The sequence below is a fragment of the Myxine glutinosa genome, chromosome 9 (assembly GCF_964187855.1).
Source record: "Myxine glutinosa chromosome 9, kmMyxGlut1.1, whole genome shotgun sequence".
Lineage (NCBI taxonomy): Eukaryota > Metazoa > Chordata > Myxini > Myxiniformes > Myxinidae > Myxine > Myxine glutinosa.
The window spans coordinates 132407696-132479784 of NC_136269.1; the positions used below are offsets into that span (position 1 = coordinate 132407696).

General features: G+C 47.8%; 2 protein-coding genes across 3 annotated transcripts; one reads left to right on the forward strand and one right to left on the reverse strand.

Moving 5' to 3' along the window:
• Positions 1-4098: 4098 nt before the first annotated feature.
• C9H19orf47 (chromosome 9 C19orf47 homolog) lies at positions 4099-43600 on the forward strand. Its single transcript, XM_068128124.2, has 8 exons — positions 4099-4369; positions 22815-22908; positions 24310-24424; positions 27734-27818; positions 31021-31197; positions 38232-38384; positions 38604-38680; positions 41714-43600. The coding sequence occupies exons 1-8, from the start codon at positions 4294-4296 to the stop codon at positions 42326-42328; spliced, it is 1392 nt and encodes a 463-aa protein (XP_067984225.2). The 5' UTR covers positions 4099-4293; the 3' UTR covers positions 42329-43600.
• Positions 43601-62645: 19045 nt separating this feature from the next.
• On the reverse strand, positions 62646-71388 carry MED6 (mediator complex subunit 6). Of its 2 annotated transcripts, XM_068128123.2 has the most exons (8): positions 71221-71388; positions 70934-71090; positions 67712-67803; positions 66651-66733; positions 66444-66552; positions 66055-66170; positions 65835-65862; positions 62646-63832 (listed from the first exon to the last, which is right to left on the reverse strand). In XM_068128123.2, exons 1-8 carry the CDS (start codon positions 71240-71242, stop codon positions 63705-63707), a joined length of 735 nt encoding a protein of 244 aa, XP_067984224.2. In that variant the 5' UTR covers positions 71243-71388; the 3' UTR covers positions 62646-63704. The 2 variants fall into 2 exon arrangements, with proteins under 2 accessions (XP_067984224.2, XP_067984223.2); XM_068128122.2 differs by lacking the exon at positions 65835-65862 and having other exon boundaries at positions 71221-71308.
• Between the last annotated feature and the right edge of the window lie 701 nt (positions 71389-72089).

Sequence of the window (72089 nt, forward strand, 5' to 3'; positions counted from 1 at the left end):
ACAATGGGGCGAGGACGCCCGAGGGAGACGTCGCACAAGAGGGCCGCGCCCGCGCCGTCGAACGGCACCTCGGTGACGCGGAGGCCCGTGACGGCGGTCCGCAAGGCCTGGACGTCGGGGTCAGCGGCCTGGTCCGCTGCCATCCGGGCATAGTCGATGCCGAGGTGGACTGCGTGGGCGACGGCCCGGGAAAGGCAATCCGCCACCGGGTTGTCCTTCCCCGCGACGTGCTGGATGTCCGTCGTGTACTCGGACACGGCCGAGAGGTGACGCTGCTGCCGGGCCGACCACGGCTCGGTGACCTTGCCCATCGCGAAGATCAGCGGCTTGTGGTCGACGAAGGCAGTGAACGCCCGGCCCTCGAGCAGATGGCGGAAGTGCCTGACCGCCAAGTGAAGTCCGAGCAACTCGCGGTCGAAGGTACTGTAACGGCGTTCGGGCGGGCGAAGCTGCCGGCTAAAGAACGCCAGCGGTTGCCAAGCTCCACGCACCCATTGCTCGTGCACCGCGCCCACCGCGTAGTCCGAGGCATCGGTGGTGAGGGCGATCGGTGCATCGGGCGCCGGGTGCGCGAGCATGGTGGCGTTAGCCAAGGCGAGCTTCGCGCCCGTGAACGCCGTGTCAATCTGCTCGGTCCAGGTAACGTCGCCTTTGCCCGGCTTACCTCGGAGAGCTTCGTGCAGGGGGCGCAGGAGCTGGGCGATACGGGGCAGGAACTGATGGTAAAAGTTCACCATGCCCAGGAACTCCTGCAGCCCTCTGATCGTGCGGGGGCGCGGAAACCCCTTCACCGCCTCCACCTTGGCCGGCAGGGGGACGGCTCCGTGCCTGGTGACACGGTGCCCCAGAAAATCGATTGTGGCGGCGCCGAACCGGCACTTTGCGGGGTTCACAATCAGGCCATGCTGGCCCAGGCGTTCGAAGAGCGTGCGGAGGTGGCGTAGGTGCTCTTCGCGGGACGCGCTGGCGACGAGGATATCGTCCAGGTAGACGTAGACAAAATCCAAGTCGCGCAGGACGCTGTCCATCAGTCGCTGGAACGCCTGAGCCGCATTCTTCAGACCGAAGGGCATGCGCAGGAACTCGAAGAGTCCGAATGGCGTGATGACCGCCGTCTTCGGGACGTCCTCCGGCCTGACGGGGACCTGATGGTAGCCGTGTATGAGGTCCACCTTCGAGAAGAAGGACCTGCCCGCCAAACGGGCGGAAAAGTCCTGAATGTGGGGGACGGGGTAGCGGTCGGGAGTCGTGGCGTCATTGAGACGGCGATAGTCCCCGCACGGTCGCCATCCCCCGCCGGGCTTCGGCACGATGTGCAGCGGCGACGCCCAAGCGCTCTCTGAGCGCCGAACGATGCCGAGTCGCTCCAGGGTAGCGAACTCCGCTTTTGCCACCGCCAGCTTCGTCGGCTCGAGGCGGCGTGCCCGGGCGTAGACCGGTGGCCCGACGGTGGGGATGTGATGGGCCACCCCGTGCTTGACGGCCCCCGCCGAGAAGGTGGGCCGCGTGAGGGCCAGGAAGCCGGCGAGGAGGCGGGTGAATGCGTCCGCTGCCGGAAGCGTACAGACCAACGTGGCCGGAACCGAATCGTTCGGCAAGCCGCTTGGCAAGCCGCTCGTTGAGCTGGGCAACGCACATGCGAGCGAGCTGAACGTCTTGGCCTGGACAAGCCGTCTGCGCTTGACGTCGACCAGGAGCCCATTAGCGCACAGGAAGTCCGCGCCAAGCAGTGCCATGGGCACGTCGGCGGTGACGAACGTCCATCGGAAAACCTGCCCTCCAAACCGCAGAGAGAGGCAGCGTTTTCCGTACGTACGGATGGGCGTCCCGTTCGCGGCAAGCAGCGCGGGGCCCCCACCCGCGGCGTGCTTGTCTGACGTGCCGGCGGGAATGACACTCACCTGTGCTCCCGTGTCGCACAGGTAACGGCGCCCGGAGAAGGTGTCCGTTATGAACAGCAGGCTGCTCGAACGGCCGGCGCTCATCGCCACAATTGAGCGCCGGCCCGGGCGTTTCCCGACCCGTTGAAGGAGCACGGCGGATGACACCGCCGAGCTTCGTGGCCGAACTTGGCGTGGAACCAGCACCAGGTGGTGGAGCTGGAGGAGCGCGGCTGGCTCCGCCAGGCCGGTGGAGTCGACGGGTTTCCCCGCGGTGGCGGTTTTCGCCGCGGCGGTGGGCGGGGCGTGGCGGCGTTCACGAGGTGCGTATCAGCATGCTGCTGAAACTCAGCGTGCTGTAGAAGATGATGCTGTGGAACAGCAGCGTCGAAGGCCGTGACGGCCACGCCAACGCTCGCCCGCGTGTCCGAAGCGGCGAAGTACTTGTCCGCCTCGGCCGCCAATGCTCGGGGTTCCGTTAGCCCGGTCCCGGCCAACGCGAGGCGAACCTGCGCTGGAAGTTGGCGACGGAAAAGCGCCCGGAATAGCGAACCGGGGGCTTCGTCGCCCAACAGTGACAGCATATGGTCCATTCGGACCGACGGGCACGTCTCACCGAGCTCGGGGAGATCCAGGAGGCGGTCGGCCCGTGCGTCGTCCGTGAGGCTGAACGTGGCTAGGAGTAGCCGCTTGAGTGCCTCGTACTTGTGGCCGTCCGGTGGGTGGCGAAGGACGGACACAACTCGAGCGGCCGTGCCGGGCCCGAGGGAGGCGACGACATGGCAGTAGCGCAGGTCGTCGTTGGTGAGGCGCCGAAGCTGAAATTGGGCTTCGGCTTGAACGAACCAGACCTCGGCCTGGGCCTCCCAAAATTCGGGAAGTTTAATCGCCATTGACTTGTCGTTGGCCATTGCAATGGCGTCGTGTTCGGAAGGATCGCTACGGCAGATCCAACGTCGAGGGTCACCAGTAAAGCGCGGCGTTACGCGCGCTGCTTGTGAGCAAGGAGGAAGCGGACAAGCGGTAACATATGAACGTCTTTATTGTAAGACTACACTGTAACACTCCACTCTTCCGGGCTGGTCGCCCGGTGTATATCCTGAGGCCACGCCTACCCCTCGGGCGTGGCCACCGCCCACTTGGTGCGTGGAATGATGTCACCACGCCAGTGGGCTTTTGTGTCCGCCACATTTCTACCGTTTTGATGTTTTGTCATATTTTGCCACCAAAACATCATGCAATCATGTCATATTCGTTATTGTCTCACAGAATGGAGCCCACCGATTTGGGGTGAATGGAAACAAAATGGCGTACACGGCCCACGACCCCAGAATTTTCCGGACACACCATGTTGGGGCTCCATATACAGCGACTACAGCCATTCCGAGGATGGGAGAAACTTAAACAACAACAACAATTACCACAGGAAGACGTTTGGTTTTGAAGTTGTATCAAGGATGGGAGGTTTAAACAACAATTACCACAGGAAGATGTTTTATTTCCAAGTATTCACGAGGATGGGATAGGTTTAAGCAACAACAATAATAATAATTACCACAGTAAGACGTTTGGGTTTGATGTCGTCTCGAGGATGGAAGGGCTTTAAACAACAACAACAACAATTACCACAGGAAGATGTTTGGTTTTTAAATCGTCTCGAGGATGGTAGAGCTTTAAACAACAACAACAACAATTACCACAGGAAGACGTTTGGTTTTTAAGTCGTTTCGAGGATGGTAGACTTTAAACAACAACAACAACAATTATCACAAGAAGATGTTTGGCTTTGAGGTCGTCTCGAGGATGTCAGACCTTTAAACAACAACAACAACTTTTACCACAGGAAGACGTTTGGTTTTGAAGTTGTCTCGAGGATGGGAGGTTTAAACAACAATTACCACAGGAAGATGCTTTGTTTCCAGGTATTCACGAGGATGGGATAGGTTTAAACAATAATAATAATTACCACAGTAAGACGTTTGGGTTTGATGTCGTCCCGAGGATGGAAGGGTTTTATACAACAACAATTACCACAGGAAGATGTTTGGTTTTTAAGTCGTCTCGAGAATGGTAGACTTTAAACAACAACAACAACAATTACCACAAGAAGACGTTTGGTTTTGAAGTCGTTTCGAGGCTGGTAGGGCTTAAACAACAACAACAATTACCACAAGAAGACGTTTGGTTTTGAAGTCGTCTAGAGAATGGAAGACCCTTAAACAACAACAATTACCACAGGAAGACGCTTGATTTTGAGGTCGTCTCGAGGATGGTAGGGCTTAAACAACAACGACAATTATCGGAAAGAGGACGTTTGATCATTGATGTCATCCTAAGGATGATACGGCCTTAAACAACAACAATATCGAAATAATCAAAAATAACAATTAGCGCCGGAAGATGTTTGGATCGTATGTCGTGGCGGGTCATTGAACAATTGACACAGGAAGTACTTATGTATGACATGGCTGCTGGCGTTGTGTCGTGTGGTGAGTCTCAACTTTATCTCCTTTTAGTTTTATAAACACTAGTAAAACTCGCTCTAGTCTCTCAAGCTTCATGTTATGAACCCCGACGTTGGATTCCGGGCCGAGACTCAGCTATGACTATGAGTATGAGGAGCTGTTGAAGGAGGCAGGGTTTTGTACATTAGACAGAAGGTGGTTAGATTAGAGGTGATAAGATCGACATGTTTAGCATGATGAAAGGTACAGATCGAATAAGTGCAGAATAAATGTTCAGCGCATTAGATCGGAGTAGGGCCCATAGCACCACCCGTCCCCCTGCACCCACTAATACTAATACTAATACTAATACTAATACTACGAGTACCCGACTGCAAAGCCGCAATGAGCCGGCGAAGCCAAAGCCTCTTGCCACTATTTTTTTACCCATCACGATGGCATCAGTAGGTTCGGTAGTTGGTAGTAGGTAGGTGTAGTAGGTACCGTACCTGGTAAGACTTGGTAAAAGAGAAGAGCAGACAGTCCTCCCCAATACCTAAATACAATAAATGTCACAAGAAGCTTAAGGAAGTAACTATACGATGTGCTAGCTTAGGGCCTATTTTAAGAAATTTTAACTGGGCTTAACATACGTTTTCACAGCATGTGTGTAGTCTTCTAACTTCAGTCGCTGTCAGGGCTGGTTCTCTCCGGGCACTGCGGCTTCCCCCACCAGAAGAAGTTCGCTTGCAGTAAGATCAGTGCAGACAGATCAGACGATAGCGCCGTTTCAACGGCAATGTCAATGTGTGACTGTCGTTAATCAAACCGAGCTTTCTTTCTTTATGTAAACCGCTTATACCGTATTTCTGGCCGTGAAAAACTATCCCCTACGGCCGCGAGATTTCTAAAAAATAATTCTTCGTCAATTTTAGAATATTTGACGCCGTTTTCACCCTCCGAAACGCGTAATAAGCTTTAAAAATATATTTTTCAAATGCTCGAATCTCATTGGTTCCGGTGTTTGGTGACGATTTTCGTTGAAGATAACGAGGTTGGTCTTAACGTATTTTAATTACAAATTAGAGGTGCATTAGATTGTGAATCAAACAAAGACGGGTGAAACAAACTCCTATTGAACTTTTTCGCAATTGTTTTATGCAAACTTCCGTATCCGGTCGATGGCGGCCTCCATTGCGTGATTTGGTTTTAGAAATATTTTTTCAAATGCTCGAATCTCATTGGTTCCGGTGTTTGGTGACGCTTTTCGTTGAAGATAAGCAGGCCCGTGCGGGCCGAGGTTGGTCTTAAAGTATTTTAATAATAAATTGGAGGTGCATAAGATTGTGAATCAAACAAAGACGGGTGAAAGAAACTCCTATTGAACGTTTTTCAATTTGTTATGCATACTTCCGCATCCGCAAGATGGCGGCCTCCATTGAGCTTCGGAATTCTCAAGCCAAGGCATAATCTGGTTTTCGACATAATACGTACGCGGTTATTGACAACACCGGCTTCACCGGCTATAAATAGTAATATTATTACTATTTATAGTATTAGTATTAGTTATTTATAGTATTACTATTAGTATTATTACTAATAATGGGTTTGTTTGGTCTGGTGTTGGTGTAGCACAGCCATGATGGCCTGAATTTACAAGTTCCTTATTACACCTGCATCCAGAAGGATACCTTTAATTAATAAATAAACAAGACAACAGTACAACGTCACTCGATAGAGAGCATACCTCCGCCAGGTGAACAGTTTACGTTTTGTATCCACTGATAGGTCAGATCTGGATTTGGACCTGAACCAAAATCGAATCTATTGGTCCTTGTCACACCCACCAAGTTTCGTCCTAATCCATCCATAACTTTTTGAGATATTCTGTTCACAAACAGACAGGGGTGAAAACATAACCTCCATCCACCTCTGGTGGCAGAGGTAACAACCCGCGTGTTATATCGTGGGAATAATTGTGGCTGTTAAGAGAAGAAGAAGATGAGTAGGAAGAAGTAGACGAACCCACTTGCGATACGAGAGTGTGGTTGCTGTGTGGACAGCAGCTTCTTCACAATCAGAGCATCCCCTGGGTATGTGGGGGGCCCCCTGCAAACCTCACATGGGGGCCCTTTCTGTTGGAGGGCTATTAATATGATGACAGATCTTCAGGCGAAGAATCGATTTATACCTTGGTTCCGGAGGGGGTTAGCGAAATATTAGCATGACCAGCTCTGTCTGTCTCTGTCTCTGCGTGTATCTGTCTTTCCACACCATCATGGGTAATGTATTGTCATATCTCCGCTATGCCTGTGCGGATTGTAACCAAACTTGATAGGATAGTAGTGTTACGTTTGTGGGGGTAGATGATGGAATCCCATAGTAAAGATTGGATTGTATAATTATAGCATGGACCGTGGACACGTAGAAGACATCTCAATGTATTTAATTAGGGAAACTGTAGCTTAAGATTGTTTATGTGTCTTCACACTAGGGGTGAAGCTGTGTTAACTAGATAGGGATTGAAGTTAGTTTTCCCCAGTACGTGATATTCCCTCTGTGACCTTTCCCTACATTTTCCCTTTACCTCGACCACAAGGCCAGCTATGCAAAGCCTCCATTAAACCACCACAACCGCCGACAGTTCCCGGACATTGCCGATCGGTAAGTAAGCCGCGCCTTGATGAACACTCAGCCATGCAAAGCCTCCATTACACAACAATAACCGTCCACTGCATGCCGACAGACATGCATGCCAGAACATAGCCAATCGGACTAAGCTCGCCGCCTCCAAAAGAGTGGAGCTGGCAGACCACACCCCCGAAGTTCGTCATCTGCAGACTCGTAAGAAAAGTAACGTTTATTGCTAACCTTGCGAGTGTCACGAAACGTTGTTTCTGCCTCCACTGACAGCGTAAGACACTTGGCAGTATCCTTGGCCTGATCAAATCCAGAATAGTTCACCAAGTGAGCATGACATGCCTGGCTTAGGTCTAATGCAACATCCAACTGAATGTCCATTGACTGCAATACCTTGCTGACTCGGTTGATCTGAACAAGTATATATCGTATCAGATGACCAGACATGAGAAATCTGAAAGTCCCCACTTCCTTCACTTGGCCCATTACCTCGCTGTAACATTTAGCATCCTTTCCTTTACAGTGTCAGCCAAACTCAGTGGAGCAGCCTTTACATTCTGCAGCTGATGGCGCACAACCTTCACAGCCTCAGTTTTATATTGTCCCCCGTCGCACAGCGTAGCGAAAGGGGGACTATGGCTTTCCCCTCCGTCCGTGTGTCCGTCCGTCCGTCCGTCCGTCCGTGCGTGCGTACGTGTGTGCGTGCTTGTTTGCGTGCGGGCGTGCGTACGTGCGGGAGTGCGTGCGTGCGTAAGCGAAGGACCGCATTCAAATTTGGTGTGTGGGTGCAACCCACGTCAAAATCCAAGATGGCCGCCGCCATGTATGTCTGATGCCATGTATGTCTGAACCTTGTGAGATGAATATCTTGAAAAATAAGTGAAGTACCAACTTCTAATCTGGTGTGTGGGTGTATCTAGGCACAAGGAAGGACGCTGTTTAAAATTGGGTCGCCACGTAAAAATCCAAGATGGCCGCCGCCATGTATGTCTGAACCTTGTGAGATGAATATCTTGAAAAATAAGTGAAGTACCAACTTCTAATCTGGTGTGTGGGTGTATCTAGGCACAAGGAAGGACGCTGTTTAAAATTGGGTCGCCACGTAAAAATCCAAGATGGCCACCGCCATGTATGTCTGAACCTTGTGAGATGAATATCTTGAAAAATAAGTGAAGTACCAACTTCTAATTTGGTGTGTGGGTGTATCTCGGCATAAGGAAGAACACTATTGAAAATTGGGTCGCCACGTCAAAATCCAAGATGGCCGCCGCCATGTATGTCTGGACCTTGTGAGATGAATATCTTGAAAAATAAGTGAAGTACCAACGTCTAATGTGGTGTGTGGGTGTATCTCGGCATAAGGAAGAAGGCTATTGAAAATTGGGTCGCCACGTCAAAATACAAGATGGCCGCCACCATATATATGTCTGAACCTTGTGAGCGAAATATCGTGAAAAATAAGCGAAGTACCAACTTCTAATCTGGCGTGTGGGTGTATCTAGGCACAAGGAAGGACGCTGTTTAAAATTGGGTCGCCACGTCAAAATCCAAGATGGCCGCCGCCATGTATGTCTGAACCTTGTGAGATGAATATCTTGAAAAATAAGCGAAGTACCAACTTCTAATTTGGTGTGTGGGTGTATCTCGGCATAAGGAAGAACGCTATTGTAAATTGGGTCGCCACGTCAAAATCCAAGATGGCCGCCACCATATATATATGTCTGAACTTTGTGAGTGAAATATCTTGAAAAATAAGCAAAGTACCAACTTCTAATCTGGTGTTTGGGTGTATCTAGGCACAAGGAAGAAGGCTATTGAAAATTGGGTCGCCACGTCAAAATCCAAGATGGCCGCCGCCATATATGTCTGAACCTTGTGAGTGGAATATCTTGAAAAATAAGCGAAGTACCAACTTCTAATCTGGTGTGTGGGTGTATCTCGGCATAAGGAAGAACGCCATTGAAAATTGGGTCGCCACGTCAAAATCCAAGATGGCCACCTCCATGTATGTCTGAACCTTGTGAGCGAAATATCATATCATAGCATGTTTTCTGCGTCTTCCACTTTGTCAACTCACATCACTTCACCGACGGGGGACCTAGGCGTAACGCTTGTTCTCATTGCGTTTCAGAAAGTCATTTCACAGAAATGGAGGTGTGTGTTCCCTTAGAATGTCCCATCTTTGTTTTGAAGCGGCAAAAAGCATGTAGAGCTGTTGCATGAAGCCCACAAATGATATTGATACTCCTGAGCACTGAGCAGCATCTGAAACCACAAGGTTGAGACTATGAGCATTGCAAGGGACATCAAATGCCCGAAGGTTCATCTGCAGAATCCGAGCCTGAATGCCAGAACGTTTCCCTTTCATGTTGCTGCCGTCGTCGTAGTCGTATCCTTGGCCTCTGCAGTCAGACAAAGGCGGACCAAAGCCGTCAAATACTTCCAATAACTTCTCCTTTAGTTTCATGCCAGTCGTGTCTTTCACAACAAAACATGAGAGGAAATGTTCGTATATTTCAGAAGCCTCTCCATCTTGCACACAATCGAAGCGGATGATGACGGAAAGTTGCTCTTGGTGGTCGATATCTGGGGTCCAATCAAGCAACACCGAGTCGGACTTGTAAGTTGAAACACGTGCAAGTATTTCACTTCTGATTTTGTTGGCTAATAATCCAAGGAGCCCGTTCTGAATATCGACACTCAGATAGTTATCTCGTACTTCCCCGGTTGATGATCTTCGAATATGCTCCTGCATGACCAAGTCAAATTGAGCCATAAACTCCAACTAGCAAATAAAATTACCATTGTTAGGCTCGTAGAAGGCCTTTCGATGACCCAAGGAATGCCAGATTTCTCTCAGCTAAAAAATGAACAATCGCAATCAAACGCTCAGACGTTTCTCCAATGTTTTTTCTCCAGGTCTATCACACTCTGAAGCTTATTACGGCGAGTCTTTCCGGATTTTAACCTTGCATCCAATTCCTTCCACTTCTGCATGCAAGCTGTGTGGTGTGGTGAGGTTTCATGTCGGGACAAAGTTTTTGACAAATCTTTCCAGGCTGAAAGACCATCACAGGTGGGGTGTATGGCGACATTTCCAAAAAGCTTGCAACGGAAGCGGTGCACAGCGTCGGCCGCTATATATATAGCTATATATATATATATATATATATTATCTGTAATCTGGTTCTCCAACCTCATGAGCGAACATCATGACGTCATCGCCATGCATGTCCGCATTGCCTGCAAAGCTCCAGAGGAACCATCTAGCAGTGCATCATTATGGATTATAAATTCAGATACTGTCACAAGTGCATGCAAAACTCACAGTTACCGACCTGGTTTCGCCCTTGTTGGGGCTTCATCAGGGCAACGCAGTGAGGCTTCCATACACTTGTAACTCTGTGAACCTTTCGGTTTTTATATCAGTCACTATGCGACCTTCATATCATCAGTGGAGTGCTCCCATCACTCTACTGATGATATGAAGGTCGCATAGTGACATATATATATATATATATATATATATATATATATATATTCTCCGTAGGTGATTGTCTGTGAGTCTGTCCAGGGGTGTGGCTCTCAGCCATTGAGGGAGTAGCTCCATCCATTCTGGAAGAGGCTTCAAAAACAAATATCCACAATTTTGTTTAGTCACATAGATTTTAGGCCTCTTTTGTTAGGCCCGTGATGTCTTGCTCTCTTTCACAGTTTTATTTCAACTCTAATTCGATATCTCATTTCATTTTTTACAGTCGCTAACATGGTTTTAGACTCGGTTGAAAAAAAAAAATGGGAAGAAAATTCGATGAAAGTTACCATTTATAGAACAAAATGAATTTTCAAAGGCCTGTAACATAAAGTTCATTGAGTCTCCCTCACGGCTTGATCTCGACTGGAATTCACCATCACAGTCACTGGGTGGTTCAAGTCTCAGTTTCAGCTAAAGTTGTGAAAATTGGCAAAATGTATTCCAACAGCCGTTTTGAATGTGTTGACTGTTATGTGGGCATGGGGAAGGAGAGAGGAGAATGAAAGAGGGGAATGAGAGATGGAAAGGAGAGAGGAGAAGGAGAGGAGAGAACGTTCCCAGGACTTCATTATTTATATTATTACTTCGTAAAAGTACAGCGACTGAATACTGAATTTCGGGATCGAACTGAAGTCAAATTATATTTTTCCATGTTCCTGGGGGTGTATACGCAGTGTTTGTTTAAAGCGAGTCAACTCTTTTCCAACCATGGTATGAAACAATACAGTAATAATAATAATAATAATTCATTTATTTTGTATAGCGCTTTTCCAGAAGCCCAAAGGCGCTTTGACAGAGTGGCAAACATAATGCATAACAATACATGAAAACAACAATTGCAAAAAGACAAGAATCAATAGGGAAATATTTAAAGCAAAAGGAGGGAGAAGGAGAAGAGATAGTCAGGGGTTAAATGCTGTGGGTTGAATGTTGAATGCAGTGTTGAACAGGTGGGTCTTTAGTGATGTTTTGAATGTGGTGAGTGAGGAGGAGTCTCTGATGGTGTGAGGTAGTGAGTTCCAGAGGGTGGGAGCAGCGATGGAGAAGGCCCTGTCCCCCCAGGATCTGAATTTGGTCCGGATGGAGGGGGTCAGGAGGTTGGTACCAGCAGAGCGGAGGTTGCGGGTGGGAGTGTGTCTGGAGAGGAGGTCAGCCAGGTAGGATGGGGCCAGGTTATGGAGGGCTTTGTATGTCAAGAGGAGGATTTTGTACTGGATTCTCTGGGGGATGGGGAGCCAGTGAAGCTTGTAAAGGACGGGGGTGATGTGGTCACGGGTCCGGGAATGGGTGAGTAGACGGGCAGCGGAGTTCTGAATGTATTGGAGTTTATTGGTGATTTTTGAGGGTGAACCATAGAGGAGGCTATTGCAGTAGTCCAGACGGGAGGTGATGAAGGCGTGGATGAGGGTTTCTGCAGCCGTGGAGGAGAGGGATGAGCGGAGACGGGCAATGTTTTTCAGGTGAAAGAAGGCTGACTTTGTGATCTGTTTAGTGTATTTGTCGAAGGAAAGGGTTTGGTCAAAGATAACGCCAAGATTCCGGATGTGAGGGGAGGTGGATACTGGGATACCGTCGATGTTGAGGGCAAAGTTATGGGTGGATTTTGTGAGCGTTTTTGGGCCAATGATGATTATTTCAGATTTATCACAGTTAAGCTTGAGGAAGTTGATTTGAAGCCAGGATTTTATTTCAGTGATGCAGTTTGTCAGGATAGAGTGGGTGTCGGTGGAGACGGACTTGGTGGAGATGAAAAGCTGGATGTCATCGGCGAAGCAGTGGAATTGGAGACCATGACGGCGGATTAAGTGACCGAGCGGGGACAGGTAAAGGATGAAGAGGAGGGGGCCAAGAACTGAACCTTGGGGGACACCTTGGGGGAGGGGAGCAGTGGGGGATTTGCAGTTATTGATGGAGATGAACTGGCATCTGTCAGAGAGGTATGATTTAATCCAAGAGAGGGCAGTGCCGGTAACGTTAAAGGTGGATTCAAGTCGGGTGAGGAGGATAGTGTGATCGATGGTGTCAAAGGCAGCGCTGAGGTCGAGGAGGACGAGAATGTTGAGGTTGCCAGCGTCAGAGGAGAGGAGAAGGTCATTGGTGATTTTGAGGAGAGCAGTTTCAGTACTGTGGTTGGAGCGGAATCCGGATTGGAATGTTTCATACAGGTTATTGGCAGAGAGATGATGTTTGAGTTGAGTGGCTACAGCGCGTTCCAAAACTTTTGACAGAAAGGGTAGGTTGGAGATGGGTCTGAAGTTGTTTAGGGTGTCAGGGTTTAGACCAGGTTTTTTTAGAATGGGGGTAACAGCAGCAATTTTGAGGGAAGGTGGGACGATGCCTGTAGACAGGGAGGAGTTTATTGTTGCAATGATAAGTGGAGAGAGAGCAGGGAGGGAGGCTTTGACAAAGCTGGAGGGGATGGGGTCAAGAGTGCAGGTGGCAGTTTTCATTCCTATGAGGAGTTCAGAGAGGTCAGTAGGGGAGATTGGGGAGAACCGAGACAGGGGATGGCAGGACAAGGGGGGGCAGGTGGTTGGAGGGGGAGCGGGTGCGGCGGTGGTCAAGCTGTTGTAGATGTTGTCAATTTTGCGTTGGAAGAAAGAGAGGAAGGAGATGCAGTTGTCTACTGTGAATGACTGGGTGGTGGTGTTCAGGGGGCGGAGGAGTTTGTTTATTGTCGAGAAGAGTGCTTTTGGGTTTCCGGAGCCAGAGTGGATAATTTGAGAGTAGTAGGCAGAGCGGGCGTGGGAGAGGGCATCTTTGTAGTGTTGTAGGTGGTCCTTGTAGGCTTGGGAGTGAACTGTGAGACCCGTTTTATTGCGAAGTCTTTCAAGTTGGCGAGCACGAGTTTTCATCAGGTGGAGTTCAGGGGTAAACCAGGGAGCAGAATGGGTGAAAGAAACTGTTTTGGTTTTTACAGGCGCAAGCTGGTCAAGGTAGGAGGAGAGAGTGTGGTTGTAGTAGTCAGTGAGGTCGGAAGGGGTGTGGAGGTCAATGAAGGGAGAAGTGGACATTTTTTCAGAGAGGGTGGATGAGAATGAGGTAGGTGAAAGAGCGTTTAGCTTACGGAAGTTGATTGTGCGATAATGCCTTGGTGTTGGGGCGGGGATGTTGATGGTCAGAGTGATGGCTAAGTGGTCAGAGAGGGTGAGGTCGGAGCCATAGAGATGGTGCAAATTTAATCCAGTGGAGCAGACAAGGTCCAAAATGTGACCACGGATATGGGTAGGAAAGTCGACATGTTGAGTGAGGTTAAAGCAGGTGAGTAAATCAGTGAAGTCAGTGGTTATTGTGGAGTCAGTGGAGTCCATGTGGATATTGAAATCACCAAGGAGGAGGATTGAGGGGGAGAGGGAACATAGCTGGGTCAGAAAGTAGGAGAAGTCAGACAGGAATGATGGGTGTGGTTTGGGAGGGCGGTAGACGACAGCCATGACTGACTGCGTGTGACCAGAGAGTTTTAAAGCCAGGTGTTCAAATGATGGAGCAGATGAGATGGAGATGAGGTTGGTCTTGATGTCTTGACGGTGGATAACGGCAATTCCACCACCTCGGCCCTCCGAGCGTGGTTTATTGACGTAGGAATATCCATTGGGTGTGGTGAGGTTAAGTGTGTAGTAGTCCAGAGGTTGTTGCCAGGTTTCGGTGAGACAGAGAAAGTCCAGTTTGTTATCCAGGATGTATTCGTTCAGGATGAGGCATTTGTTGTTGAGGGACCGGGTGTTGAACAGGGTGAGCTTGATGTTGTTTTGAACAGCAGGGATGAATTCAGGTGATTTAGCCAGGGTTCGTAGGCAGGAGGTGCGATCGTGTGGGTTGCTGTGACCAGGTGCACTGGGACGAAGAGTGAGAGTGCGCTGAGCCGACCAGAGGACGGGGATGGAGTGACCTGATTGCAAATAAACAAACTTACGACCGGAGCCACGGTGAATGTACCTGGGTCGTCGGAGGAGTCCATTTGATTTGATGGCAGAGATGCATGATGGGGTGGAGCGGGTATTGAGCAGAAGAAGCCTTGCGGCGGAGTACTTCAGAGCCATGCCAGGCAGGAGCGAAGGGACGAGTACGAGGCCAAGGTCGAGGAGGCAAAGCGGCAAACGACTGCAGCCGCTAATCAAGACCACAGCGGCAAACAGCCACCGCCGCAAACAACGGCCACAAACAACGGGAGCGGGCCTGAGGAAACAGTGGAGGAGCCGGGCAGGCGAAGCCAGGAGCAGAGCCGGGACCGAGCAGAGGGCAGACCCAACGGTCAAAAATCCGCCACGACCACCAGAAAAGCAAACTATGTACAATGGCCCAGTCGGAGAAGCGGCGAACAAGTAACGCCAGCGTCCTCTCCAGACCGGACCGGAAGCGGAATCGATACCTCAGTACCTCAAAAATGTACATAATAATGTAAACTAACTATGGAATACAATATTTATTGATAACGTTTGGTTTTAATCTATTTTTACTTTGTAACCAGGTCATGCCTGTTTCGTTCAGAGCGATTATACACCGCCCAAAGAAAATGCGTTTCATAGCTACAGGAAATAAAATCGTGAAATCTTTATTAAATTTGTTTGTTTGTTTTTGCACGAGTTTCCGTGTGTGTGTGTGTGTGTGTGTGTGTTTGACCCACTCCCCTGTGTGTATGTGACCCACTCCGTGTGTGTGTGTGTGTGTGTGTGTGTGTGTGTGTGTGTGTGTGTGTGTGTGTGTGTGTGTGACCCACTCCTCCGTGTGTCTGTGACCCACTCCCTGTGTGTGTGTGTGTGTGTGTGTGTGTGTGTGTGTTTTTGACCCACTCCCCTGTGGGTGATCCACTCCCTGGTGCAGTGTGCGTGATGTGGGAGGGAGAGGATTTGAGCTCTTGAAGTTACATTTTACATGAGATGTAGTCACACATTTCAAACTGTATTTCCCATGTGCACGCACATGCATTCACATGTTATCAGAAGTAAATACATTGTGTAGATTGCATCATTTGTGGATCTGATAAATTGCCAGTAACCAGTTTGTAAAACTGAATGTGCAACATCTAAATGAAGACGTCCATGCCCATGGGATTCACACGGTTGACCCCACTAGTAGAATATATTAGCCTTGTGCGCTCGATTCGTTCACCAATTTTGAGCTTTGTCTAATAATTTTCAGCTGAGCATCTCCTATTCGCATCGTTTTTTGGAAAATCATGCACTTTCACATGCTTTGGACTGAACTTGACGATGGCAGAAATTGTCACCTGGTCCAGCACTTGAGGCCACTCTGAAGTGTCAGCAAAAGTTTCGACAAAATCCAGTCCGCTCACCTCCAACTGTTTCATTCTCTGCCTGTTCAGGCATCTGCTCTTCCATTGAAAGTGTTGTGTCTTCATCCATGCCCCCAGAATTCCTATCCTGCTCCTGGCGCTGGAGCTGTGATGTTGAGTCAAATGTGCTGTGCTGCGTGCGCTCTGGGTGGTTTCATCAGAAATTTCTCAAGACAGCCTCTCAATTTTGTTTCGTCAACCTTCGACGCCTCTTGCTTTTTTATTTTTGCTGCTCCAGACTCGTAATGCCCCGGGCCTCGGTTTCTGTGCCTATCACTCACTGTTCATTATTGCCTTATTGTTCATTATTGCCCATTTAATAGCTTATGTGAGCCTAATGCAGAGTGTTAAGAAAGAAGATAACGCTGATTCGCGTCCTAAAGGTACTTCCGCAAGATGGAGGAAATGACGTAAAATCGAGTAAATAATTCATAGTAAATTTAATTCGATTTACTTTGAGGTCGTTGGAAAGCTATTTAACAAGTAATCAAAACATTTTTTAAAATGAAAAAGGATGTAGGGTTGTTACTGGAAAAAGTATGGAAACAAGAAGAAATGATCGATTATAATACTTGGTAAAAAAAACATTGTCTGTTTAAACATAAAGATACAGGGTTCTGTTTTAAAAGTCCATCTATCTTTCTGAATTGGATGAAGAAGATGTTTAATGTATGGCAGCAGGAACTATTTAAGATTTTAGAATAAAGCGTGATGGACATGGAAGGAGCACACAACAACAACAACAACAACAACAACAACAACAACAACAACAACAACTCTGCCACGAAATGTCTGGTTTTCACGCGTTTCACTGTATTTTTCATCCTCATTGAGAATTGAGATTTACAGATCGATGTACCTTGTGGTTGTGAAGTGCAACATGATGTCTTTGATTAAACCCATCACTGAAGCGATTGGCAGCCGGTGGGCATGCAGGATAGTGTTATTGGAAACGTCTATGGTGCACAATGGGACTTTAAAGAAAGATGCTTTAGCTGATGTGGGAGGCCCCTATTTGTGGGTGGCCCCCAGCGGCTGCAGGCTCCACGGGCACCTTACGGAGCGCCTTACGGGCTCCCCCTCCTCATCCTACCACTCCTACTCCTCCCCCTCCTCCTCCTACTACTCCTACTCCACCCTCTCCTCCTCTTACTACTCCTACTCCACCCTCTCCTCCTCTTACTACTCCTACTCCACCCTCTCCTACTACTCCTACTCCTACTCCACCCTCTCCTCCTCTTACTACTCCTACTCCACCCTCTCCTCCTACTACTCATACTCCACCCTCTCCTCCTACTACTACTCCTACTCTACCCTCTCCTCCTCTTACTACTCCTACTCCACCCTCTCCTCCTCTTACTACTCCTACTCCACCCTCTCCTCCTACTATTCATACTCCACCCTCTCGTCCTACTACTACTCCTACTCTACCCTCTCCTCCTCCTCCTACAACTCATACTCCACCCTCTCCTCCTCCTATGACTCCTACTGTTCCCTTTCCTCTTCCTACTGCTTCTCCTCCCTCTCTTCCTCCTCCTACTCATCCTCTCTCTTCTCCTCCTGCTCCTCCTCCCTCTCCTTCCCCTCCTACTCATCCATCCTCTCCTCCTCATACTATTACTCCTACTCCACCCTCTCCTCCTCTCCTCTCTACTCTTGCTACACTACACTGATCAGTGGAGGATTTGACTAAAACAGGGTTTACCTTAGCGTTCCTGTCTGAGCACAATTTTCAAAGCAGTTGTTGTGAAAATCAAGATTCAACAGCAACCCAAAGTAGGTTTAATCGTAATTCGTTCTCAACATCATCTAGAGAGAAACCAATAAACATGGTATTAATAATACATACAGGTGAATACAGGTGCGGACAGGCTGTATGACTATAAAAGCTTTGATACATATTGCAGACACGTTACCTTTCTAAGGGAAGCCCAGAGAAGCTCTAGAGGTACATCGCTAGGGTTACATCGTGGTGACGGATCTGCATCGCCTGTCCGCGCTGATATATATATAGGAACCGAGAAAGGGTCGCGTAGCGGCCATGAGGCGAATAACATCAGTGTCGTAATTTGGATGACGATTTCATTACATTCTCCCCGCGCTTAGATCCAAACTCGGCGGTGAAGAACAGCAGACACATACAGAGGAATACATAGGAATGCAAAGAACGAAATACATTGGAAAGATGTCACTGCCGGTCGAACGTCCAAGGGGCCATCAATCCCGATGGCAGGGTTACTGCATTTCAGCCAGTTAGCCCGGTTAGCAATCAATCTCCAGCTATAGATATAGCCCTCATGATAATTAGAGATGATGGATGAATTGTATGTATACATCTACCTCTGCGATCGAATAGAAAACTATTATTATGTATGGTACTTTAATGTTTATGGCGTAGCCCATTGGGCAATGCCGTCAAGAACAGTGCTGGTCCATCTGTATGTATGTATGTATGTATGTATGTCCCCTCAAACGTATACCAATCAGAACTGAGGATCTGGTCACATGACATGGCGATGTGTTACATCTGGAGGAAGTCCCAGTCAAGAAGATATCGGACCGAGCGTGCAGTGGTCATCCCAGGGAGAAGACGTTGAGCCGTGGGTAGTAGTAGTCTTCCTGTGGGGTAGTCTGAGTAGATAAGTGTACCTCGTTGAACAGTGAGAAACGGCTCAGTAGCTAGATGGATAAGGTGTACCTTTGAGATTCGCAACTCATTACATAAGGTGTGCCATGACGAAGAGCGACTGGCCATACGACGCAAAGCAACGCATTACAGGCAGATGTCGGTGTGGCAGATGTGTAATTCAGTAAACCATAACAGTAAGTAAGAAGACCATTACAGTAGGTCTGTACCCGCCCTGGCTCCCAAGGGTACATACGCAGTACAAGCGCATGTAGTGGCACGCGAATCTACCGTTGGCAGCGATCGCACGAGTCACGAGCGGCCTCTGAAGGCTGCCTGGACGACCGGCATGGCCGATTACGACGACGCACAAACGGTCGAAACGCGCCTCTCCAGCGAAGCGCGCAGGACCGCCGGGATGCCTATGGCAAGCTTGTCCATCTGCACCGCGCGCGGAGGATCGGAGAAGATCGGCAGACCGAGAGAGTCCCGGCTGGACAAACCATGTTTGTCCCAGCGTCGTCCCGGATCGGTATGATTGATTGTCATGATTGTCACGCGGATCGGAGAAGATCGGCAGACCGAGAGAGTTCCGGCTGGACAAACCATGTTTGTCCCAGCGTCGTCCCGGATCGTTATGATTGATTGCCATGATTGTCACGCCAGATGACCCGGATGGATTGGCCATCCCGGATGTCCGACCGATCCATCCAGTTGACGCCATCGTTGCATGGCACGGATCCAGCCGGACCGCGGATGGATCGACCATCCACGGACGCAATGGCACAGAGAAGGCCCGGATGGATTGGCCATCCCGGATGTCCGACCGATCCATCCAGTTGACGCCATCGTTGCATGGCACGGATCCAGCCGGACCGCGGTTGGATCGTCCATCCACGGACGCAATACCGCAGTGCAGCTCATTGAGGCTGCATTGGGAGGGAGAGGTGTACTCTATTTGATTGATTAATTGTATATTTAAAATCAATAAAAGATTATCACAAAATATTGTCTAATCAATTGGCGCATCGCATAACTAACCCACAAGGGGCGAGGAGGGAGTCGCCACCCGGGCGAGCAACAAGAACCTCCCGGGTCCCCACAAGAGTCGAGGTGGCCCGATCACAAGGATGGGCCATGTCGAGAAAACAAAAGGTCGCAGGGGCCATGGGTCACGGTGTACCCAGTGAGACCAGCGCGACCTCACGGGAGCGCGGCAGATTAGCAACATTGTCATATCCCTAGGACATACTATCCACAAACCGCAAGAATAACGAGGTAGACAAAACATCTGTTAAAGAGGTGGCTGCAGTGCGCTGCATACCGAAGACAGACGACCTTCACAGTCTGGGTCAGGCTGAGTCACAGTCAGACTGGGGCATAGGGAAACGGAATCAGACGAGGCGTCTCGCAGTCTCGAACTACGAGGCAAGAGCTCTGTCCGATAACAACGAGCCCAGAGTCAAGGACGAGCACGCAGTACGGTGTCCTCGTTACATGCGCAGGCGACGAGGGAGTCGGGCGCGACGCTCAATGTCACGAGGTCACCGTGTACTCCCACCGCGGTGACCCTGAGGGAGCGCCGCGGTACGTTGTACACGTCGTGACGTAAAGGACAATTAGTACATAGAAAGGTAACGAATCCCCGATGAGACCGCGGGAAGCACGCCATTACGCAAATGACGCCGCGAAGCGAACGCGTCTAAGATGCTGTAAAGCGTACGCGTGATACAGTCGGTGACGTCATCAAGTAGGTCGGGCGGGTTTGACGGCGAGCTCCAGCCGAGCGGCATCCCCAGACGGAGCAAAGCAGCACACCGAAATCCAACGTCTCGCGCGCAGCAGCACCCGAGCGAGCCCGAGATCGGCACACGGCACACGAACCCGGCCGACGGCGAAAGCATCATCTAGGGCGCACCGCGTACGAGGGAAACCGAAAGCCGCGTCTCGGCCCGTTCCCGTTGATCCAGAGCGGGCGAGCCCGCCGAGCCGAGGGGCGAGCACGCCGAGTCGAGATGGCGAGCAAGCCCGGCAGCGACAGACCGCACGACCCGAAGCAGCGCCCCGCCTGCCTGGCTGTCGGGTCTAAGGAGCGATCACATACAACGCCCTGAAGTAGCATCTCATATGAGGTGCATCGAGCATGAAGGATGAAGAGGAGGCCTTTCAGTCCGACAAGCCTGCTCTACACCAACACTACATAAACGCAATATGACGCAATCCAACAGCTTATCGAATTAAATAATTGGGTGAAACGCGGGGTGTAAAAAAAGAATGAAAGCATTCGGTCCACATACATTCCATGCACAGCATTTTTACAATGGTCGCAGGTGGTTAACGCATACGCCGTTTGATCAAGTAAAACAAAGGACGAAGAAGAACGATCACTTATAGAATACACATGGTAGTCAGGTATACGATCAACCATTAGAAGCATATGCCCGTGTGTCGTGAAAGGCTATGAAGGTCCCGCTCGACGTCCATAGAAACTCGTCCGTGCTGCGACGAGTCCTCGCCAGGGCCCAAGCGAGCCTCCATTGAGGCGTTTCCGGGCGATCCCCTACTCAGTGGGGCCGGCGAGAGGAATCCAGCGAAGATGCGGCGCGCGCAACGGGCGCGTCGTGCATAGTAGGGATTCCATCCAGCGACGGTGCGGCGCGTGATGCGCGTGTAAGAGGGGATCCGACGAGCAGCGAGGAATCGCCGGCAACGCAGAGAGGGCCGCGATCAGAATCGCCGGCCTCACAGAGTGCCCGCGAGAGGAACCGCATGCAAAGGGGTCCATCCAGTGAAGAGGCGGCGCGCGCAACTGGCGCGTCGTGCATTTGTAGTGATTCCTTCCAGCGACGGTGCGGTGCCACGCGAAGGGTGCCACGTGTAGGAGGTGATCGGAATCAGGATGGGATCGCGGGCCTCCCAGAGTAGTAGCACGCGATGGGAGCAGTGCACGTCGATTCGCGTGGAGGAGGTGGTTCCACCGAGTATCGAGTGGTCGGGGTGAGCCGGTCGTGAGAGGCACGGCGTGCTTCCGATGAGCAGCGCGCGTTCGCGCGGAGGAGATGGGCCACAGAGTAGCGAGTGGTCGGAGTGGAGCCGGTCGTGAGAGGCACGGCGTGATTCCGACGAGCAGCGCGCGTTCGCGCGGAGGAGATGGGCCACAGAGTAGCGAGTGGTCGGAGTGGAGCCGGTCGTGAGAGAGAGATGTGACTCGGAGTAGATGGGCCACTGAGTAGCGAGTGGTCGGAGTGTGCCGTCCGTGTGGAGGCATAGCCGACATGGGAGACGTGATCACTCGCGTAGGAATCTCAACTCGGGCCGAGGCACGCATATCTAGGATGAATCCCTCGGACGGAGCCGTTAGTGCTTCCGAGCTGCGACCGGACGGGTAGGCCGGCGGCTCCAAGCGGGTCCGTCGTTCCGACGGGGTCTCAACCGCGGGACGTTGCCCAGTAGCATCGTGCTCCAGGCATCGAGCCGGAGTCCGTCACGCCTGCTCTGGCGTTCGGGTCTCATGAGAGCAGGTCGCTTTTTGTCGACGCGGTCCCGCGAAAAGGCTTGCGACGTCCCGTCTTTCGAGGCAGGCCGGCAGTGAGAGTAGTCGGAGCTCCGTTGCTGGAGCTAGCTCGACGGGTCCTCCGCTGGGCATTCTTCTCCGAGGCGAGCAGTGCAGGAGCGATGTCAGGAGAGGAATTACGATTAAGTGTTGTGAAAATCAAGATTCAACAGCAACCCAAAGTAGGTTTAATCGTAATTCGTTCTCAACATCATCTAGAGAGAAACCAATAAACATGGTATTAATAATACATACAGGTGAATACAGGTGCGGACAGGCTGTATGACTATAAAAGCTTTGATACATATTGCAGACACGTTACCTTTCTAAGGGAAGCCCAGAGAAGCTCTAGAGGTACATCGCTAGGGTTACATCGTGGTGACGGATCTGCATCGCCTGTCCGCGCTGATATATATATAGGAACCGAGAAAGGGTCGCGTAGCGGCCATGAGGCGAATAACATCAGTGTCGTAATTTGGATGACGATTTCATTACAGCAGTTATTCCCGGGGAGCAAGCAGGCTTTGGCTTAGGTCACAGTACTTGGGGCCAACTAATATCGATGTCAAATACCAATGAAGGTTTAAAACAGGAGTGGCTTTTATGGACTTGTCTATGGCATACAAGACTGTTATGGTGGAATGCTCCACTACTCAATGTCCCCAAGATCCGACACTACTAAACGACCATGTCCGTTTAAACGACGTTGCTCAGTAACTGCACTCTCTGCGTTAACCTATGAAACAGAACAATTATTCCTTCATGTATGCTTCATGATGAAAATGGTTCGACTGATGCAATGGACAGTTGAACGTGTTGTCCCTCTGATGTTTACCCATGCAGGATTGGTGGTCCCGGAATGGGTCAAGTTCTTCGAGGGTGCTGGAATTCCTCCTGGACCATCGGCAAATTATGCTTTAACATTTGTGGATAACAGGTATGGTTTTTGTTTTATGTGCACATTTGTTGACTTTTTATCTCTGCATATTTGTTTTTGATTTTTACGGGATTAAGTCAAGGAAATGGGCTCAGGTAGCCCCGAAACGTCTTGTGTTAATGAATTGGGTACTGGGTCCAGTTTTGATGCAAGACATCCTTTTCCTAAGATAAATGACAGCCTTTCCAAAGTTTTCCAAAAATAACCCTCCAAATCCGGCATGTCACAACCGTCCACTCATGACACAACAAGTGCAACTGAGTGTCAGTCTGAAATGTGTTTGAGCAAGCCGAGCGATTGCCACCAACCAACTTGGTCCCTCGTGGCTTTCCCCGTCTTCTGGGGGTTGACGAGAATGTAATAGACGTGGTCTCGTTCTCCTTAAATGTTATTTCGGCCTCACCCTTTACTTTAAATTTGTTTTTACTCGTTAATCCCACATAGTAGTAAACGTATGTGTGTGTGTGTGTGTGTACACACACACACACACACACACACACACACACACACACACACGCATCGTCTCAGTGCACGCACGCACCGGGATGATGTTAGCGGGGACACCCTGTATTTCATTCAGAAACCGCCAGACAGACAAACAAGATAAACTTGCCATGACAAACAAGACAAATAGGCCATGACAAACAAGACAAACAGGCCATGACAAACAAGACAAACAGGCCCTGACAAACAAGACAAACAAACAAGGCATCGGAACCATGTCCGAACCTTAAGTTGTGCTCCTCATGGTCGTATCTCCCCTGGAAAGGGGGCCACAGGCCTCTTTCCCAAATCCCTAATTTTCACTAAAACAACTTCTCCACAACTATCTGAGCAATATGGATCAAATTTGGTGCAATGCATCAGGACAGTAAGGTGTCATGGGGTTGTGCTCTCCATCCGGATCCGCCCATTTAAAGCAGGATAAAAAGGACGTTTTGCCCCAAATATTGGTATTGTATTTCATTCTAAATCTTATTCTCAGAAATCGACAACCTGATGCAGACCAAACTGGTCATGCGGCATCGTGACCATGCCCTAACCAAAGGTTGTGCTCCTCAGGGCCACAGGCTCCCTCCCACAATGTCTCGTATTCATTCAAACATATGTTCCTCACAAACAAGGCCTACCTGACCGATATGGATCAAATTTGGTACGATACATCAGAACACAATGATGTCATGGGGTTGTGCTCCCCATCTGGATCCGCCCCCTATAAGAGGCTGAAAGGGGGGTTTCACCTCAAATTCGGATAATTTATTTTAAAATCTTCTCGTAAACAGTGGGGAAATAACCATCAGTCCCCACGGGGCTATTTGTTTTTCTTGTTGTTTGTGTGCGAGAATGGAAAGTTGTTTAAGCTTTGTAGATGACCTATGTTTGATTGTGCTTTTGCTGCAGGATCCAGAAGTCAATGCTGTTGGACCTGACGAGAGAGGTCCTGCATGAAATGGGGATCTCCGTGGTGGGAGATGTGATCGCAATAATCAAGCATGCCAAGGTGGTCCATCAGCTGGTACGTTCTTCACATTGATAATCCTCACAAGTGATTTCAGACTTGAGCAGACTGCATGCAATATTGTCAGACCTTTGGATTGACCAGGCTGTGGATGCTTGACCAATGGCGTTGGAGTATTTTTGTCTCCTATATTATCATTGTGTGCTCTTTTTTTTATATTCCCAATTTAAGTATTGACGAAATTGGAAAAGAAACAAATAACTGTGGAAGTTTTTGTAAGTTAATGCTGGACTTGCTTTTATGAATGCAGTGGAATCAAAGGAATTTGCACTTGTGAAAGCAAATTTATTACCTCCGCCACCAAAGGTGGACGGTTATGTTTTCACCCATGTCTGTTTGTTTGTCTTTTTTTTTTCTTCTTTTTTTTAAAATACAAGATCGAGGCTCGTGAAAGAGCTAACATTAATCACACAAAAAGTCAAACCGACACATAAAGCACAAAATAAGGGGAGCGGTAGACAAGATGGGGAGAGAGGGGGAAGGACAAAAACACAACATTTGAGAGGAGGGACATCGGGAGAAATGTGGGAGGGGGAGGGCTTGGGGGGAGGTGGGAGAGGTATAAAACATATGAACACTGCAAGGACTTCCAGGAAAGAAGTTGGAATTTCAAAAAAAGTGTATCTGGGGTGAATTAGCGGGGGTAGAAAAGATCAAGGTTTTCGATGGGGGAAGATAACAGATGGTGCTGAACAGCTGTTTTAAAGACCTGGAGGGAGGAGTGGGATTGAAGGGAGTGGGGGAGTTTGTTCCAGAGGCGGGAGAAAAGGGGAATGAAAGAGTGAAGGTGAGCAGAGAGCCTAGATTTTGGCAGTTTAACCATAAGAGGGTTGCTGCCAGATCTTGTGCGACCTGAAGGAATATTTGGGGGACAGAGCACAGAGAGAGCTGGGGGAGCAAGGCCAGAGAGGAGTCGGTAGAGGACAGAAAGACCACCAACCTGCCTGCGGTGAGTGAGTGAAAGACCCTCGGAGTTAGCTTCATCGCAGGAGATTCCAATGATTTTGAAAGAATTCAAGGATTCAAGGATCTGGATTCAAGGATCTGGTCTCTCTGTGAACAGGATATTTCCAAAAAAGTTGTGGACTGATTCGGACGAAATTTGGTAGACAGGTTGGGTGTATGACATCTATCTATAATTCCAGTAATCTCTGTCTGTCTGTACGTTTGTCTGTGACCGCTGTTTCTCGACAACCACGGGTCCGATATACTTTTAACTTGCCAGGTATATTGCTGGGGACCCGAGGATGTGCCTTTTCAAGGTTTCATATTAATCGGACAATTACTTACCGAGCTATGTCCAAAAAACGATTCAACCAATCAGAGAGCAGCGAACGATCGCGTGTGCCGAACGTGGCGGGCACACTCTGCCTCGGATGGCACATTTGAGAGCGTATTCATTTATTTCACGTTTGCAAACTATGTTGGCGTTAAACTATGTTTTACAACTAATAAAAACGAATTTGCGATTCATTCGCTTTCCTGCGCGTTTGTGCACGCGATGGCGATTTCTTTACCAAACTCCGGAAGCCGTTCGCTTTGGACCAAACCATTGCATGTAAATAGAGGGGGGGGATTGTCACCGTACTCGCAAGCCGTTCGCTTTGGACCAAACCATTTCATGTAAATAGAGGGGGGGGGGATATAATTTTAGATATATATATAGTACGGGCATGCCCTAGTAGATGAAATGATTAGATTTTGGTGAAGATCCAGATCCTTGAATTCTTCAAGTGGTTCTTCACCATTGAGAGATAGGGCCAAAAACGATATACGATATCTCATCAAGATACATATGTGTACACACACACACACACACACACACACACACACACACACACACACACACACACACACACACACACACACACACACACACACACACTTTACCCAAATGGAGAAGTTTAAAAATGTCATGGAGTTGGGTGCTCATGTGCTGATTTTGGGGTCATGAGGTCAAAGGTCAGAGGTCATGTTAGGTAAAAATCCTGTTACCATGATAACCTGGGAACCAGTAATATGATTTTGACCGGTATAAGTATGTATTATGATGCAAAGATGAACTGATTAGATTTTTGGGTTAAGAGGTCAAAGGTCAAATGCCAAACATCCTGTTGGGTAATAATGGTGTTACCAAACTAACTTGTGTGAACCAGTCATGGGATTTTGACCAAACTTGCTATAATTTTATATTATGATGAAAAGATGAACTGATTAGATTTTGGGGTCAAGCAGTCAAAGGTCTGAGGTCATGTTAGATAAAAATTCTGATACTTAGCTAACTTGTGAAGCAGTGATGGGATTTTGACCAAACTTGGAACACGTATATATTATGATGAAAAGATGAACTGATTAAATTTCGGCATCAAAGGTCAGAGGTCATGTCAAGTAAAAATGTGATACTTGAGAACAGCTGAATAAATTTAAATCAAACTTGGTACAAGTATGTACAATGACGTAATAATGTGGGCGGAGGCATATCGGTCGATGTCACGACTTCAAAGATTGTCCAAAGAGTGTCGTTCTATTTTCTTTTTTTGTACTGAACTGGTTGAAAACCAACTTGTGCAGTGAGGGCAGGCAGGATGGCGTCGAGGTACTCACACTCACCTCTAAGCTGTCTACCCTGGGTTTGAATCCAACCCAGCTACAAACTGTCATCCTGTTGTTTCACAGTGATTCATCAATGCGTATGCCGTCCCTCAATGGACCTTGAATTGGACGTCCCGTCTGCTGGCATTAGCTGGTGGACATTAAAGATTCCGTGGTGCCCTTTGCGAAGAGTAGGCAAGCAATCGCTGGCAACTGGTACAAATTCCAAATTCCTGCTCGGACCTTGTGTTCCCCATCCCAAGGGAATGAAGTGCAAAAGGGTCAACCCCAAGGGAATCACTACACCCCTTACCTGGGCATGCAGATTAGTAGTAGTAGTCGCAGTAGTAGTAGTAGTCACAGTAGTAGTAGTAGTTACAGTAGTAGTAGTAGTTACAGTAGTAGTAGTAGTAGTCACAGTAGTAGTAGTAGTTACAGTAGTAGTAGTAGTAGTCACAGTAGTAGTAGTAGTTACAGTAGTAGTAGTAGTAGTCACAGTAGTAGTAGTAGTTACAGTAGTAGTAGTAGTCGCAGTAGAGGTAGTAGTAGTAGTCGTAGTAGTAGTAGTAGTCGCAGTAGTAGTCGTAGTAGTAGTAGTCGCAGCAGTAGTAGTAGTAGTAGTAGTAGTCGCAGTAGTAGTAGTAGTAGTAGCCGCAGTAATAGTAATAGTAATAGTGAAAATATCTGTGCTGCTGCCTTGTGTGGTTATTGCAGGAAGTTGGAAAAGCCGTTGGGGTGCAAGGGTTGTACAGCGATTCGATGCCGATGCCTACCACACTGAAGCGAAGTCCTCATACCGGTATGGTTCCACCAATTGAGTTACTGCACTGACAGTTGGAGTAGTATGCTGATAATTCTACAGCAACATTTATCTTTATCACGTTTTAATTTATCCTCACGCGACATGATATTACGTTCTAAGGTTTCTCTGAAAGAAATGAATGCGCCAAGTTTACTTTGGTGATCCTTTTAGAATTTACTGCACACTTAAATGTAACTTTGATAGTTTACGACAGTACTTCTGTCTTTGTGAAGATAAAGTTTTAAAAGATTGCAATGAACATCAATACTTGTGGGCAAAAAACAAATAAACAACAGAGGTGTAAAGTGAATGTCATGACTATCAATAACTGTAAGAAATGGGCAGACGTAGCTTTACGACATGAACAAAGTTAGTGGGATGAGTAAAGATTTAGAATCGTTACGAGGTCCGACTTGGAATTCCGATGAGCCATCACCTAATGAGGGGTCGTGTGGACAGTGCTGTTACATTGACGAAGTGAGGCAATTCTACCAGGCAAGAAAAAAGGTGATGAGGAGTAGAGGTCAGTGGAAAGCTTGGAATGATCAATGATGACCATGATTAGGAACATATATTACCTGTGGCTGATTGAAACTAGGAAGGGTCAGATTTCTAAGAAGCCGGCCAGATGAGAACTGGTTGAAAACCAAAGCTTCACAAACCTTTCTGTAGTTGAAGGCTTTGGCTTTGACAGCGTTGAGCAGCACCAGGAGCGAGATGCAAGGATGGTGGCCAACGATGGAGAAGCATGTTGTACTTCACATGTATGCTCCCTGGAGTGTATTTAAATACTAGAACGGCGCTCGGTGGAGCACATACCTCCGCCAGGCTGAACAGTTTATGTTTTGTATCCCACTGATACTGATAGGGAGGGGGGACTTACCGTCCTTTTTCCCCTCGCTGACGTCACACTCGACCAATCCTGACGTCCCATTGACTCATCCCATCTCCATGGCCAATCATCCCCTTCGGGGCAGGGCCTTACGGCCTGCTTGACGCCCAATGACGAAGCTCAGGGCGTGGCCTGTCAATTACGGTCCTTCGAGGTGGAGTCTAGACATCCTTCGGGAATGTGCGGCTGGGCGGGCTTCCCTTGCCTATCATAATGTCCGGTTATTCTGTCCGTTTAATGGCCGTTGTTGTAATTACCTCCACCACCAAAGGTGGATGGAGGTTATGTTTTCACCCCTGTCTGTTTGTCTGTCCGTTTGTTTGTTTGTTTGATTGTGAACAAGATATCTCAAAAGGTTGTGGACGGATTCGGACAAAATTTGGCAGAGATGTAGCGAATGTGACAAGGACGAAATGATTCTATTTTGGTGAAGATCCCAGATTCGGATCCGGCTAATATAGTTTTTAAAGTGATTCTTCACCATTGGGAGATAGGGCCAAAAATGATACAGAGCAGATCAAAAACGATCTTACGGCCACAGGTTTTGGGTGTACTATGAAGGGGAATCCCTGGTTCTCAAACTTACCGGGCCTGAGGCTACCGAGCACAAATAACTTTGTACCATGGCAGGTTGCTAGCCAACGAGGAACACCAAGTGGTCCACCACGCGATCCCATGGTTCTCTGTCTGACCACCGTTTGTTTAGCTATGCCACGCGACTTTCCAAATGCGCCCTCGGCTGTGCACCAATGTTATCTTAATTAGGGCGGCTGAGCTTACCGCTTGGTGCATTCCGGACCGTAATGAGCCAATTATTTTGGGAATGATAATCTCGCTGTCTAAACTTGGTGTGTGAACAGCGCTGGATCAATGGAGGAAATGACGGACACTGACAGATTGGAAATGTCAACAAGGTATTTATTGTTTATAAAAACAGGGATAATTGTGCAAAACAAAGGGCCGAAGGGGAGAGGGGACTCAAGGACTTTAATGTTCGTGGGGGTGGGGGGTGGAAGGCTGCACACAGAGGGAACAATGGGGGAATGTAGATTCAAAATGTACAAGCGATTGTGACAATGGAGAGTGCAGCAAGATTGGATGAAATGCAGAGTTGATGCAGACTGGATGAGATGCAGAAAATGAGATGAGTTGCATGAGATGAGTTCATGAGTTGCATGAATGCATGAGATGAGTTGCATGAAGATGAGATGAGTTGCAATGAGATGAGTTCATCAATAAAGAGGGCATTGTTGATGCCCTCTTTATTGATGGTGAGTCTGCGTTCAATGGAGAATGATAAAATAAAAAGCTGAGAAAAGAAAGTGTGACATGATCGTCTAAAATTTATGATGATAGCCTAAAAGATATGGAGAGCATGGCTTGGCTTTGGCCCTAACATCTGCCTGACGATGTGCTCGCTCCATTCGTCCCAATGCTTCGAATCCCAGCTCCACCCCGCCAACGCCATTGCTACCACTCGAGTCTCAATCGCCGCTTGCGAAGCACCACAAGACAAGCACCGACCCGAGCCAATGCAGGACCAAAGCCAAGAACCAACGCGCAGAGAGCGAGCTTTCGCCCACGGCGAATTTATAATCCCTTAGCGAGGGCGGGGCCTGAAAGTAGATCAAAACGAGCCCTTGATGGAATCCAGGATGCTGATAGGCACACCTTCCGCTAAGACCTCAAAAACCCTTAACACCACAAAGACCCTTAAGACTTTGAAGACCCATTAGACCCCAAAGACCCTTTCAGATATTGAACACCCTTAAGACTCCAACGCCTTCGTTTGTTGATGTATGTAATTTTTATTTTTTTTAATGTAGGAAATAAATAAAATAGACTCGATCTGAGGAGGGAGCAATGGTGTTCCATCGAGCGGGGTGTTCCTTCACCAAGCTGCATGTGGAGCGCTCGCCCAGCAGCTTACTCCAACAATACTGTTAGTCATAACTAACTCCAACAATACTCCAACAATACAGCAACAATACTGCCTGGAGTGTCACACAATGTCTGAATTTGACAAATGAACACTATTTTAATAGTGGGATCTGCTCTAGGTCATTTCCACAGTTAAAAATTTGAATTTCGGTTCAGGTGAAGAGATTCTAGACTTTTGCGGAAGTTAAACAAAGGCATGAACACTGGCGTTTAGAATGGAGCTCCGAGGTCGTTTTATCTTCGGCCGTGAACTGTCTTTTACAAGGTAGTGGCATTATAAAGGAATGTAAAGTTTGAGTGAATTGTTATAAATTAAAATTCGTTAGCACATGTCCGGTGTTAGCATGGGTTGTGTTGAATTTGCAGCTGCATCCAGGATGATCGCCAAAAGCCTCCCTCAGGATTCTCCACCACACAGTGCAATCCACACAGCCATGTGCAGCCTTTCGGATCAGTTGACCTTTGGCCGATTGAGGGTGAAGCCAGAGGAACGGCAGGTGTCTGTCACGGTGTCAAATACACTGGGGAAAAGGCTTCAGCAAGGTAAATGATGTTGAAAGGACAATGTGGCCAGTAAGGGAGGGATGTGGTGTACATATTACCAGCTCAGGTGTTTTGGCACTAGTGCTGGGCCGATATCGGCGGTGTCAGCAATCGGCACAGGCCAATATCGGAATTTTTTCGGTAATCGGCACCGGCCGATTGGAGTCAGAGTGAGTGCCGATTACTGATTACAGTCCTATATACAACCCAAAAACCTTGAGTAGCTTTCACGCTTGTTTATGGCGAATTTAATTTAATATGTAATAAAAAACAACGTTGCATTATAGACGTTTCAAGGAGATGTGCATAAACATTATTCGTTATAAACAGCTGGCAATTGTCGTGTGATGGGTAGAAAAATTTGGCTCGGTAATTTAGAAAACATAAATACGGCAAACGGCTCGGAAATCGAGTGTTATCAAATTTATTTTGCTTTGAAACTCACAAAGAGAAACAGCATAACCTTTCTATAAAGCATGCACAATTGTATGTTTTTGTATCCCACTGATAGGCCGGATCTGGATTCGGACCTGAACCAAAATCTAATCGGCTTGGTCTCGTCACCTAACCAACTCAGTCCACCAAGTTTAGTCATAACTCGTCCATAACTTTTATAAACATCATGTTATATAATCGCTTTTCGCCCGATCTCTCAACGGTGAAGAATCATTTACAAATTAAATAATTCTCGTATCCGAATCCATATTCAGATCTTCACCAAAATCTAATCTATTTGTCCTTGTCAGACACCCAACCTCTCCACCAAGTTTCGTCCAAATCCTTCCACAACTTTTTGAGATGTCCTGTTATGTATCGTTTTTGGCTCTATCTCCCAATGGTGAAGAATCACTTAAAAAATTATACTCGAAGATCCGAATCCGGATCTTCACCAAAATCGAATCATTTTGTCTGTCACATACACGACCTCTCTGCCAAATTTCGTCCGAATCCGTCCACATCTTTTTGAGACATATTGTTCATGAATTAATTTTTTCACATTTCAACGGTGGGCCGACAGTATCCTGGGCCCCAAGGAAAAGAGGTACTTTGCAAACCAAGTCTTTAACAGCCCCATTATACAACATGTTGTAGCGGCTGCCGCTGAGTTTTCACAATCGCCTTGCACCTATCAAGGACGCGGAGCGATCACCATGCCGGGCTCGTCCAGGACGCCCAGGCCCGCGCTCAACTTGCCAGGCCGCAGCCGGCAGCCAGGACGCTGGGCCACGCCCCCTGGCGCTGGGCCTGGGCAAACCCCCTGGCGGAATAGATATATATTGCTGACTGATAAACGGTTTTTCAGAGTGCCTGAGTGTTTGATTTCATTAAAGCAACTCAGATGAATTCTAGCTTTTTGTCGCGTCCATTCTTCCGATCGACGTGGGAGCCCCGGCTCCTTCATTGGTGACCTATCGACATGGACACGGCAGTCGCCCTTAAACTGCCTACCTTCTGGGAGGCTCACGCGGCGGTTTGGTTCGCACAGGCGGAGTCCCTGTTCGCCCTGCGAGGCATCACGGCCGACGACACCCGCTTCCACCATGTGGTAGCTGCGCTCGGGTCGGTTACCGCGGCCCGCGCCCTGAGCCTCCTCGAAAGCCCGCCAGCCGCTGACAAATACGGCGCGATTAAGAAGCTGCTCCTCGATGCTTTCGCCCTCCCATCGGCGGAACGCGCACGGCGCCTGCTCGATCTGCCTGAGCTCGGCGACACGCGCCCTTCCGAGCGCATGGACTACATGCTTTCACTGCTCGGCGAGCACTCTCCGGCATTCCTGTTCCGGGAGCTGTTCTTCCGTCAGCTGCCTAACCCGGTACGCCTCGCCCTGGCAAGCACGACGATCACAGATCCCCGGGCCCTTGCCAGAGAAGCCGACAAGATCTCCGCCGCAGGACAGCGCATCGTAGCGGCGACATGGGACCCACCGCCGTCCGACGCAACACCCAGGGCGCCCGAGCACCCGGCACGGTCGACGGCCGAACTGCCGACGCCATTGGCGGCCGCTCTACCGAGCCGACCACCTCCGGCACGACGACCGAGGCCTCCACCTGACCAAGCGTGGTGTTACTATCATGCCAGGTTCGGACAGAAGGCCCGGACATGCCGACCCCCGTGCACCTTCGGCAGGCCGGGAAACGGCCGGGCCGGCGTTCATTACCAGCCATGAGCGCCGGCCACACGGGCAACTTACTGTTCATCACGGATATAGCGTCCGGACGGCGCTTCCTGTGCGACACCGGCGCCCAACTGAGCGTCATACCCGCCTCTGACCAGGACAGGCAATCCGCGGTTTGCGGCCCCTCCTTAGTTGCGGCCAACGGATCGACTATCCGCACCTTCGGCCCGCGCAACGTCACCCTCTGCTTCGGCGGCCAACGCTTTGCTTGGACGTTTGTAACCGCCAACGTGCCCGTGGCTCTGCTAGGCGCCGACTTCCTCTGCGCACACGGACTGCTGGTGGACGTCCAACGGCGTCGTTTAATCAACGCTGAAACCTTCAGCTCCCTGGTATGCACATTGAGCAGCTCCGCGCCGACCGAGCTGGCATGCGCCGTCCCGGCGGCGAACGAGTTTGCTCGCCTGCTCACGGAGTTCCCGGCCCTCACGCGGCCGACGTTTTCGGCCATCGCAGTACGGCATGGGATCGAGCACCACATACCAACCACGGGCCCGCCGGTCTACGCCAGGGCCCGCCGCCTCGACCCAGCCAAGCTCGCCGTAGCGAAGGCCGAATTCGACGCGTTGGAGCACCTCGGCTCGTGCGGCGCTCCGATAGCGCGTGGGCCTCGCCACTGCACATCGTGCCAAAGCCGGGGGGTGGATGGCGCCCGTGTGGCGACTACCGCCGTCTCAATGACGCTACCACCCCCGACAGGTACCCGATCCCGCATATCCAAGACTTCTCCGCCCGTCTGGCGGGACGGGTCATTTTTTCGAAAATTGACCTCATACGGGGATATCACCAGGTACCTGTCAGGGCGGCCGACGTCCCTAAAACGGCAGTCATCACGCCGTTCGGCTTATTCGAATTCTTGCGGATGCCGTTTGGTCTCAAGAACGCGGCTCAGGCGTTCCAGCGCTTGATGGACGGCGTGCTGCGTGACCTGCCGTTCCTTTTCGTTTACCTGGACGACATCCTCGTCGCCAGCACGTCCCGGGCCGAGCACCTCCTCCACCTCCGGACGCTGTTCGAGCGCCTCAGCGAGCACGGCCTCATCGTCAACCCGGCCAAATGCCACTTCGGCACGACGGCCGTTGATTTTTTGGGCCATCACATCACCAAGAACGGGGCCGTGCCGCTGCCAACCAAGGTCGAGGCCATCACCACGTTCCCGCGTCCCCGCACCATAAAGGCCCTGCAGGAATTCCTGGGAATGGTGAATTTTTATCACCGCTTCGTGCCCCGCGCTGCTCAGCTCATGCGGCCCCTCTACGAAGCCCTCCGGGGCATGCCGGCCAAGCACGACATCGCCTGGTCCGCAGCAATGGATGCGGCCTTCCAAGGCTCAAAGCGGGCCCTCGCCGACGCAACACTGCTCGCTCACCCGGTGCTCAACGCTCCCATCGCCCTCACCACGGATGCCTCCGACTACGCGGTGGGCGCCGTACATGAGCAATGGGTGAACGGGGTTTGGCAGCCACTCGCTTTTTTCAGCCGGCAGCTCCGGCCGAACGAGCTCAAATACAGCACGTTTGACCGGGAGCTCCTCGGTGTACACCTGGCCGTCCGCCATTTCCGCCACCTCCTGGAGGGCCGACCTTTCACGGCGTTCGTCGACCACAAGCCGTTGGTTTACGCCATGGCCAAGGTCACGGAGCCATGGTCGGCCCGCCAACAGCGCCACCTCTCCGCCGTGTCGGAGTTTACCACGGACATCCGGCACGTCGCCGGCAAAAACAACGCCGTGGCCGACTGTCTTTCCCGGGCCAGCGCGAACGCGGTCCACCTGGGCGTGGATTTTGCGCTTATGGCGGCGGACCAAACCACCGACACCACGGTGCAAGCCCTCCGGGCGGCGGACACGGGCCTCCGCCTGGCCGACATCCCCTGCGCGGACACTGTCCTGCTCTGCGACGTCTCCCAAGGCCAGCCTCGCCCCATCGTGCCCGTCGCCTGGCAACGCCGCATCTTCGCCTCCCTCCACGGCCTTTCCCACCCGGGCCGGAAAGCTTCCCAGAAGCTGGTGTTTCGTCTGGCACGGCCTTCGTCGGGACGTCCGCGATTGGACCAGCGCCTGCACGGCCTGCCAACGGGCCAAGGTCCACCGACACACCCAGGCCCCGCTGGCACCTTTCACCGTGCCCGAACGACGTTTCGACCACGTCAACGTGGATCTGGTGGGCCCCCTCCCCCCGTCACGGGGGTTCACACACCTGCTCACCATGGTGGACAGGACCACCAGGTGGCCGGAGGCCGTTCCCCTCGTCTCCACCACCACCGCCGACGTGGCGCAGGCTTTCATCGCCACCTGGGTCGCCCGCTTCGGCGCACCGGCGGACATCTCGTCAGACCGCGGTCCACAGTTCACCTCCGAGCTGTGGGGCGCGGTCGCCCGCAACCTGGGGATCAAGCTCCACCGTACTACGGCCTACCACCCCCAAGCAAACGGGTTGTGCGAGCGATTCCACCGCTCCATGAAGGCCGCGCTCATGGCCGGCCTTCAAGACGTCGGGTGGGCCGACCGGCTGCCGTGGATCCTTTTGGGCCTTCGCACGGCCCCCAAGGAGGACCTCCAGGCATCCACCGCCGAGCTTGTCTATGGCCAGATGCTACGCGTCCCGGGCGAATTTGTGCCCGACGCTACCAGTCCCTGGTCCGCAGCTCACCAGCGCTCGGACCTCCAGGAGGCCGCCCGACGGTTTGCCCCCGTGCCAACATCCCACCACGGTGACCCCCAGTCCTACGTCCCCCCAGCACTCCGCACAGCGGAGTATGTTTTTGTGCGTCACGACGCACATCGGTGGCCACTCCAGCCGCCGTACGACGGGCCCTTCCGGGTGCTGCGACGGGACGACAAGTCGTTCGTCATCGACATCGGCGGCAGGTCGGACCGGATTGCTGTGGACCGCCTCAAGCCGGCGCACGTGGACGTCGACCACCCACCACGGGTGGCCCTTCCGCCGCGGCGAGGCCGTCCCCCGTCCACGGTGCCCCCCACTCGACCGCCCACCACCTCACCGGACCCCCTCCCACGACCCGCCAGGGGTCGCTTCGGCCGGGTCATCAGGACCCCCCTCAAATTGACCCTGCCGGTGCAAGTCGATTCTGGGGGGACGTGTGTAGCGGCTGCCGCTGAGTTTTCACAATCGCCTTGCACCTATCAAGGACGCGGAGCGATCACCATGCCGGGCTCGTCCAGGACGCCCAGGCCCGCGCTCAACTTGCCAGGCCGCAGCCGGCAGCCAGGACGCTGGTCCACGCCCCCTGGCGCCGGGCCTGGGCAAACCCCCTGGCGGAATAGATATATATTGCTGACTGATAAACGGTTTTTCAGAGTGCCTGAGTGTTTGATTTCATTAAAGCAACTCAGATGAATTCTAGCTTTTTGTCGCGTCCATTCTTCCGATCGACGTGGGAGCCCCGGCTCCTTCAATGTTAACCTATAGGTACGTTCTAAGTACATACTGCAGTTCCGGTCCCTGGTGCGATGGGTTCAACGTTTTGCTGCACGATGCCAAAGTCCAGCAATATTTGGAATTATTTTCCAAAGATTGATCTTCCGCTGAGCTTGTTGAAGCACCGGGTGAATAGCCCCCACTCGTGCGCTGATACCACCATTTAAAATACTTATTCAACGGTCGATCGGTTTACTTACTGTATTAAATCGGAACGGAATCCCTTTTCTAACCTGGGGACTCCCTGTACTGTATTTTGTAGAAAACTTGCTTTTCACACGACCAGCCAAATATGAAACGCTTCATTTTATATCGCCCGTAGCTTATCGAATGAGCACAGGGTAGCTCATCATTTGTTTGAAAATGACAGGATGCTGTGCCATTCAATGCACCAATCGATTGGAGTAGTGATTATAAAATGTATCGATTCAGAGCCATTCAATCTTACTATAATTCACCAAATGTCCGTCTGTCAGTTCGAAGGTACCACAAAAACGGTTGAACCGATCGCAACGATATTTTGGGTGGGTATTCCTGGGACCCCTAGGAGTAAAATAAGCTATATTGTTTTTCCAATTTTTTCCCCAATTTTCCAAGTTTTCCAATTTTCCAGTTTTTCCAAACACGATGGAATAATATTTACCGATATGAACAGTGATGTGGCTTTTGTTGAAATTCTACAAATACTGTTTATTCTACGTACCAGGGGAGAGTAGATCGACTCCTGACGAACTCTTCCTATATAAACGTGCGGCTCCGAAGTAACACAGCAGCGTGTGCAAAGCGACTGAGAAACAGGTGTAGCGGCCGCTTCCGTGTTACAGATTCGGCGCGCACTCTTCACACATAAACGTGCGACTGAGAAAGACGTGCAGCGGCCGCTTCCGTTTTGCAGAATTGAATCTTTTTTCAAAATGGGCGCCATGTACTGTTCAGATTTTGATGATTTGCGTGTGGTATGATTCAACGGATGTTTATATGAATCGTTTAAAATAAAAAGAGCCTTCAATTTCTGATGTTTTGCCTTTCCATTTGGGCTTCCCAATTGAAGCCCCGCCCATAGGGCGGGTACCGTTGCTAGTAATGTCAATCTGCCAATCGTGGGCACGGCAACGATCCAGCGTGGTATCCACTTCATGTGTGCACAATGATGCTATTATTTACCACTTTATAATCGGTATTGGGCAATTTATTTATTTATTTTAAGATCTCTTAAATTTTTTAATTTGTAATTGGTTATCGTCAATTTTTTCGAATCGGCCCAGCACTAGGTGGCACAACTGTACTATTAGAGCATTTGTGTGTCGGAAAGGACTTAATTTATAACTCACACAAGCTCAACACTAAATTAATTCAAGATGCAATGACTGAGTATAAATGTCTATGATGGAACGGCATCTTTGGTGTGCGATGGAAAGTGTCTCACAAGGTGGACAGTACAGCATTCGAAGAGGTACCAGTGAAGAAGAACAGGCGTGTCACGGCAGAGACCGAGGGCAAGTATGTGGTGAACATGCCAAAGGGAGTCACGCCAAAAACAAAGAAACTCATGCAGCAGCAGAAAATCCAGAGTGAGTGCTGCCACGTTTGCGGGTTATGTTGTCATAATTATTGGGTGGAGTGGTTCTCCGATCAAATCGAAAGTTGTGTGGTCAGTAGTCTAATGTTGTTGTCATCAAAGCTTATTGTGGTGGACGAATTTGTTTTTTTAAAAATTGACAGCACTCAGTAGCATTTTTCACTTTGCTGTTTATTAACCGTTTGACGCCTCAACTGTGTTGGACTTGCAGGCAAAGCGCTCCAGCGGAATTCAGTATTTGATCGCCTCGGTGCAGAATCTAAGCCTGACACCACGACTGGAAATAAGGTAAGATTTGATGATGCGTCACGTTCTTCTTTCTCGAGTCTCCTTGATTAATTGTGAATGTCGATTAATGAGGTTGATGTTTAAAAAAAATTCACTTTTCCTGGAAGATAGGCTATAGTTGTTTTTTTCGGAAGATGGAGGCAAGATAGACCGTAAGTTTCGACATTTGTATTGCGGTGGACTGGACCGGACCACAAGGGACATATTACATATTTTCACATGACCTTGACCATAACAAGTTCAGGTCCCATTACCCTGACAAATGTCACACTCTCACTATGTCTCTAATGCTGGTGTTGGCTTCACAATTATGGCGGCTGGCTTAAGATATTATGATCTTGACTTTGAGTTCCTGTCGTGCCATTGAAATAACACCAGGTGGGTTGACCCAGCCTGTCATCATTCCATCTTTGGCAAAATGAGTACCAGCTTACTGGTAACATGGGTGCGCTTCCAGAAAACGATGCAACCGGTAACTACAGGATACATACAAAACAACAACACCTATGTCTCTCCGAAAGGACCATCTGGCAACCCCCTCACCTCTCATCTACTTTCTTAGTGATCCTTTTGAGGATGCTCAGTCCCTCAAACTATTGGATCTCAGTATCAGTCATGATATTTCTTGGGAAAACCACATTTCAAAGTTGGCCTCCAAAGCCAGTCGGCGACTAGGCATCCTCTGTCGTACAAAGTCCTTCCTTGGCACAGTTATCAACTATCAACCTACAAAGTCCTATCAACCTACAAGGCCTTCATCCACAGCTTGATGGAGTAGTGCTCTCTCCTTTGGGCTGGCTCCCCTGCCTCACATCTTGCTCAGCTTGACGCTGTGGAAACCAAGGCCTTCAAGATCATTCGAATCTCCCACACTGAAGCTGAGTTTATGGGCCTATCACTTGGCCATCGCAGACAGATCGGTGGTCTCTCTGTCTTCTCCCGGCTCCTTTCTTGTCTTGCACCCTCTGATGTTTCCATGCTTTGTCTTCCCAGGTTTCTGCAGGGCACCCACGGTTCAACACCAACCCCCCCCCCCTTCTGGTGAAACTACCCAAATCCAGGATCACTGCTCATCTCCACTCATTTGTTCCTCTTTTCCCCCACCTGTGGATCCAGCTTCTGCACTCTCTTAAATCTCATTATTCCCTTCAGGTCTACCTACATATTATATTTTCACCCCTGTCTGTTTGTTTGTCTGAGGCAGGATATCTCAAAAAGTTGTAGACAGGTTGGGTGTCTGACGAGGACGAATTGACTCGATTTTGGTGAAGATCCAAAATAAATTATCCAAATAAAAGGATTTTTTGTTCATGGATTCTTTACAAATGAGAGATCAGGCCAAAAATTATATTAAACAAGCGTTACGCCTAGGTCCCCCGTCGGTGAAGTGATGCGAGTTGACAAAGTGGAAGACGCAAGGCGGCCATCTTGGATTTTGACGTGGCGACCCAATTTCCAATAGCGTTCTCCCTTATGCGTAGATACACCCACACACCAGATTAGAAGTTGGTAGTTCGTTTATTTTTCAAGATATTTCGCTCACAAGGTTCAGCGAACCAATTTTCAATAGCGTTCTTCCTTATGCCAAGATACACCCACACACCAGATTAGAAGTTGGTACTTCGTTTATCTTTCAAGATATTTCGCTCACAAGGTTCAGACATATATATGGTGGCGGCCATCTTGGGTTTTGACGTGGCGACCCAATTTTCAATAGCGTTCTCCCTTATGCCTAGATACACCCAGACACCAGATTAGAAGTTGGTACTTCCCTTATTTTTCAAGATATTCCACTCACAAGGTTCAGACATACATGGCGGCGGCCATCTTGGATTTTGACGTGGCGACCCAATTTTCAATAGCGTTCTCCCTTATGCCTAGATACACCCACACACCAGATTAGACGTTGGTACTTCACTTATTTTTAAAGATATTCCGCTCACAAGGTTCAGACATACATGGCGTCAGACATACATGGCGGTGGCCATCTTGGATTTTGACGTGGGTTGCACCCACACACCAACTTAGAATTCGGTCCTTCGCTTACGCACGCACACACGTACGCCCGCACGCACGCACGGACGGACGGACGGACGGACGGACACGGACGGAGGGGAAAACCATAGTCCCCCTTTCGCTCCGCGGTGCGACGGGGGACAAAAAAAAACACCTTTAGAGGCCATTTTTCCTCACAGAGCAGGGGTTGGCCTTTTTCGGGCACCGTGGTCCCCTTTTTTGAAGCGATGTTTTATGGCCGGATGCCCTTCCTGCCGCCAACCCTGTTAGTCACCTCTTGCGACACACAGGGAATTACCAGTGAGCTGGTACTCAATTTGCCGACCTCAGAAGGATGACAGGCTGAGTCAACCCCCCTGGAGTTAATTCAGCGATCGACCGGGATTCGAACCCAGGATCCCAAGCCAGCCCCCTCACCGCTAAGCCAACACCAGGCTAGGCCAATATATATAGCATGATATTTCAAAAGTTTGTGGACGAGCTATGACAAAATTTGGTGGATGAGTTGGCTAGGTGACAAGAACAAGCCGATTAAATTTTGGTTCAGTTTTGGATCTGGATCCGGCCTATCGGTGGATACAAAACGTAAACCGTTCAGCCTGGCGGAGGTATGCGCTCTACCGAGTGCTGTTCTGGTGTTGTAACGTGAATGACAAGGACATTAATAAACAATAAGTCGATGGTGCACACAGCATTTGAACATGTGATCCCAGCACCACAAGTCATGTGATCAGGGAATGCCAAAGAGGCCAAGGTTGGCAATATGTGAGTATCTTACGCCAATATCATTTCGTTACAAATCAACTGGTTATGAAATGCATTCGAGAGAAAATGCTACTTAAAATTCCGAGTTTTTGTTTTTGCCAACTGGCGTTTAATGAGCAAGGTAAATTATTTACCTCATTATTACTGAAATTGAATCGATACATTCAGCGTGCTTTGTTGAGAGTCCAGCATGTCAAGTAAAACGTTGCGTCACCTGCCTTCCATCCCTTTCACATCTTCACTTATCCGCAGCCGACAGGTGTGTTCAGTCGCCTGGGGAAGCAGGAGACTTGCAGCGATGATGATGATGATGATGATGATGATGACGACAACGGCTATGACAACATTGACAAACGGGATGATGACACCGCCTCAATACTGCAGTACGCTGGTGTCCTCAAAGCCGTGTCGCAGAGCTCCAGGCCGGTCATGATTCGCATAAATCCACCAGCACCATCTGTTGTTTTCAAAAGGCCGGTCACCATCCGCCGACTCGCCACCCCCGCAAAAGCGAGCACCAGCGTCGCTGGGATATCGTTGTACAGCAGAACTGAGGCGGCAAAACAGCGAGGTGGGGTGATGCGTCGACTTGGAAAAACGACAGCGCTAGAATCCAGCAGTGAAAGCCGTGTGAGCAGCAGCAGCAGCAGCAGTAGTCGGAGGAGTGGACTCTTCAAGCGAAGCAAGGTGGCCATTTCTAGCTTCTGTGAGCCAGTGGTCTCAGTACGCAGAAAGGCAGTAGGCCCAAGCCAAGGAGTTGGTCAAGTAAGCAGCAGCACTGTAGGAACCTCTCAGGGCATGTTCGCATACGGTGACAGCGAACATATCATCAGCGTTTTTCAACGGCTTGGAAGGAAAAGCTCTTGAATGTGAATGAATGACGAGTTTAACAATAGGTTGTCATATGATGAATGTACAGTCGAGTGTTGAGCCACCAGTTTCAGGAGCTAACACTATGAAGTCAGTCATGGGCAAGTTTTATTCATAATGGAGTCTATTGCTGATAAAGCTTCGGGGTCCATCCGTGTTTCTTACAAGTGCACACGTGGGAAGGGAATGGTCGTGGGCGCCTTCCCGTAAGAGGGGAGAAGGAATATTGGGGAGAGTCCAAAATTTCTCCATAATTGTCAACGTAATAAATAGATGGATGGGGTGGGATTGCGGGGGGTAAATAAAAACACTTTTGGTCGAAGCTCGGACATCTACATTTGGCTGCAACAATGATGAAAGTTTTGATCGCCCCCATACACTTTTGGTAATGTGGTGTTCGGTAATCTTTGGGAATGGGATGTGGACGACGCAGTCGACAAAATACCTCAAGTCAATTGCAGATCCGTATAAATAAACATTTTGGTAGCACGCCAGAAGAAAGATAACTTTCTTATTTTCCTTTGATCAATTATTTCTTTTATTCAGATGCACACACGACAACCTTTTGTTCATCATCTTCTCGACGTTTCTCCTTCTCCGACACAATTCCTTGTTGCATTGTTCATCTTAATTCGGCAGCAATTGTACCAACAAAATGTGATCGCGGCGCCTATTTTTGTTTTATATCACTGGGACACTCCGCCGCAGTTTCTCCCCGGAAGGGCACAGCGACCTGTCCGCGAAGTTTCCAGTTGGATCATTCTCCCGTCGAGTATTTTGTACAAAAATATTCACACACTCCACCCGTCCTTCCCCACCGTGTTTGAGGGTAAGGGAAAGGGGAGCGGAGGGGAAGGGGGGGGGGGGAGGGGAAAGGGGAGGGGAAGGAGGGGAAGGGGGGGCGGGGAAGAAGCAAAATGTTTTCGCAGGTTGAGGTTACTGTTAAATATGTCAGCATTCAATTATGAAGTGGTAACCTTTTTTGTATCAGGCCGCAGTTGGTAGGTTAAAGCGATGCACCAACAAAATAGCCAAACTGGCTTACTTGACGAAGCCAATCACAACGACTGCAAATACTGTACATGATTTCTTTTAGTTAGCACTGAAATGTGGTTTGTGGGATTTGAAGTGTATTCAGTCACCACCGTATACTATATCTGCATTTAGTAATCTTTGGGCTGCTTGTGAAATGTAAAGAAAATGTCTGAGTGTGAGAAGGGACAATTTGTACGAAAAGACAAGTTTCATTAAAGGTTTACTTGTGTTTGAGAGTGCCTTTAATCGTTTTCGGATTTGTTTAATGAAATCTGTATGTACACTCAGTGTGCAAAACATTAGGAACACCTGCCTAATTATTGAGTTGCACCCTATTTTGCCCTCAGAACAGCCTCAATTTGTCAGGGCATGGAGACTCTACAAGGCGTCGAAAGCGTTCCACAGGGTTGTTGGCCCATGTTTACTCCAATGCTTCCCACAGTTGTGTCAAGTTGGCTGGTAGTGGATCTCCACTACCAGTCAAGTTGGCTGGTAGTGGACCGAATAGCTTGTTCCATCACATCCCACAGATGCTCAATTGGATTGAGATCTGATGACTGGGCAGGCCACTGCAGGAAGCTGAATTCACTGTCATGTTCGTGGAACATTGTGGCATGGGGCATTATCCTGCTGAAGAAATCCATTCGCAGATGGATACACTGCTGCCATGAAGGGATGCACCTGATTGGTAATGATGTTCAGATATCCTGCGGCATTCAGATGTTGCTTCACTTTTATCAAGGGGCCCAACGTGTGCCACGAAAACACACCCACACCATCACACCACCACCAGCCTGCAATGTTGACACATGGCATGATGGATGCATGTACTCATGTGGTTTTCTCCATACCCTAGGCCTCCCATCAGCATGAAACAGCAGGAACCGGAATTCATCAGACCAGGCAATGTTTTTCCAATCCTCCGGTGTCCATTGTTAGCTCACCTAGAATGAAGTTCAGGGGACCTTATGCAATGGCACATCGTCCGTCCGTCCGTTACGATCGTTAGCAACTTCGACGGACGAAGAAGTTAGCAACTTCTTCTCCGACACCGCTGAAGGGATTGTGACCAAACTTGGCACAAATGATATTTGTTGTGTTGTGACTAAAGTTTGTTCAGGCATTTAAAAAAATCGGTGTCTAAGGGGGTTTACCGGGGTCAAAGTGGGTCCAGGTTTGACCCCCCAAAATAGGTATTTGCTTTCTTCTCTGAAACTACACACACGATTTCGATGAAACTTCACCACAACCTTCATCACCTGTGATGTACCAATGTGTGTTCAAGGCATTAGAAAAATTTGGGTCTGAGGAGTTATACGGGGTTGGGAGGTGGGGGAGGAGGAGGTGGAGTTGCCCCCCAAAATAGGTATTTTTACTTGCAAAATCGAAGATTTTTCAAGTATATTGGTCGGTTGTGTTTGTGGTTCTGTCTGTCTGTTTGATTGTCTGTTTGTTTGTTTGTTTGTTTTGTTCAACCACCAAGTATATTTGAGGTCAACATAGGCCAAATGGTCAACATGGCCAAATTTCTAAAATCCTCAATTTTCACCCAATTGACTTGAAATTTGAAGAGGACTTGCATATATCTGGTCACTGAATTCAACCACCAAGTATATTTGAGGTCAACATAGGCCAAAAGGTCAACATAGGCCAAATTACTAAAATCCTCAATTTTCATCCAATTGACTTGAAATTTGAAGAGGACTTGCATATCTGGTCACTGAATTCAACCACCAAGTATTCTTGAGGTCAACATAGGCCAAATTTCTAAAATCCTCAATTTTCATCCAATTGACTTGAAATTTGAAGAGGACTTGCATATCTGGTCACTGAATTCAACCACAAATTATATTTTAGGTGAACATAGGCCAAAAAGTCAACATAGGCCAAAAGGTCGACATAGGCCAAATTTCTAAAATCCTCAATTTTCATCTGATTGACTTGAAATTTGAAGAGGTCTTGCATATCTGGTCACTGAATTCAACCACCAAGTATACTTGAGGTCAACATAGGCCAAAAGGTCAACATAGGCCAAAAGGTCAACAGGCCAAATTTCTAAAATCCTCAATTTTCAGCCAATTGACTTGAAATTTGAAGAGGACTTGCATATCTGGTCACTGAATTCCACCACGTATTATATTTTAGGTAAACACAGGCCAAAACGTCAACATAGGCCAAATTTCTAAAATCACCAATTTTCATTTGATTGACTTGAACTTCGAAGAGGATTTATATATATGGTCACTGAATTCAACCACCATCTATTTTTGAGGTCAACATAGGCCAAAAGGTCAACATAGGCCAAATTTTTAATATCCTCAATTTTCATCCGATTGACTTGAAAATTGAACAGCATTTGCACATTGTCACTAAATAGGGAAACTAACTGTTTTTGAGGTCAAAAGGTCAAAGGTCAACTCAAGGTCAACCTTCAAAAATCATCATTTTTCATCTGAAAAATCGTCACTTTTCATCCTGTTGACTCGAGCTTTGATCAAGATTGTAAATTTTAATCTTCATGAAATGGACAATTTGCTGTTATCATTGGAAAACATTTTGGGGGTGGGGGGGGCGGATTTTACAAGTATCGTGCTACGCATGACGTCTTCTTGTTTTGTTTGTTTGTTTAAAGTCTTATGATTATATTAGTATGATTCTACATGCTGCTCTGTCTTCCAGCAACCATTGAAATTGGTTTAAAATACCTTTAGTTGGTGCAGTATACTATTTATTCTGCCAGGTGAGCGCTAGGTGTATTGTCCCTATGTTTTTTGTTCCTTAGCCCACTGCAACTGCAGGTTCTTGTTTTTTCCTGAAAGAAGTGGAACTCTGTATGGTCGTCGGCTGTCGTACCCCATTCATGTCATAGTAGGACAATTTGTGCATTCTTTTATGGGTCTTTCGGCCCCAATGTTTTACTGCACTGTCAGTTGACTAACTGTAGCCCATTTGTTGCTCTGCACAATTTGTGTCCGCCCCCTTTGGCCTCTTTAATCAGTGAGCCGTTTTCGACCACTGGCTTGACGTTGGCTGGATGTCCTGTCCTCCTTTGGGTGGTGGACCATTCTTGATACAGACGGGAAACTGTTGAGCGTGAAAAACCCAGCAGCGCTGCAGTTCTTGACACACACACAGCACCTGGCACCTACCATACCCGTTCCAAGGCACTTACATATTTTGTCTTGCCCATTCCCCCTCTGAATGGCACACATACACAATCCATGTCTCACTCGAGGCTTAAAATCCTTCCTTAACCTGTCTCCTCCCCTTCGTTTACACTGATTGAAGTGGATTTAACAGGTGCAATCAATAAGGGATCATAGCTTTTACCTGAATTCACCTGATCAGTCTATTTCATGGAAAAAGCAGATGTTCCTAATGTTTTGTACACCGAGTGTAAAAAGCATGACTGCTCCCACGACCCAACGCTAAAGGGAGGGGTAAAGGTGAGAGGAATTTATGTGGTGTCTAATGGTGTGAGTTGGAGATGATATGAGGTGTGGTGCGTGTAAGCATGTCTAGGAGGAGTTGGAGTAGAAGTGAAAATGCGTTATCAATCAGTGGCCGCTCCAGAGGAGTTGTTGGGCTGTTGCTCTGAAAAGAACAGATGATGACGTACTGCCTCTTAGTTGAGCTCTTTTGAATTTAGTCAGAATGATATTTATATGATGAAAGCTGAGTAAAGATGTGTAAGCCTTCTGTTTGAGAACTAAAATATATACAGCGTGGCTTGGCTTCAGTCATATGGCTTGCTCGCTCAGTCTGTCCTAGTGCTTCGTCCCCTAACTCGCTCCACCAGCACGAGCACCACCGATGAACCCGAACAAGACCTCCGACAAGACCAAAGTTCTGATAAGACCTTGGTCAATGAATACTTGATAGAGAGCATTTCCTTTGTGTTTTAGAATAAGCATTAAGTAATTAAATGTGATATGAGATATGTGTCGTTTATGTTATTATAGATGCCAGTAGAAAAGCCTGGTCAAAAATGATATGTTGGAACAGTTTATTCGACGGTACAGCCTCGTGAGCGTGCCAAAGTCTGAAGCCTGAGCCTTACAAATGTTTGGGTCCTCTGGGTCTTTTGGGTCCTTGGTGTCTTTTGTGTCATCTGGGTCAACAATACCCACCACAACCCTATAGCCCCCTACCCTCCACCCTTCCCTCCATCCCCCATCAACTGTCACCCTAGCTAGCAATACCCACGACGATCCCACACCGCCGGATTTTTGGAGGGTCATCCATATGACCCCCAATAAATAGATGGTTTCTAAACTATTTGGGGGGAATCGGGGGGGGGGGGCAGGCCTCCTTAATTTTTGTCAGTCGTTTGCAATTAAGATAAAAACATCCCGTATTTAAATGTGAGTAACAAAGCGAAACGGAACCAAGTGTGTGGATTTCTTCCCCCAGCCATGGCAGATGTCGCGTGTACAGAGTGTTTGCATAGAGTGACGTGATTGGTTGCATCTTTTTTCAAATCAGAATAACAACTTTGAAATTTGTGATTTTTCACAAATGAAGCCACTTCGGACCGAAGCTTTTCTGCAATGAGACGGATTAAAAACTGTTTATGCTGAACCATGGAGGAAGAAATATTTTCTTCACCGACTCTTCTTCACATAGAAGGTGATTTAACTGTGAAGCTGATTCCAAAGGACATTGTGGACGTTTACGCCAACCAAAGGGAAAAACGATTGTACCTACTTTAGTCATTAAGGTAGGTACAGTATTTATATTAAAACAATGTTTATGTATGTGTATCACCGGGGAGACATGATTCATAAAGTACTCGATTTCTTTTTTAATTCAATAATTTGTTGTTATGCTAATAATAACATTGGTGGTAGCTGGTAAACATGTCAAACTAGAAAGCATCTGAAAATGCAAAGCCAGTCTGCATCAGTTTGTATTCAGACGTCGTCTTCTTCTTCCGCTTGCTCAAAATAATGAAAACAGTTTTTAAAAAAAATACACAATGAAAATTGATGATTGTATGCACCCTTGACCTTTCATCTTTAGATGTAAAAAACTAATCAGTTTCTAGCTTTCGATTGGCAAACCAATTCTGTGACCCAATAAGCAAATTCTTAAAATTTCAGGTCGATCAGCTGAAAATTAACAATTTTATGTGATTTTGACCTTCTGACCAGAATTATTAATTTGCCTTCTCCATACTTACTATAAACTGGTGTTGGGCTAGCGGCTAGGGGTGTCAGCTTAGGATCCCAGGATCTTGGGTTCGAATCCCGGTCGATCGCTGAATTAACGCCAGGGGGTTGACTCAGCCTGTCATCCTTCTGAGGTCGGCTAATTGAGTACCAGTTCACTGGTAATTCCCTGCTTGTCGTAAAAAGGCGACAAAAAGGGTTGGCGGCAGGAAGGGCATCCGGCCGTAAAACATTGCTTCAAAAAGGGGACCGAAAAACAACAACCACGGTCCCCGAAAAAGGCCAACCCCCGCTTTGCGGGGAAAAATGGCCTCTAAATGTGGTTATTTTATTTTTTATATACTTACTATAATTCACCAAATATCCATCCGTCTGTCTGTCCGTTCGAAGGTTCCGCAAAAACGGCTGAACCGATCGCAACAATATTTTGGGTGGGCAATCCTGGGATCTCCTGGAGTAAAATAGGGTGTATTGTTTTTCCAATTTCAGCTTTGGCCTCCAGCATTTTCAGGTTTGGACTCCCGCATAACGTTATTTTCCCGGGTGCCGCACAAACGGCTGCACCGATTGGACTCGGTGACCTCGGACAAAGACGTTTTATAAGTAAAGTTTTACAAGTATTCAAAAAGGTTCAAAACTATGTCCGCTCATCTTGTCTGTAAGGCGAAGAAGTCTGACCATGTTACTCCGCTCCTTGAATCTTTACACTGGCTGTAGTTAGGCAGCTTAGCAATTTTTGGGGGAACGACTTTACAAAAGTACCATTTTTATTTTAGTGGTTCATTGGACCAAATGCAATAGAATTAGGACCGGAGGCAAGACATATGCAGTGTTTGACTTTTGCGCAAATACGACTCGCACAGCATAATATCGAGCAATACATTTATGAAAATAAATCATCAGCTATTGGAGTTAGACTAAAATCGTAAATACATAAATTGCTGGACAAATTACCTTGAACAACATGTCTGTTCTAAAGCTATATTGTCATTACATCCTTGTAGTTGCGTACATGTTAGATATGAGAGATGCGCGAGTCACAAGTATAACACATTTGTATAAACACTCGGTATTATATTACTAATTATTATTACATGGAAGCGTAAGATTTATTATGCAGGCATGCATAAGTTTTACAAATAACACTGCATGTAATGAAATAAAAGTTAGCCTCCTTGTTGAAAATATTGTTACAGACGCGGTTGTGGATGTTAGTTTACCGAGCGGTTTGGTATGACCACGTCTGCACAGTATACCCGATTATGCTCGAACGTTGACTAGTCGCGCTACGCTAGATCAATGAAGGAAAAGGACACAACGGCTGGGATTCAAATGACACGACACCAAGGGTTCAGTTCTCAAGACCTCCGGAGGAGGTTATATTAGGGCGGAAGGTCAGATTACAGGAATGAGAGGGACAGCATAGGAAGACAGGCACTTAGACACACTCTTATATTAACCCCAACAGACGACAGATAAACGGGACAAAAAGGCTGACTCACACGGGGATTGATGGCAAGGAAAGGCAGAATCGATGGCTCCAGGTGCACCTGGGCTCAGGGCAGAATCGACCCGGTTCGGTCCGGTCCAAAGATGCGGGGAGGTATCGTCGCGCTGGGGGTGGCGGTGGCGTCCTCTGCTCTCCGTAGTTCAGGCGCATCTGACCTCACATCCGGTAAGTCACCGCGTTTATCCGGCGGGGAGTGACACGCCCTCGGCTCGTTAGCTCCGCCCCAGATGGAATCGGTCCGCCCTTGTTATTGGGTGCGGGGGGGGTTACCAGGCTCCGCCCTTGACGAGGAGCTGACAGGGAGCCCCTTCGTGGTAACCCCGTCGGAGCGCATGGTCAATGGCGGCTAACCGAGCCGGTGTGAGGACGCACACTCCCCCCGCGCCGCGCCGTTGTTGTAGTTGTTGTAGTTGTTGTTGTAGTTGTTGTTTGGGGAAGAAGATGGGAGGAGGTATGGGAAGGTCATAAACTCACTACTGGTGCCATATAATCACATTCTGGTGCAACGAAGAGTCAGAATTAATGGAAACGAGTCCTTAACTGACATAGACTAAGAATAACTAGCAAGATGTCCGAAAGTTGTCTACGTGAGATGCGGTGGACCTGGGCACGACATTTAATGGGGGAAAAAGGGGAAGGTCGGTTCTACAGAGTGTTATTTACAGGCAATGGGACTAGGGAATGGGGGATTGGGGATAGTTGGGGAGTATTGGGGAAATAGGGGAATATTTACAAGCGGATATGGAGGCCAAATGCCATATTCGCAACATTGCACCCTTCTCTACCCTCAGGGCGTCCCGACCCGATAAATTTTTACCTACTTTAGTGTGGCACGCAGATGTAGTTCCCTCTACTATTAACTCTACCCTGAGTGCGACAGTTTTACAGATATTCACAAATGAGTAAATATGTCCCCCTGCGACGTTGCACCCTTCTCCTCACAGAAACACACCCACAGGATAACCGAATCCGGAAAGAATTCGCAAACTAAACATACAGCCGGTAGGGAGCATTATTTACACGACTACGCTGCTATTTACACAACGATCCAGGACCTGTTTCTGGAGGAACACATGCAGATGTTATGCATAGAGAGAGCACGCATGCCAGCATCGATACACCAACCCACGAGTGCTCTGTGGCCTACGGCCTTTAATAATGTGCAGAGCACCCCTTCCAAGCATCAAAAGCACCACCCCATCACACAGTCAGCACCATCCGGTGCACCAATAAAGTGTTTATGAATCACCGGTGGTGTCACAGCCGGCCGATGTTCTGCCGCTGGTCTTGCCTTCGTGTGGTGCACTTGGTGTTCTTGCCTCTTTCAAAAAAATAAAGAAAGGCGCCAACCGCGTCCATTTCTGTATTGTGGCCTTCAGTGGTGTCAACTATAAGTGGTTCACCTGTATGGCATAGGTGCCACGTTGACCCACAGGTCCATCCACGGGTGGTGCTTGGCCGCATAAGAACTGCGGTCCATGGTGGGTGGCCACAAACATTGCGGTCCATATGGTGTATCGATCCAGGCAGCAAACAGCGAAAGTGCAGGCCCACAACTGCGAAGCCAGCACCTCTCTCTCCTCTCTCTCTGCCCCAAAGCCAGATCCTCGGAGGTGGGAGACAAAAGAAGCAGACAAGTGAGTAAGGTGGTAAGGGCGCAAAAGTGCACGCAATGCAAGGTAATGCACACTGGGGGCACATGGGAACCAGGTGAGACAGGTACGTTCCTACCGTACGCTCCCCCCCCCACCAGGTAACCTACATGGCCCCTCCCTTACCCCTTACTGTATCCACAAAACACAACACTACCCATAAACATCTACTTTACAAATCAACAAACATCCCTACTGTCTTCCCCGTTCCTCCCATAAACCAAATTCGTCTTCTCTCCCTCCTAACCAATCAAATTTGCCATTTTCAACTCAACATCATAATTTGCCATTACCAATTCATCATCAGTCCCTCCTAGGGAGGGAGAGATGGAATCACCCCAATGTCTCTTCCACGTCGTGATGCGTCTCACAAATCCAAACAGCAATTCTCCTTTCCTGCACACAGAAGAAAGAAAACAGGTGTGGAGTCATCATCATCACCACAGGCAAGTGGCTGCGTATGGTGCGACAGGTTCATCAATCCTAACTATTTCCTAAATGACTTTAACAACTTTACACTACCCGGGGTCTTTCTCCGGCCAAACCATTGGCCCTCTTACACTATGGGTTCTAAAAACCAATTCCCATTGGCCAAACTGTGGTGCTTTTCAATTTGGGGTCTCACTCCCCCGATTCATCTCCCGGTGCCCTCGCACAATTTCTGGGCTGTGGCGTGTACCTCTCCCAGCGGGTCTACCCACCTGCACACCTCCACCACTGCAGTTGCCTCCGAGCTTACCTGCTCCTTACCCTAACCTAACTACCTGGGGAAGGCCCTCTGGCGCTCTCCCCACTCGGTGCCCTCTCTGGCACTGGGCTGCCCGATCCACACCCGGGATCCTCAGGCACCCACTCACAACTACCGGCTCCCAGAGCCCACCTGCGGCCTCACCTGGCCGACATCCTCACAGTGGTGGAGTGCCCAACCAACTACACACACTAACAGGCTACACGCCCAGCCATTTCCACAACACTAATGCACCCATCCACAATACCATTCTGCAACCGCACCACAAATGCCAATATCCAACCACAATTTACCTATACCCTCTACCTAACACTTACACTACCCGCCCCGGGTACTCGTGAAAGGGGTCCACTCTTCCCCCATCCACACCTTCGCACCATGCACACCACTCCGTACCACTTACTCCAACTCTCTCCACACACCTGTACCTGCACACCTGTGCTCTCACACCTGGTGCCACCTGCACCCTTCTCTCCCCAAGCGCATTCGCGCTGATCCACAACACTCACTACTCACACACTGCTCCACACACCTGTCCAGTTGCACACCTGTGCAATCACACCTGTTCAATTCTCACACACACGGCATCATCTCAGCTAACTACTCCCTTCTGAAACTTGCGCTTCCCAGTCGTCCCTTTAAACTATTGCGCTCCCACGTCATTATCATCCATACTAATCTACCTGCGTCCCCACTACAGGTATCAGTCACTAACTAACCTTAACGTCACCTAATGTCAATCTCTTCTAGATCCCTACAATATAACCTAACCCACCCGGGCTAGTTTTCACTGCCACACACCCCATAATCTATTGCGCATTTGCCCCACTTATATGGGAAGGGTGGCAAGGATGCCACCCTTACCCACCGGGCCCATCGCTCACTACCAATTTTGCACATCAAATTTCAACAAATCAAAAATTTGCCAATCACTACCCATCATCTGCCAATCACTACTGCCAATCCCTTGCCAATCATCAAATTTTGTTTTTCTCTAATTTTGGGTCCAAAACACTAACCTCATCACCCAGTCTACTCAATAATGCCTCTCGGTGCGCCAATTCCTGTCCAAAGCCCGGCTTCGTAAAGCCAAGCAATGGATGCTGGTTGTTTTGTGCCGGCGGCTGGATGCGTCCGGCATTCGGGGCAGGGACGGGGGCTTACCCGGGCCGAGATCCCACGCACCATCTCGGCGTGGAGCCATCCAATGTCCCGATCTCGACCTGCCGGACTGCCTCAACAAAAAGTGGTCGCCATGACGACCCTTTCTATCGGGCTGCCCGCTCCGCCTAGTGGAGCACGGACGCGGCCGTTCAAAGCGAGGCCCAGCACGCACCGAGGGCCCGATTCGGCTAAAAGTCGCTCTAACCTCTAAACCGGTTACCGTCGATGCTTCACCTGGACGCTTACACCCCGCAGCCCGTTCCTTGCTCACACATCCAGCCGTTTCCATGCTACCTTTCCTTACACACCCAGGTACTCCCATTCCACTCACAGCCTTGGTCACACACCTGACCACCGAACACTTTGGCACACATTCGTTGGTCGCACACCTCACCAACACACCTCTTCGCGCCCCCTCCTCTGTGACAATCACAGGTGTGCTCTCATTCGCACACCCAACCACGTGCCTCACCACCAACTCCAGCGTGCATTCCCACTCACGCTCTACCATTCCAGGTGTGCATCCTTCCATCCCAGGTGTACATCCTCGCTCACCTGTCACAACCAACTCACGCTCCGTGTCACTCTTACTACTCTCACCACCACTCTTGACAACGCACTCACCCTTACTCTTGACAGCGCACTCTTTCCCCATGCACCTGTCCGTTACACACCTTTCTCGCGCACACTCTCCCGTTACACCCTCTGTAACACTCACCACAGGTGTGCATTCTTCCTTACTTTTGACAGCGCACTCTTTCCCCATGCACCTGTCCGTCACACACCTTTCTCGCGCACACTCTCCCGTCACACCCTCTGTAACACTTACCACACCGCGCTTCCATGTGCTCCCTCGCACACACGCTACGACCGACTCACTCTCGCCAGCACCCTCACTCCTTGGCACGCACTTTTTCCTCACACACCCCAGAGTCGGACTTCCTCGCACACCTCCTTTTTCGCACACCAGACCTGTCGCACACTTCACCAACGGCCTCTCACGAACACCCGGGTCCATCTCGACCCCCAAGCTTCTTAAATCCCCTGGCGCATCATACGCACGACCATATTGGTCACCACTTACACCAGGTCCTCTTCCTCTTCGCTTCTCCTCCATCACCTGCGAATCCCTCATCCGGTTAATGAGCACATCATCACGATCCAAACACAGACTTTGGACCAATTCTTTTATCTCCTCTTTTATCTCTTTCTTATCCCCTCTCCGTCGCTTCTTAATTTCGCTCATCCCTTCTTCCACTTCTTCTAATTTCTGCTTCACCTCTTTTATTCCCCGGTACGTCTCCTCAAGCTCGTCCTCCAAGGCTACCTTGACCGTTTCCATGTGCGTCCTCACCTGCCGGTCCTTCGTCTCCATTACCTCTACCACCTCGTCCAACCTCGTTGTCAGTCCCTCACGTACCATCTGACATTCCCTCTTCGTCGCTATCAAGTCGTCTTTGAGTTCTTTCTGTGTCACTTTTAAACCTCCTAATACCGCAGTGTTCCTTTGAACCTGCTCCACTAACTCCGTCTGTCCCTCTGTCAGCTGTTCCACCTCCTGCGTCAGGTCCTCTATGCCCCCTTGTAACTTTACAGTCCCCTTTCTCACCTCCTTCTCCATGTGCTCCTTACAGTGCCTCACCTCCTCGCGCACTCCTCCGACCTCCTCACTCACACCTCTTCTGATCTCCTCTCCCATCACTTGCATCTCCTGTCCAGATGCCACCCTCATCTGCTCCATTTCCTCCCTGTGAGCATCCAGTTTGTTTTCTACCCCCATTCTGACCCCCTCTATCTGCTGCCCCATTTGTTTAACTTCCCTTTCCGCTTGGTTCCTCATGTCCCTCAATTTGCCTTCCATGGTGTTTTCTAACCCCTCTAACCCTTTTTGCATCCCTTCCATTTGATTCTCTTGAGCGGCCATTCTGTTTTCTACCCCCATTAACCCATTTCTCACCTCTTTTATCCCGTTGTCTAACCCCTCAAAATTATTGTCTAACTTCCCAATTTTCTTGTCTAACTCCTCAAAATTATTGTCCAACTTCCCAATTTTCTTGTCTAACTCCTCAAAATTATTGTCCAACTTCCCAATTTTCTTGTCTAACTCCTCAAAATTATTGTCCAACTTCCCAAATTTCTTGTCTAATCCCTCTCCGGTACCCCTCGCTTCGTCCCTCATTACCCCCATTTTTGCTTCTAGCCTCTCCATAAGGGCCCCCATTTGCAACATAAAAAGGTTCGGATCCACCAGGGGCGCTGCCACGGTCGCGGGCGCGGTGACCAGCGAGGCGCCATTTTGTGCGTCTGCTACCCTCGCTGCTTCGCTCTCCTCACGTCCCTCAATTTGGTCCTGGACCGACCCTGCCTCACTCTCCCCTACCGGACCCCAGCTGTCTTGATCCGCCATAGCGCGACTTTCAAAATTCGGGTTTTTATTTTCGTAAAACAAATTCAAATTTCGCCGTTATAATTTCGAGCGGGAAACGCGCTCCGGGTCGAATTCTACCTCCCCAACACCAATTGTTACCCTAGTGGTACAATTGGTGTTCCAAAATTTGGGCCTAATAAATTTAGTCCCGGGTCCGAATTCCACTCCTCGACACCAATTGTTACAGACGCGGTTGTGGATGTTAGTTTACCGAGCGGTTTGGTATGACCACGTCTGCACAGTTTACCCGATTATGCTCGAACGTTGACTAGTCGCGCTACGCTAGATCAATGAAGGAAAAGGACACAACGGCTGGGATTCAAATGACACGACACCAAGGGTTCAGTTCTCAAGACCTCCGGAGGAGGTTATATTAGGGCGGAAGGTCAGATTACAGGAATGAGAGGGACAGCATAGGAAGATAGGCACTTAGACACACTCTTATATTAACCCCAACAGACGACAGATAAACGGGACAAAAAGGCTGACTCACACGGGGATTGATGGCAAGGAAAGGCAGAATCGATGGCTCCAGGTGCACCTGGGCTCAGGGCAGAATCGACCCGGTTCGGTCCGGTCCAAAGATGCGGGGAGGTATCGTCGCGCTGGGGGTGGCGGTGGCGTCCTCTGCTCTCCGTAGTTCAGGCGCATCTGACCTCACATCCGGTAAGTCGCCGCGTATATCCGGCGGGGAGTGACACGCCCTCGGCTCGTTAGCTCCGCCCCAGATGGAATCGGTCCGCCCTTGTTATTGGGTGCGGGGGGGGGTTACCAGGCTCCGCCCTTGACGAGGAGCTGACAGGGAGCCCCTTCGTGGTAACCCCGTCGGAGCGCATGGTCAATGGCGGCTAACCGAGCAGGTGTGAGGACGCACACTCCCCCCGCGCCGCGCCGTTGTTGTAGTTGTTGTTGTAGTTGTTGTTTGGGGAAGAAGATGGGAGGAGGTATGGGAAGGTCCTAAACTCACTACTGGTGCCATATAATCACATTCTGGTGCAACGAAGAGTCAGAATTAATGGAAACGAGTCCTTAACTGACATAGACTAAGAATAACTAGCAAGATGTCCGAAAGTTGTCTACGTGAGATGCGGTGGACCTGGGCACGACATTTAATGGGGGAAAAAGGGGAAGGTCGGTTCTACAGAGTGTTATTTACAGGCAATGGGACTAGGGAATGGGGGATTGGGGATAGTTGGGGAGTATTGGGGAAATAGGGGAATATTTACAAGCGGATATGGAGGCCAAATGCCATATTCGCAACAATATATACATAATTGGTTTTTGTCCAATAAAAAGGTGAAGAACACTATATTTCTTGCCTCCGGTCCTAAATCTATTGTATATGGTCTAATGGACCAAAATAAAAATGGCGCTTTTGTCAAGCCGTTCCCCATTTTCGATAAATATGCTGCTAAGCTGCCTGACTACTGCCTGTCTCTGCTCGTGTGCAGTACAAAATTTGCACACTATGTTATAAATCATTGTGTGGAACGGGACCTCACTATCTCTCTGATTTGCTCACTCTCCATGTACCTCGGCGACGGCTTCGTTCAAGCGACGACTCTATGACCTTAGAGCCGCCGCGCACCAGCACCCTCATTTGGCGAGAAATCCTTTTCCTTTGCTGCACCTCTGCTCTGGAATGACTTGCCTTCCTCTGTTCGACATGTTGACTCTCTTCCTTCGACACCTCCCTCAAAACAACACCGACACCTTCACAAGTCTTTCAAAGTCTAAGTCCTGTTTTCCCTTTGGTTTGAGGTGGGACAGAGATCGAGAGTATGTCTGTGTACATGTGCGGGGGAAGGAGGAGGGGAGAGTACACATCTGTGGGTTTTGAATGGGGAGGGAGAGGAATAGGGCAAGAGTGAAGGTGTGTGTGTGTGTGTGTGTGTGTGTGTGTGTGTGTGTGTGTGTGTGTGTGTGTGTGTGTGTGTGTGCGGTGTGTGTTCGCATGATAATGTAAAGCACCACGAGGGTCGTTAACTCTGCTTGATGGGGCTATATAAGACTCCTTTATGATTATAATTATTATTATAAGGACATGGGTTGAATCCCTGCTTGAGAGAATGCCAACCCCCTCCCCGCCATCACGGTCGCCTCTCCAACTCACAATCCCAGGAGATATGCGGAAAGGACGACCCAAAACCAATTATCTTCTTTTTGATTCATATGTAAACATCATTAAAAGCAAATAATGACCTCTGCCAAAGTCAAACGACGTGAGTTTAATCTCCACATGAGAGAATTCACATAGCTATTTTGGCGGTGTATAAACTAACAGATCGCTGTCTCCATCGATCTTGCCGAGGCTGTAACACCTATCGGCTCAAAATCCTTTTAACTGTTGACTTGGTAGTTTTTACAATGAAGGAAACATTAACAATTTTTAAAAGTTTATTTTGTGATTAATTTGTGATTGGAGTTATGTTGTTTGAAATGAAAAAAAAGATATCGAGTTCAAGTAAATGACGACATGCCGTGATGGTTTCTATTTTCTGAACGTGAACTTCGCGGATCGCCACATGCAGATTTTTTTTTTTTTTTTTTTTGTATACAAGATCGAGGCTCGTGAAAGAGCGAACATTAATCACACAGAAAGACAAACCGACACATAAAACATATAACATCGGGAGCGGTAGACAAGATGGAGAGAGAGGGGGAAGGACACAAACACAACATTTGAGAGCAGGGACCGAGAGACATGGAGACATCGAGAGATCTGAGAGAGGGCGAGGGCTTTGGGGGGGGGGGGCATGGGAAGGGGGTGGTGGGAGAGGTATAAAACATATGGACACTGCCAGGACTTCCAGGAAAGAAGTTGGAATTTCAAACAAGGTGGATCTGGGGTGAATTGGCGGGGGTAGAAAAGATCAAGGTTTTGGATGGGGGAAGATAAGAGATGGTGGTGAACAGCTGTTTTAAAGACCTGGAGGGAGGAGTGGGATTGAAGGGAGTGAGGGAGTTTGTTCCAGAGGCGGGAGAAAAGAGGAATGAAAGAGTGAAGGTGAGCAGAGAGCCGAGATTTCGGCAGTTTAACCATCAGAGGGTTGCTGGCAGATCTTGTGCGACCTGTAGGAATATTTGGGGGACAGAGCACAGAGAGAGCTGGGAGTGCAAGGCCGGAGAGGAGTCGGTAGAAGACAGAAAGACCACCTACCTGCCTGCGGTGAGTGAGTGAAAGGCCCTCAGAGATTCGCCAAGGATCGATGTTTCTATACGTGAACGTACCCATTTGTTTGTGAACAGGTACGTTTTTCATGGAAGTCCTTCACGAACTTGCTGTCCATGTCTGACATGCGACTGAAGGTGCTACGGGAATGTGGAATTTATTGGTTTCATGCTTTAGCATTCGCCGTATCTGCATTGCCGATTTGCTTCTGGCCTCCCACCCGTGTGTAGCACGGGTATCTCACTAGTTATTATAATGAAGGTTTGCTGAAAATTTGATGACAAACTCAAATGGTTAAAAACAAGTTATGCCCTGGACACACACACACACACACACACACACACACACACACACACACACACACACACACACACACACACACACACACACACACACACACACACACACAGTTCAGGGCACGGGCTAAAAATTAGGCCAAACCAAAAAAACAAGTGTGATTAAATAATGAACACAAACTGTATTTGTGATTTCACGTACACTGTAACTACACTAACAAACGGTAATTTTGGAAGTCAGACCCGTTATTAATATTAAGCCCTGCCCTTCCCCTCCCCCCTCCAATAGAGAAGTCAAACTACGCCTATGCGATCCCACACCATCCCCTCACAATCCGCCATTAACCGTCACCCGAGTTAACAATACCCACGACCACCCCACATGCCCTGCCACCCACCCTCCAACACCCCCAATCAGTATCGGAATACGAGCTTGGAATGCGCCGTTTCTTTATGTACCGTCGCCGGCAGGATCATGGTAAGTTCACAATGTGAAGTCACTGGCAAACTTGAAAAAAATCGACACCAGGACTTTTTTTCGGCACTTTGTGATTGGCAAAAAAAATAAAATAATTCTCTTCAAATTAGATTGGTTAATTATTGGTTAATGATTGTCAATGGTTTCCACAAAAAAAATATGCGTTTGGGTTTCCCGTTAAGGGTCTTCGGGGTCTTTTCAGTCTTTGGGGTCTTTTGGTCTTTGGGGTCCATTGGGTGTTTTGAGTTTTTAAGGATCATCGGGGTCTTTGTCTTTTCGGTCTTCAAGGATCTTTGAGATTTTTGGGTCTTCAGGATCATTTCAGGCTCCGGGGGCTTTTGGGTCCTCATGGTCTTTTGGGTCAACAGTACCCACGACAACCCCACACCCAACCGCCCCGCCCCTTCCCTCCACCATCCCCCACGGTCTTTTTTTTTTTTAAATTCCAACTTCTTTCCTGGAAGTCCTTGCAGTGTTCATATGTTTTATACCTCTCCCACCTCCCCCTCCCACATTTCTCCCGTTGTCCCTGCTCTCAAATGTTGTGTTTGTGTCCTTCCCCCTCTCCTCTCCCTCTCTTCCCATCTTGTCTGCCGCTCCCCTTATTTTTTGTGTTTTGTGTGTCAGTTTGACTTTTTGTGCGATTAATGTTAGCTCTTTCACGAGCCTCGATCTTGTATTAAAAAAACAAAAAAACCCTAGCCAACCATACAACCACCCCACACCATCCCCCCATCAACCGTCCGTCACCCTAGCTAACAATACCCACACCATCTCTCCACAATCCCCTATTACATATCGGGCATTGGGATTTGTGTTCTGTGCCATGCATACGTAATCACTTGCTCCATTATATATAGATTAACGTCAAACCCACCCTCATGTGGGTGTGTCTAAAACCCCTCTCTACCATGAGTCTGTTTTGTTATTTTGTGAAATCGGTCTTAAATGTCTTTTTTATGCATAATCGAGACTCGTGGAAGAGTTAATACACTGAACGGATGGGTCCTCTGAGTTTTTTTGGGGTCCTTGGGGTCTGTTGCGTCCTCAGGGTCTTCGGGTTGTAAAGAGGCTAAAAGGTCTTAGCTGCACCATCTCGTAAAGGGTCTTACTTTATTAATACACATACTCATGTTCCGTGCGGGCAAACAAACAGACAAGGACGAGCTTGATTGAGATTGGTGAAATGTTGGCTGAGATGGGCTGGACACTTGGTGCAGATGGGGGAAGAGAGAATATCAAAGAGTGGATGAGTTGAAGAAGCAAGGTAGGAGGAAGAGCGGTCGACCATGGTTGGGATCGGAGGATTGTGCGAAGAGGGTTATCAGTAAGGTGGGGTGGTTGGAGAGTGGAGAGAGTTGGCCGAGGAAAGAGGGAAGTGGAGTAGTATTGCGGTCAAGGCAGGGCAGGAGCTTTGTGCCATTCGAATTAACCTCTTATAAAGCCCTGGCCCTGGTGTTGGGCTAGCGGCTAGGGTGCCGGCTTTAGGATCCTGGGTTCGAATCCCGGTCGATCGCTGAATTAACGCCAGGGGGGTTGACTCAGCCTGTCATCCTTCCGAGGTCGGCTAATTGAGTACCAGCTCACTGGTAATTCCCTGTTTGTCGTTAAAGGCGGCAAAAAGGGTTGGCGTCAGGATGGGCATCCGGCCGTAAAACATTGCTTCAAAAAGGGGACCGAAAAACAACAACAACCACGGTTCCCAAAAAAGGCCAACCCCCGCTTTGCGGGGAAAAATGGCCTCTAAAGGTGGTTATTTATATATATATATATATAAAGCCATATGAGAAGATTCACCACTAGTCACTAAATCCATACTTAAGGTTATTAACATTTTTACATGACTGCCTCGCTGGCATTTACTGTAGTTGCATTTGCTGCTTCATTTTCTTCAATGTGAAAAAGTTTGATGAGGATTACCCAAAAAAATTTTTTATTCATTCAAAATCCTTATGCATAATCGAGACTCGTGGAAGAGTCACCCGAGTTTGTTGGCAGATCTTGTGCGACCTGTAGGAATATTTGGGGGACAGAGCACAGAGAGAGCTGGGGGTGCAAGGCCGGAGAGGAGTCGGTAGTTGCATTTGCTGCTTCATTTTCTTCAATGTGAAAAAGTTTGATGAGGATTACCCAAAAAAAAATTTTATTCATTCAAAATCCTTATGCATAATCGAGACTCGTGGAAGGTCTCGTCACTCGTCAAAGGAAAACAAAAAAAAAAATGTTGGCATGGAAGTATCTTATCCCTTCCATTTTTGCACTCCTGTTTAACAAAGGCAGCATGGATACAATGGGGAATGCAGTTAGGGAATGAAAGGGTGAGGATTACAGTACCCTCGGACCCCGCTATTCGCGGGGGATACGTTCCTGGAAAAGCCGCGAATAGTGGGGCATTTTTCAATAGAAAAAGGGGGGATAGATTCCCGTGTCACGAAAATGCACGAATAGAGAGGACCAAACCTCGAATAGAGGAAAAATCCGCGAATGGCAAGGCAAATCCCACAAATGTCGACAATAATCCACAAAGGTTTTATAAATACCGTATGTGAAGCTAACGGCTCGTGAAATGTTTTTTTGCGCCCCTGAAAAACCGCGAATTCGCAGAACACGGCCGCGAATAGAAAAAAAGACCACAAATTCACGGGACACTTTTCTGCAAATAGAGAAACAGGTCACATTTTATCACCCGCGAGTACATGGAACCCGCGAATAGCGGGATCCGACTACTTAGAGTACAACCTCAGCTTATAACGAGCCATGAGAAGCAAATTGTCACGATCGGATGATCAAGATCACAAATCATCCTCGTTCATATGGCTGCGGGTTAGCATCAGTAGACTGCAAGGGTGCGTCGGTGCTGCTGATTTAGTTCCCCCTGTAGGTTAAAGCAGGAATTGGTGATTTGTTCATGATGCTGGCGATAACTCACCTACTCTTTGCGAAGGACACCGTGGGTTCTCTAACGCCTGCCAACTAATGCCGATTAGAAACTGATTAGATTAGAAACTGGGATGCCAGTTTAACGTCCATAAGAGGGTCGGCACACACATTGATTAATCACCTTGCCTGTGATACACTTGCCTGTGATGACATTTTATAGCTGAGGAGATCAAAACCCAGGTTAGACAGCTCAAAGGTGTGTGCTCACCTCTCATAGCACCAACACCACAAGAAAAAACCCACCAAATTAGTATCTTTTTGATTCCCTCCAATACCAAACCTTGCGATTAATAAAATAGCTGAATACAAAATCTCAGGCATTTTACAATCTATACACAACATTGAGTTGCTCTTTATAAAAGATACAACACAAATGGTTTGATGCCAAAGGTGAGCAGCAATTCCTACACTTTGCTCGTACTACTGCTCGCTGTGCAGCAGTAACCCCATCAAGCAATGCTTGGACCAATAATCATGCTGGCACGAGCAAACTCGTGTTCCATTTACAACCAAATCAAGACATTGGTCGAGGGCCCAAGAGTTCAAAAAGAGTAGTAGTCGACTTCTGCTCCGACTTTGGTGTCATGTTTGCCACAACGATATCCATGAGTTGTAGGAAGTGGAGTTTACAGAGTTCATTTCTTAATTCATATGTACGTCATCCACTGATTGGGCAGAAAGATTGACAGCAATACATTAACTTATGTTGGTTGCCTTCACATTCATGTTTGACTTGTGTCCTGTTGATCGATACTCGAGCTTTTTCTCGTAGGTTGCCTCTATGCAAGTCGTGCCCGTTTCTCAGGGGGGGCTTTGACTGCTGGCACTTGCTGCGAGGTCTTGGCCGGGTCCTTCTCATCGGCCTTTGTAGACTCGCTTGGCTGTTCTCCCTCTTTTGCCGGTTCAGCTGCACGATTACAAAAATGGAATGGAAGCACGGTAAAGCAACATAAAGCAATGTTTAATGGAACAGCCAGATTTCTGGCAATTGGTAATATTTTTGGTCTATTTTGCTTTTTTTATTATTTAAAAACAGACTTCCAGCCCCACCAGATTTAAACCCAGGTTTATAACACCGTAATCAATTTTTTTTTTGAAATGTGGAATATTACCTCCACCACCAAAGGTATGTTTTCACCCCTGTCTGTCTGTGAACAAGATATCTCAAAAAGTTGTGGACGGATTCAAACGAAATTTGGCAGAGATGTAGCGTATGTGACAAGGACGAAATGAGTAGATTTTGGTGAAGATCCGGATTCGGCTACTAGAATTTTAAAAGTGATTCTTCACCATTGGGAGATAGGGCCAAAAACGATACAAAGCAGCATATCTCAAAACGTTGTGGACAGATTCGGACAAAACTTGGTGGAGAGGTTGGGTCTGACGAGGACTAATCGATTCGATTTTGATGACGATCTGAATATGGATTCGGATACGGGAATTATTTCATTTGTAAGTGATTCTTCACCATTGGGAGATCGGGCTAAAAACGATATATAGCAGGATATCTCAAAAAGTTGTGGACGGATTCGGATGAAACTTGGTGGAGAGGTTGGGTCTGTGACTAGGACTAATCGATTCGATTTTGATGAAGATCTGAATATGGATTCAGATACGGGAATTATTTAATTTTTAAGTGATTCTTCACCATTGAGAGATCTGTCGAAAAGCGATATACAACATGATATTTTAAAAAGTTGTGGACGAGTTATGACTAAACTTGGGGGACGAGTTGGTTTGGTGACAAGAACAAGGCGATTAGATTTTGGTTCAGGTCCGAATCCTGATCCGGCCTATCATTGGGATACAAAACAAACTGTTCAGCATGGCAGAGGTATGCGCTCTACCGAGCACCGTTCTAGTTTATAACTTTTATTCAGTCATAATTTTACCTTTTAAATGTAAATATACAAACAATGTGAATCTTTTTACAATGTAGAATATTTTAGGATGTTTGAAGTGGCATGTTGGTTACAAGGGATGGATAGGCCTGAGAGCAGTACAGATCAACTTTGCTCCTTTTCGTTGCATATCAAGTGCTATTCTGATCCCGATATACCATACTCTATTACAGAGCGTAGGAGTTGCCGAAGCAGTTTCTTGGCAGTGGTTATATTGGATGGTTTTCCATTGCCATTGCCAGTAGTTGGAGCAGGAATTTGTAATTTGTTCAGGGTACCAGCGATAGCTCGCCTACTATTCGCCAAGGACACCGCAGGATATTTACCATGCACCAACAAATGCTGGCAGACGGGACGTCTGTTTAATGTCAATCCGAGGGAGGGTACACACATCAAGTCACTCTGCCTGTGAAACACCAGGATTACAGTTTATAGCTGGGTCGGGATTCGAACACAAGCTAGGCAGCTTATATGTGAGTCTGCGTACCTCTAGAGCATCTTGCCAGCCCGTCAAGCACTATGCACACTGCAAATAGGTGCAGACAAGGTGATCGTGTCGTTTAAACAGTTTTGCGATGGGCAGTAAACGAGTGGATGTACTGTAATTTCTGCCCTGCGATCTAAATGTCCATTTTCATCTCAAGATACACAATATTGGTCAGGAAGATGAACACCAAGAGTCCTTAATGGTGTAATATCGACTTTAATTAATAAGTTAATAATTAATAGCTAATAATTAATAACATAAATAATAATATAATAAATATAATTAATAAAATAAATAATAATAATAATAATAATAAAATAATAATAATATAATAAATAACTCATAATTAATAAGTCTGGAAGGCTGCAATTATATCCTATGGCCTTCACCATGCAGAGCATCAACTTTGGTTACTCAATGCGGAAAGGGAATGTGGCTGTGTCTTCAAGAAGGACGGCATTTATGAACAAAACCACGAGGAGGAAATTTAACAACACAAATACTGATATCTGGTGTCCTACCTGGCACAGGTTTCTCTCCAGGCTTCACCTGTGTATTCGTATGTAGATGCGGGATGGTGGTAGGGGGCAAAAAGGAAGTTAGGAAAAATACATACACTTGCCTTTAATGGTCTGAAGTCTCAGGAAGTGAAAATGTCCATTTATGAAGGAGGTTTAAAAACAATCGGATCTGTGACACGACGGGTGACGACAAAATGTGACAAAAGAGCATAAGACAAACCTGATAAAACTTTGGGCTAAACTTTTGGCAGAGTTCATTGAGAAGCATGTCCACCCTCTGACGCTGGAACAAAGAACTTGGTTCTTCCTTTTTCTTGGTTTTTGGCACAACCTTTTCTGGAAAGCAAATGGTAAACATGAGCATGCCAAGAAAATGCCAAACTTTCAAGTTCGAAATCTCAGAACTATTGTGATTGTAGCATAATGCATGCCAAGGCAATCCTCCCCATGTGCATTACGAGTGTGGGATAGTGGACCGCTCATCTGGATTGGCCTCACAGAAGTTGTGGATTCAAATCAGAGTGGGCGGCGGTCCGATTCCAAGTTATGTCCGTGATTGTTAAGCAGCCAAACGATGACGTCGTTTCTCATCGTATTGTTCGTTCTTACCTTTCTCTTCTTGCTCTTTGAAGCGCCACCAGTAGCCCTTTGATGGGTGGTACCGAGAATACGAGAGCGTCTCGTCAAATGCCGACTGGATATTGTGGACGGCATTGAGCTTCGATTTGGGGAAAAAAAAAAAAGAGGAAACAAACAACTTGTTAAATTCGCAGCTTGAATCACTTAAATGTTGCTTCCACAAGAATGAAAACTTACTATTCTGGAATTGATGACAGACGCAATGTCCGGTGCCTGATAAACCACACCGGCTATGATGTAGTAGTCAGTTAGTGGTGTAACTGTAAAAAAAAAGTTTGACATTGTACATCAAATATACCATGGCTGTAGTTTTGGGGAAAATGGCCCAGGTCCATCACCAATGAATGCAATATCTTTGAAAGAAATGATTTGCGGTGACATTATTATTGAACATTTCAACAGGCTATTTCAAAAAGTTCACTTTCAGTCATACAGGAAGCTGTTGTTGAATGCAACAGGATTTTCGGTTGTATTCATAGACGGATGAATTATGAAAAGGTTTGTCGTGTTAATTCTGTACAGGAATTTAATGAGGCCTAATATAGAATGACTGATGCCATCGAGAGGGTTCAACGTTGGGGTACCAGATTGATTCTGGGCCGAGCTGGACTCAGCTATTCGTAGCGGCTGAAGGAGACGAGACTTTATACGTAAGAAAGAAGGTAGTTATGAGAGGATATGATATAGAGGGTTTTAAGATAACGAAGGGTATCAACAAGATAAGTGTAGATAAGTCACAGTTTAAGTAAAGAAGAGAAGAGTTGGGATGGCAAGACAAGGGTCTTTCACTCAACAGTAGTTGATGCATAATGCATGGAACATGCATGGCAAAACCGACGCTCTGTATAGAGCATGGTGTGTGTGTGATCGATTGGTGCTTCGCATGTGGGGTGTGTTGCATCACAAAGTATGCCGTCCCTCATGGACGGCAAGCCGGGTGTCCCGTGCACTCGTATTAGTCGGTGGATGTTAACGATGCCACAGTGTCTTTTACGGCGAGTAGGCGAGTTACCTCCGGCACCAAGAACAAATTACAAATTCCTGTCCTGAAGACTCCTGGGAAGGCAAAGGCAAACCACCCAATGTCATGCTTGCTATGGAAGTAATTTTACAACGCAACCTGCCTTCAGATCAGAGCGCCACAGAGAAACAATACATGTAGTTATCAATCGATAATATCAGGAATACATTTTGTTCATAATGGCAAACATTTGCACAGCAGATGAAAGCTTGAATACCCTGTGTGGGAGAATGGCGATGCTGCTTTCGGACAATATATAGAATGGGCTCCTGAACGTGAAGAAGAATGTATTCCAAACCGGTCATGGTGCTGAGGGTGGGGGGGGGCGGGGAGGGGGAGGGCAAATAAATAAAACAAACGCTCAACTAGAATGGCACTCAGTAGAGAGCATACCTCCACCAGGTGAACAGTTTACGTTTTGTATCCTAGAGTAGACCAGAAAATCACAATACAGAATCACATTTAATCAAAATCATCCGTCAACAACTTTGAGATATCCTGCTTTGTATCGTTTTTGTCCCTTTCTCCCAAAGGTGAACAATCATTAAAAAATTATACTCTCCGGATCCGGATCTTCACCAAAATCGAATCGATTCTTCCTCGTCACACACACAACCTGTCCAACAAGTTTGGTCCAAATCCGTCCATAACTTTTTGAGATATCCTGCTATATGTTGGTTTTAGGCCCATCACTCAATGGTGAAGAATCACTTAAAGAATTAAATAATTCTCGTATCTGAATCCATATTCAGATCTTCACCAAAATCGAATTGATTCTTCCTTGTCAGACACCCAACCGGTCCATCACGTTTCCTCCAAATCTGTGCACAACTTTTGAAGATATCTTGTTCACAAACGGACAGACAGGGGTTAAAACATAACCTCCATCCACCTTTGGTGTCGGAGGTAACAAGCAAAACTCTATACAGTACAACATGAATACAGTACAACATGATTACAGTACAACATGAACACAGTACAACATGAATACAGCACAACATGAACACAGCACAACATGAACACAGCACAACAGGAATACAGTACAACATGAATACAGCACAACATGAATACAGCACAACATGAATACAGCACAACATGAATACAGCACAACATGAACACAGTACAACATGAACACAGCACAACATGAACACAGCACAACATGAACACAGCACAACATGAACACAGCACAACATGAACACAGCACAACATGAATACAGCACAACATGAACACAGCACAACATGAACACAGCACAACATGAACACAGCACAACATGAACACAGCACAACATGAACACAGCACAACATGAATACAGCACAACATGAATACAGCACAACATGAACACAGTACAACATGAACACAGTACAACATGAATACAGCACAACATGAACACAGCACAACATGAACACAGCACAACATGAACACAGCACAACATGAACACAGCACAACATGAATACAGCACAACATGAATACAGCACAACATGAATACAGCACAACATGAACACAGTACAACATGAACACAGCACAACATGAACACAGCACAACATGAACACAGCACAACATGAACACAGCACAACATGAATACAGCACAACATGAATACAGCACAACATGAATACAGCACAACATGAATACAGCACAACATGAACACAGTACAACATGAACACAGTACAACATGAATACAGCACAACATGAACACAGCACAACAGGAATACAGTACAACATGAATACAGCACAACATGAACACAGCACAACATGAACACAGCACAACATGAATACAGCACAACATGAATACAGCACAACATGAATACAGCACAACATGAATACAGCACAACATGAACACAGTACAACATGAACACAGCACAACATGAACACAGCACAACATGAACACAGCACAACATGAACACAGCACAACATGAATACAGCACAACATGAATACAGCACAACATGAACACAGTACAACATGAACACAGCACAACATGAACACAGCACAACATGAACACAGCACAACATGAATACAGCACAACATGAATACAGCACAACATGAATACAGCACAACATGAATACAGCACAACATGAACACAGTACAACATGAACACAGTACAACATGAATACAGCACAACATGAACACAGCACAACAGGAATACAGTACAACATGAATACAGCACAACATGAACACAGCACAACATGAACACAGCACAACATGAACACAGCACAACATGAATACAGCACAACATGAATACAGCACACCATGAATACAGCACAACATGAATACAGCACAACATGAATACAGCACAACATGAATACAGCACAACATGAACACAGTACAACATGAACACAGCACAACATGAATACAGCACAACATGAACACAGCACAACATGAATACAGTACACCATGAATACAGCACAACATGAATACAGTACAACATGAATACAGTACACCATGAATGCAGTACACCATGAATGCAGTACACCATGAATACAGTACAACATGAATACAGCACAACATGAATACAGCACAACATGAATACAGCACAACATGAATACAGCACAACATGAATACAGCACAACATGAACACAGTACAACATGAACACAGCACAACATGAATACAGCACAACATGAACACAGCACAACATGAATACAGTACAACATGAACACAGCACAACATGAATACAGTACAACATGAATACAGCACAACATGAATACAGCACAACATGAACACAGTACAACATGAACACAGCACAACATGAATACAGTACAACATGAATACAGTACAACATGAATACAGTACAACATGAATACAGTACACCATGAATACAGCACAACATGAATACAGCACAACATGAATACAGCACACCATGAATACAGCACACCATGAATACAGCACAACATGAATACAGTACACCATGAACACAGCACAACATGAATACAGTACACCATGAATACAGCACAACATGAACACAGCACAACATGAATACAGTACACCATGAACACAGCACAACATGAATACAGTACACCATGAATACAGCACAACATGAATACAGCACACCATGAACACAGCACAACATGAATACAGTACACCATGAACACAGCACAACATGAATACAGTACACCATGAATACAGCACAACATGAATACAGCACACCATGAATACAGTACACCATGAATACAGTACTGTATAATGTATATAGAACCGTGAAACACGGGGGACAGTGAACTGTGAAGTCTCCCTCTGTCGACCCATGTGAGTAAATCTATCAATTACGTACTGTTTGAACGTACCTTTTGGACGTTCAGACGGGCACCACACAAACATCCATGGAGTCCCATTGCAATATAATTATACAGGATAGACTTTTGTTTCAGCAAATAATGCGCAAACTCCACACCTCCAGAAGGTGTTCGTTGAAAATAAATAAATAAATCGAGCAGGCCAACACACTTGAGTTGATCCAAGGTCTGGCGCTGCATCTTCACAAACTCGTTGTTGCACGAACGATCGTAGAAGGGATTGCTCCTTTCAGAGAAGTAGTCCAGGACGTTGGCGGGGTTAATGAGCGGGATCCAGTTACTGTCATGCCATGAGATTCCCAGCAAATCTGTGCGAAGACGTCAACGCCACACGGGGGGATATTAGTACGAACTGCTTTATTAAAATGCAACCAAGAAAATAAAAACCGCGTTAAATGAGCCGAAAAAACCGACGTGATGTGAAAATCAATCACTCACCTCGTCCGTCCATGGTTGTCATGATGAACCGGAAATAGAACTGTGACACCGAATCCGACGATACTAAATGACGTCGTCAGACCCTGAGCAATTTACGTCACCGAAATTTATTTTACAGTAGCTTAATTCGAAAGTCTTCTCGAAAGGCCGTTGTGACTGTCCCTCACTATATCACCATGGCGGAAAGACATGGATGAATATAGAGGTCGAGAACGAAAACGAAACAATCGATTTTCTCAAGATAAATCCGATGTTGGTTATATTATCAGCTGTGTAAAACGAGGTGTAGCTGACATTTCGAGCATTGGCTCATATTCGTTAGAGAGAGAGGAGAAAAAAACAAAAACAACAACAACAACAACGGGTATTTTCAGGTGTAATACTCACACAGGACAAGCAATGAATCGGGATAGATATATACACTACATGCCCAAAAGTACGCGGACACCCCTTCCAATTAGCGGATTCGGCTGTTTCAGCCACACCCATTGCTGACAGGTATATATAATCAAGCACACAGCTATGCAATCTCCATAGACAAACATTGGCAATAGAACAGGCCATGGTGAAGAGCTCAGTGACTTTCAACGTGACACCAACATAGGATGCCACCTTTCCAACAAGTCAGTTCATCAAATTTCTGCCCTGCTAGAGCTGCCCCGGTCAACTGTAAGTGCTGTTATTGTGAAGTGGAAACGTCTAGGAGCAACAACAACTCAGCCACGAAGTGGTAGGCCACAGAAGCTCACAGAACGGGACCGCCAACTGCCGAAGCGTGTATCGCGTAAAAATTGTCTGTCCTTGGTTGCAACACTCACAACCGGTACCAAGTTCCAAACTGCCTCTTGGAGCAACGTCAGCACAACAAC

Coding starts and splice junctions, on each gene's coding strand:
- MED6 (XM_068128122.2), bottom strand. CDS start 71,242: ATGACAACCATGGACGGACGAG. Junction 71,091..71,220: donor GACAACCATGGACGGACGAG/GTGAGTGATTGA, acceptor GTCTTCGCACAG/ATTTGCTGGGAATCTCATGG. Junction 67,804..70,933: donor CAGACCTTGGATCAACTCAA/GTGTGTTGGCCT, acceptor CCCCACCCTCAG/CACCATGACCGGTTTGGAAT.
- C9H19orf47 (XM_068128124.2), top strand. CDS start 4,294: ATGTCGTGGCGGGTCATTGAACAATTGACACAGGAAGTACTTATGTAT. Junction 4,370..22,814: donor TGCTGGCGTTGTGTCGTGTG/GTGAGTCTCAAC, acceptor TTACCCATGCAG/GATTGGTGGTCCCGGAATGG. Junction 22,909..24,309: donor TTAACATTTGTGGATAACAG/GTATGGTTTTTG, acceptor CTTTTGCTGCAG/GATCCAGAAGTCAATGCTGT.